Raw genomic sequence first — 72,089 nt, forward strand, 5'->3', positions numbered from 1 at the left:
CTATCACAATATAATTTTCCTCAATAACAATATAACAAATGTTCAATAATTGTTTGATTTAATTCATTTCAATTACAAACAAATTAGCACTTTTCTATTAAGATATTTATTTTGTTGATGAAAGGGGACTTAAAAATGATTTTACTTAACTTTAACATATTTGTTAAAAAAATATTTTATCATAATTGTTTTGAATGTTCTACCTCAGATTTGTTAAGTGGTCCACTGTTTAGCATGTGTTTGTAATTTTTCTGACCATAAACCATGTGGTTTCTTCAACTTTCAAAGAAAGAAAGAAATAATGATTTCACAATTTTCGTGATGATTACCGATATTGTATGATAAAACATTTTTGGCCATATCGCCCAGCTCTACTACAACATAAAGCAAACAATTTTATGAGACCGAAAACTGTCTGTTGTATTGTGTGCATGTCAAAGAGAGTTCAAAGTGATTGGAACAGAAACTGAAAGACTCAGGGTCAGTGGTGACGGTCACCACGTACTTACCGGAACAATGTTTAGGTACGCAGCGGCCCGATTAGCATACAGCTTTTCCAGTAAACCTGTTGGAATACAGATTTCTTCCGAGTCAGCATACTCTGCTATACTCAAGGCTTCGGTGTACATCTCAATGGATTTTGTCCAGTCCCCTTCTTTAAACACGTCATTTCCTTCTCCAAAAAGATTCCACACGAGATCCTTAATGAACACCTGAAAATTTAAGGAGGTACAAATCAGTAGAAGCTACACACAGTGCAGCGTTGTACTTTCATTCAAGCACCTTTAATTAGGAAAAATTCCTAAATCAGTGTAACTCCGTACAGTCATGCTAGATGGAAGCTGAACAAACCACATTAATATTTACATAGCATACCTCATACTTATCTTGACTTCCAGGAAACGGAAGGGTTGATCTGAAAACAACAAAAGGTTCATGTTACAAACCTTTGAAGTGTCAGCAGAACAAAAACAACATAACCGGGAGTCAGACATTAACAGATCTTATTAGAATTCAGTTGCATTCAGGGCTAATAAGTCTATTCAGCACAAAGTAGGACTGAAAGAAATTCAATTAATCTACCAATTATTTTCTTAAATATTCATTTAGTCATTGTACACATCTTATTGTTCATATTTATCAAAATCACTTGAGTGAATCGGGTTAATTTTCAATGTATTTAAAGTGATGCAACAATAAATTTCAATATATTTTAACATCTATATCACTACAGTTGATACAGTATATTCTGTTCTGCACAGTCACTGAAAAACAGATCTGAACTTAAGATGGAAGAACACACAAATAGAAAGGTGTGTGTGTGTGTGCTGATAGGTTGCTGTGTGTGCAGGTGCTGATGGCATTGGCCGGTGAATGCAAACAAGTCAGCAAAAGCAACATGTAAACAAAACTTCGCTCTTAAAAAAAGAAAGACAAACATTGAACTCAGCATTAAAAATATCTATAATTGTTATATTTTTAAAATGCTATGTTATTTATATGGTTGATGTGTCCAATTATACCAAAACATTAAACAAAACAAAGCTAATTATGGCTGTGTATATACTATAGATGTCTCAACATGGTTCAAATCAGATAAAAATATCAAAATAAAAAGACATTATTACTGCCCTGTCATGATTTGTGTTCAAGGTAATACACATCTGCATGCTGACAGAACTAAAGTTCCTGTCAAGATTAGCAACAGCTATTACTAATCTGGTACATTGCTAAATTGGGCAGATGATTTGTTTTACATTAAACCAGCTGTATCGTCAAAGGATGTGCCATTACATGTGATGATGGAAAATTTTGCAATAATAATCACAGCGACACTGTTGTGTTATGCTGGTTTCTAGAGCAGCTGGCATTTGAAGTTGTCTTTCCTCTTTTGCACACTGCACTACGGGGGCAACAAAGTTTTAGTTTAGATCACTGGAGGCATGCTAAACTCGCTTTCAGATTCCAACTAATGAAGAAAACAGCTGTAACACAAAGGCTCACCATACAGATAACACCAGCAGCATGCTGAAGTTACATTTATAAACCTATCAGTAAATGGTTAAATGTAGTGACTCATTCTAATTCCTGTTAACACTGCTGTTTCTCTTTCCGATCCATTTCCAGCATCAGTTATTCATCTTTAAGGTGTAGGTTGCTATATTGTTATTATGAGGTATTTACTGACGTCAGTAGTATTTTAAGTATCACTTTTGTTTATGAATAAAAGGCCCTGTCAGATTAGATGAAATGAAACACTGCGCTGCCTGGCATAGCTCCAAAACAATGTGGACATACTACTACGAGTCGGCCTGATGCAAGAATACATCCCACATTAAAAACAAAACCAAAGCAAAGCCAGTATGATCAGCTGCCTCGCTGACACCCAGCTGATCTGAACAACAATGCATGGTGTAAGGCTGACAAATCACTCTTACATCATGCTGTCTATAGAGGCTGCTTTCTCATTAAAAGGACCCGCAAACACAGGCAGCGACAGCAGCAGGAAAGTACTTGTAGCCGATCTTAAGAAATCCCAACTGATGTTTTTCTTATCCTACAATGTTCCCAAGATAGGATGATAAGAAAGACTAGTGGGTATGGCAACATTGGAAAGTATCAAACATAAGATCTGACCAGTTGTTACACTTTACACAAGCGTGCTACCTATTAGGGTATTATACCAAATATTATACAAGTAAATTTCAGGGAGACCCTCCACCCCAACTTTAACAACCCATGACACTTACTGGATGAACTGCAGGCCTTTCTGAATCTCCTGCCAGCGACTTCTTCTGTCCTGACATGCTCTGGACATGTTTGCCTGTTTTAATATCCACTCCTCAGCCAGCACCTGAAATTATTATGATATACAGCACTATATTTACTGATGAATGTCTCTGGAGAAAAAAAACTCAAAACAATCACAATATAAAAGCACATCAGCTTATCATTAATCACCATCAGCAGGCTGCCCAGCTGGTTAAGGGACAGATCATATGTTGAGTGTTAGTATTACTCATATTACTGAAAGTCTTTAAGAGCTGCCTCCAATGTGTATAGCTTCCGCATTTAGAAATGACGACAGACAGTTCCGGAAATTACGGATTAACATTTTAGTTGGCTTGCCAGGTTATGACGCTAACAAAATAGTGCAATTTAAGCAATGTTACACTGAAACCTACACACCTGAAGCTGTGGAAGATAAAGGGTGCGCTGGGAAATTGTCTGATTATATCTTGCGAAAGAACGGGGTCCATTATCGGACATAATTTCTCTGGAGTATTTCAGATTTTGTAACGTTTGTTTTCTAACACATTCACATGTTTCAACATACGGGTAAAAATATTTACATTGGGTAAAAAATATATAGTTTATATTGGAGCTTAAAACGTTATCGCCATTTATCATGTGTTTTTTCATGCAGTCACAGCGCATAAAACCGCCAAGCCAAACTGTCAACCCCACCACGTCATAGCAAATGTTTAATACTCATTATTGTTTTGACCATTTTACTTTACACTCATTTAAAACTTACTGCCAATCAAATGAGAATCTGGGTTAACGTATTATCACAAAATGTTCAACGCATGAGTCAGGAAGATGGTGATGAGGTGAGCGGTTATGGTCAGCAGAGCCAAAATTAACTTTATTCAAGCATTTTCTTGTTTATAAGCTTTTATCGCTAAACAATCATGTCTGGTAGAAGACGGCGACTTCCACTGACTGTGGAAAAATACATGCTTTAAGTTTTACGGATAAGAAAGCACCCTTACAAGGAGGTGTCCGATAACGGACGCATGCCATTTAGCGCACGTGTGTTACCGCGGCTTGGGACCACAGAGTGTACACTTTTCGTTAGCAATCATCATCTGCTAGCAGTGGGTTAGCAATATGTAGCTCACATAGTTAACCACTATCAATAACACATATAATCCCAACTGATGACACTCAACAGTTTTCTCCGCTGTTGGAAACACACTGACCAAAACCAGCTACATGACGTTATCGGACTAAGTTTCTAGGAAGTAGACTGAACCTAACAAAGCACAGGCATGTACAAGTTAAACTAGTTCCCCAACGCAAACAATAGCGAGCAGTAGATGTTCAGCTCCTGCCCGAGACCTGACGTATATACCACAAATAATTTAACAATCGCTGCTGTAAATACTTACATGAATATATCTTTATTCCAGACAAACCTCGCGTCGGTTATCTGAAAGGAGGGAAAGTGATTTCTCGTTATAGCTAAATTAACTTGCCTGGATGTGCTGTATCGGTGAAGGCCGCCCTTTGCTTCTTCTTCCTCAGTCTTCTGAAGTACAGCAATCATCGACTCCAGCGCAGTGCTTCCCTCTACAGGCAGTAGAAATGTTGAAATGTACGAAAAAGGACAATGCAACTTCAACATAGAGCAATAAACTAATATTTCTATTATAATAATGGTACAAATAATGATTGTTGTTCTTATTATATTAGTATTGTATCATATTAGTTATATTATAATATATTAGTATGTTGTTTTTATTATTAATATTGAATATAGACAGATCAATACAGCTGTTTTATGCATACATTTAAGTTGTTGTTTATTTGTTTGTTATTGGTGTAGTTTCATTTAATATATATTAATTTCATATGCACATTTGTGGAACAAAAAATGGCACAAAAACATAGCAATAAAATGCAGTTATAAAATATATAGAAATAATAGTCTATCAGAATACAAATTCTAAATTAGTTCACACTGAATTAGTATTAGTATTAAGAAACGTTTTGTAGTTTTATTTTATTTTATCTTGGTGTATGCTAATGAGGATTATTACCTTGTAGGTAATAGCTGACCATGTGGACAAAATGTATTTGTCTTTGAGCCATTATACTTTTGTTACTTGCAAACAAAACCAATCAGTGAGTAAATATGTGGTAGTGTGGGGTAAGACGGCCCCCAAGATCAGTGTCTATTTGCTGACATAATGTAAAGTAAATTAAACACCTACAGTTGACAAATTAATTTGAATTTTATCAAATGTAAATTTTGTGAGAAAGGCATTTTCCCCAGCTAGTGGGGTAAGATGCCCTGTCTAAGCTCAATGTCTATTTTCTGACACATTAAAGAACTTTTTTTTTTAAATTTATTTATTTATTTTGTATCTTTAAGAAGGCTATGCTTTGGGTAACATATGATATAATAAAATAAATAGCTACAGTTGACAGAATAATTTGTATTTAATCAAAGGCATTTTCCAAATGGGGTAACAAGGCGGCTACAGGCGCTGAGTGCGGCGCTATGGTCCGGCGGCCGCAGTTGCTTTCTCAAGCCCGAACCGTTGGGTCCACACTCTTGCCTAGTCTCGCGGCATGTGATCAGACTTTAGCCTTGCTGTTTTTTAACATTAGGGCAAATCCAGTGATAACGTTTTTGATGGGAGTAACTGGGAAAACCCATAGGGAAAAACAATCTTACCAAACATGGTTCCACCACAGCACTGAACATTGAACTTCACACTTATTGAGATATTTGGGAGGGCATAAAAACACATTCTCAAGGTTGTTCTCCTACATTAAGTTTCTCACAATAATTATTATTTTTCTTTGTTCAGAAAAAAAAAACTCCTTGTAGGAAATTGTGTACGTTTATATATTAATTTTGCACATTAATAAAATGCAGTAATAAAATACACTGCTCAAAAAAATAAAGGGAACACTTAACTGACACAACGTAACTCCAAGTCAATCACACTCCTGTGAAATGAAACTGTCCACTTAGGAAGCAACACTGATTGACAATCAATTTCACATGCTGTTGTGCAAATGGAATAGACAACAGGTGGAAATTATCACCCACAATAAAGGAGTGGTTCTGCAGGTGGTGACCACAGACCACTTCTCAGTTCCTATGCTTCCTGGCTGATGTTTTGGTCACTTTTGAATGCTGACAGTGCTTTCACTCTAGTTGTAGCATGAGACGGAGTCTACAACCCACACAAGTGGCTCAGGTAGTGCAGCTCATCCAGGATGGCACATAAAAAAAACAATAAATAAAAGGATGGCACATCAATGCGAGCTGTGGCAAGAAGGTTTGCTGTGTCTGACAGCGTAGTGTCCAGATCATGGAGGCAAGGAGACAGGCCAGGACAGCAGGAGACGTGGAGGAGGCCGTAGGAGGGCAACAACCCAGCAGCAGGACCGCTACCACCGCCTTTGTGCAAGGAGGAGCAGGAGGAGCACTGCCAGAGCCCTGCAAAATGACCTCCAGCAGGCCACAAATGTGCATGAATCTGCTCAAACGGTCAGAAACAGAGTCCAGATGAAAGCAGGTTCACACTGAGCACATGTGACAGACGTGACAGAGTCTGGAGACACCGTGGAGAACGTTCTGCTGCCTGCAACATCCTCCAGCATGACCGGTTTGGCGGTGGGTCAATAATGGTGTGGGGTGGCATTTCTTTGGGGGGCCACACAGCCCTCCATGTGCTTGCCAGAGGTAGCCTGAATGCCATTAGGTACCAAGACGAGATCCTCAGACCCCTTGTGAGACCATATGCTGGTGCGGTTGGCCCTGGGATCCTCCTAATGCAAGACAACACCTCGTGTGGCTGGAGTGTGTCAGCAGTTCCTGCAAGAGGAAGGCATTGATGCTATGGACTGGCCCGCCCGTTCCCCAGACCTGAATCCAATTGAGCACATCTGGGACATCATGTCTCGCTCCATCCACCAACGCCACGTTGCACCACAGACTGTCCAGGAGTTGGCGGATGCCTTAGTCCAGGTCTGGGAGGAGATCCCTCAGGAGACCATCCGCCACCTCATCAGGAGCATGTCCAGGCGTTGTAGGGAGGTCATACAGGCACGTAGAGGCCACACACACTACTGAGCCTCATTTTGACTTGTTTTAAGGACATTACATCAGAGTTGGATCAGCCTGTAGTGTGGTTTTCCTCTTTGATTTTGAGTGTGACTTCAAATCCAGACCTCCATGGGTTGATAAATTTGATTTCCATTGATAATTTTTGTGTGATTTTGTTGTCAGCACATTCAGCTATGTAAAGAAAGGAGTACGAGAGATTGAGAGAAGAGATTATTTCATTCATTCAGATCTAGGATGTGTTATTTAAGTGTTCCCTTTATTTTTTTGAGCAGTGTACATAGAAATAGCGATACCGGGAAATATTAAATTAGTAATAGCAATGGTCCTTATTTCTGGAATCAATTCAACCATTCTTTTCTTTTCTTTTTTTCATAATTTATTTGATCTGAAATTTTGTCATCTACAAATTAAGTTTGCACTCTGTTTAATAAGAGTTATCAAAACAAGTACAAATACGTGAGAGCAGCAGACATATAGATCTGTGTGAGGAAACACATGCCCTGGTCTTAATTTTCATCCTTTCCTGACTTATTTTTCTTTCCCAAAATTAGATTGGAGCTACTGATTCTCATTCAGGAAGAATTCACCCACAGACTCCCAGCAGGGCAGACAACAAACAGATCAAACATTAAAAAAAACACTAAAGCAGCAGTAATTATCCTTTTGTACCACAGAACACTGCTCCTTTGAAGAGTGACTTCCTCTTTCTGCATCTTATAAGTGATGTGTGAATTGTCAAATCCATTATGCCAAAGTGAAAACAACAGTCCAGAGTTTACTTTGGTGTTTATTCCACCCCAAGACATACTCGATTTGTTGTTAAATTAAGTTTCTCAGGCTGAAACTCATCTTGCCTTTTGTCGAGTGTTTGTCATTTAATCTGAAAAATGTATTTTTGGATCGTTTGTTTATGTGCAATCTTACTGTCATTCACATATCATCTCACCCTCAGTCTTCTGGGAGACTTATGTCAACAAAACCAGAATTTAACACTGTACATTGTCTGGGATTTTGCTTTCTGTTGAGATCATTGCACATTTGTAACTGCTTCACATTAACATTAACAGCTTTCAGCCAGATGTGTTCTGCCTGATATGATCTAAATGTTGACTGGACGTTTTGTGGCAATTGGCAGGTTGAGCTAAAAATAATCAGATATACAGGGATTGAGGGATGCGTCTCCTCTGATGCAGTCACCCTGTTAGCTATAATAACTGCCAGTAGGAGGCGCTTATCTCACATTGTGCAGAAGCATCATTGGGGAACTGAATCACAGAAAACTGTGAATGTGTCCCCTCTTATCAAAACCCAAAGCGTGTGTCTTTTATGATTTAGCTGCACTGACATTACCACTTTATGGATGACGATGGAGTCCAGTGCGGCAGAGCTGAAAATATACTTTCAGAAAACATCATAAAAAGATGAAAAGCAAAGATATGACACAATTCATGCCATTTTCAGATCAGGTCTGCAATTTGTCATATAAACAAACTGAGCTGTGAGACACTTGGAGTGCTGCTCAGTAAATCACACTGACAATAATGATAGCTGTAGTATGTCTGAGTGGTTGTTTTACGGAGAGAAGCCCTGTTCTATTCACCCCTACTGACATGTTTATTTCCAAGGGGAAGAAAACGGATGAGATGCGTGAGGGAAATCTATATTATTAGAGCACAATTACAATAATCTGCAAGTCTGGGTGCATTTGTTGGGAGGAAGTGGAACCATATATAGTGTTGTTTGCAGTAACCATATATGTGTTAAAAAATTAGCCCGCAGACGCCAGCAGGATCTTCTTGTTTTTTGGTATGTGTTTAATTTTTTTACCATACTGTATGAATACAGGATTTATTTGGAAAAGCTCAGACTGACTTGAGTTTTATGTGAGAACCATTAATCTATAATTAAAAACAGCATCCAGAGTGATACTTATCTGTAAAATATATGCTATGTGACATGTGGCTCAGCAAGATAGTCAGAAACTTTTCTTGTCAGTCTTTTGGTGCACGATTGGCGCAACATCCCAACACCCCAACTTCTCTGTCTGTGATTTTTAGAGGCCCTGGCATTGGCAAAAATAACATTTAGGCAAGACACAGTGATGCTAATACATAAATAAAAGAAAAAAACAATAGATAAACCAATTTGTTTTCATTGCTATCTTCGTATGCGGATGAGCTGCAAACACAGGTCTTACAGAGCTGTGAAGAAGCAGTAAAACAGCTTCAGGCTGTTTCCTGAAGGGGGCGTACAGTTTGACAAACACTGGATTAGCCTCTGGCCAATGGTGATGCTCAGGAGATTATTCACACAGCCTCTAAAAAAAGCTCTCCACTCAATGCCACACTCACAGACTGTAAGTGAAAAACACTTGGTCTGGGGTTCAGCTGCCTGTTTCTTGCCATGACTGCGTTTTACCGGATACTTCTCCTGTTATCTGGTAAGTTGATTATTTCCTTTGTAGTGGAGCTCCAATTAGTGATAAAAAGCAGTAGAGTTAAGAAGTTTTTTAAGGACACAAAGGCAGTCCATGTAGATTCAGTGCCTTGAAGTGGAAATTAAGTCTGTTTACATATGCACAGTGATTCAGTGAAAGTGTTATTCTAAGAGGTCAAATGCAGACAAGCTAAACTGTTTTTGCACAACATTATCTACTGTCCCGTCATTTCAAGCCTGACCCTGATTCAGGTGTCCAGGCAGAGTGTAGCTTTCTGGTGTTCTGTTACTTAGGTTGAGTGGTAAGTAAGAAAGTAAGTAAGTAAGTAAACTTTATTTGTAGTGTAGTGCTTTAAAGAGGCACCAAGGGCCATACAAAAACATTAACGTACAAGAATAAAAACACAGAAGATAAAATACTCACGCACACCACGGGAAGAGGAAGTGAACTAACAGCACAGCATGTAATATAAATATATAATGATTGCACCAGATGTAATATGATATGTCACATTACCACGGCTCATGGTAAAAATGCCCAACAAATGCATAGTACATAATAAAATACACAAATAAATACAGAAGATGCAGACCTGGTGCATACAGGTTACCCAAACTCCCGTCTGAACAGATTTCTTTTAAAAGAATCTGCAGAACGTAAGAATGCTGGCAGTGCATTTCAAAGTCTGGATGCAACGGCCTCAAAAGCTCGTTCACTAAATGTCTATGTTATTTATCTAAAGGCAAGTGCGTGTTCAGATAGCAGGTTTTACTTGTTAGACTTAGTAGAGCGGCTGATGGGAGTAGTAGTTCAGCCACATACCTTCATAGAGGTCTGCTTTGTTAATTGTTTGTTTGAATATTATATTAGACTGAATTGCCTATCTAATAAAGGGCTAACCAAGTGTACACAGGCAAGACAATAATAATGCTGAAAAGAAAATAATTTTGTTAAGACTGTGTCAAAGACACCAGTGTTTCTATTACTGCGTCCACCCCTGAATACCATACTGCATCAAACCAAAACAGGAGGACTGAACCATACTAAACAGTGTGGATAGGTGTAAAGAAACTGAAACTTGTTGACAAAGAGAGAGATGACTTTGCTCGTCCTCTTTTGTTGTTTATATCTCTCTGCAGTGGCCGTGGCCTCTGTGGCGACACGCAGGTCCCAGCGGACAAAAAGAGGGTTACTCGAGTTGGCAGGAGCCATCAAATGCAGCACAGGGAGATCTGCCTTGGCTTACATGATGTACGGATGCTACTGTGGACTGGGTGGTCAGGGCTGGCCCAGAGACAGGGCAGACTGGTGAGGCACCAGCTTTAATTACGCTCTTCCCAAACCTGACTAAAGAAAATACAACATGGTCAAGTCTGGTTTTTTGTTGCCTTTTTCAGGAAAATTATGCCTGGATACCTGATGATAGAGTGTACCGAAGTGTAAACATTCACTTGACACTATATATGGCCCACCTATACATTATGTGATGCAAAAGATATAATTCACCATGCAAAGGCAATGTGGCAATGACAAAGGCACATTATTTCCTCCTCCTGGATACCTTTGGTTCTTCTTAGTCGTCCTACATCCTGCTCGTTTACACACAGTTTCCGTTTATGAATGAGTCGACTGAACCACAAATGCTGTGCGACAGGATGGAAGCGGGGAACGATGTCCAAATTCAGCATACTCACATGCTCCAGTGGGTACTTCCAGATAGGCCCCAAAAATTACACACCCAAATCCTAATTGCCGTCTCCTTCTTTTCCTTCTTCACCGCAAGACACCAAACCCCCTCAAAACAGTTAACTGCTAACTATCTGCTGTGAAAACCCGTGTGGTGATCCTGCCCCTGCCTTTCAAAATAGCTGTGGTGTGATTCAGACCACAGCGCTGTGACGTTCCACCAACTGCTTTCTTGACCCTGCCTTGTCAAGTCTAGAGTTCAGGCTCCAAAACAAAACATTTATCTTGTTGTTAATCTTTCTGTATGTAGGTGTTGTCACAGACATGATTGCTGTTATGGAGATGCAGAACGTCTTGGCTGCCAAACCAAAACAGCCCAGTATCAATGGAAGTGTGAGGACAAGGCATCTGAGTGTGGTATTGCATTTATATGAAACTTTTTTTCTTTGTTATTTAGAAAATAAGGTAGATGATGCTTTTTTTGTGGCAGCAAACGGTAACATGATGCCATAACACAATGGCATGAGTATGATCTAAAAGTGAGACACAGACCAGGCTGTGTGTGATGTACAAATATCCCTGGAGTTTATGAAAACAGTATGCAGGCAGCTAATTGTGGGGGAAAGACAAGATGTTTCTAATATAATATTTAATAGTATTTTAAGACCCCATGAACCACAGTAGATTGTGTACATACATAGCAATGGCCTAAATGAGGTTTACACATTTCAGTACCAATAAATAGTGGCTTGTTTCTTTTTTTCCAGCCACAGTGCAGGCATTCGAATCACAACAAATGTCACAATGTTAACGAGAAAACTGCTCAAAAAGTATTTTTAATGGAAATCCTCTTTTCAGCTTGTCACTGAAAAAAGACATGTATGTTCTTCATTGCAGATGATTTGAAGGACAAATGTGAAAAGCTGCTGTGCAAGTGTGACAGAGATGCTGCCAAATGTTTGAGAAAAGCACCTTTCATCCGGAAATATGCCTTATGGCCAGATTTTCTCTGTGGTGATGAACACCCTACTTGTAATATTTACTAACACAATAAATGCATTTGCATGTCCTATGTGCCTTTTGTAAATATAACATGTTACAGCAATAATGGGAATGGCATTGCTCTCAAGATCAGAAACTCTACATTTTTGCTTTACATTGTGTTATATTTTACTGTTCTCAATGTCACATCATTATCAGACTCTTTGTGAGAACACATAATGATCTGTGTGAGGAGTAAAACAGTGTTGTGATTTTACACATACCTTTATATGAAATTTGTTTTGCAGAAAATAAACTCTAAATTTTGGCATGAGCAGCCCATGAATGCCTGAGAAGTCCTCAGGATTACAGCAGCAGTCCACATAATGAAAAGGCAACTTGAGCAGTTGAAACTCAGTCAAGGCTCAGCCAGAAGGTCAAATGTTAATCAGTGAGTGGGAAGATCAGATAGCCGGTCCTCACAACAGTGCTGTTATTTGTTTTAAATACTGTGCAAGGCGTTGGCCTCTTTATAACTCTGAAGCTGACTCCCTGTGCCTTTGGAAAGTCTGTGACAACACTTTATTCCTTGGTTTTAAAAAAAAAAATTTGGAAGTGTAGTGCGCTAATGGGCAAACTGAGGTTTTCTTGCCTTTCTATTTTAGAGTCTGCTGCAAAGCAGGTTTCTTTCCTTTTTCTATGAAATATGTCAGCTGTGTTGTCAGTGCTATTTCAGGGACATGACAGCCAGCTGAGGCTTTGTTTAAAAAACTTAAATGTTGTGAAAAAAAAAGAAATGTGTGAAAACTCCATGTGGTCATTCTCTTTTAAGGTTTTGGCAGTATCACAATAGGATTACAGGTTGTTTCCCATGGAGTCGACAGAATAAGCTACAGTCACTAAATAGCTATTAAGTGATCTCATATACCCTTAATATTATGAAGTGCACGATCTCATTGGCTGTTCCACAGTTTGTTCTTTTCCTCAGAGTACTAAAGACAACAGAAGCATGTTACATCTACAAATTGTGTATAGTGGGATGCCTCCACAGAAACAAACTGTGTCATCAGAGCAGCAGGACGTCACCTGGTTTGTGATGTGTGAAGTCTAGATATTCTCCTGTAGATGGTGCCATGTTCACGAATAGTAAACTTGCACACTGACACTGCAGGAACCAAGCAAATTTTTGTTTTTTTAGATTTGTGTTAAAAAACAGGATTTTATGTATAAAGGTTTGTTTAAGCAAAGAGCCTGTTATTGACTGTGGGGTTTAATACATGCTGTGAATTACTCTATTTTGGTCCACCACAGTTGGTTTTGGGTTTGGCTTGGGAACCTCCTTCAAATCCAACTAGTGAAGTCCCACAGTCAAATCAAAACCTTTGTTTCCCATCAGACACCCACGAAACAGTATCACTACCACGGCTGTAATCACAGCAAACCCTCTAAGTTTTAGACAAGTTCAAGATCAAGATCTTTCATGCTCCAAAACATCGTCTACGAGTTTTGCTTTCTTTGTTGCATCGTTCATGAGTGTGGACTGAAATGGGAGACGATGCTGTGATACAGTGTCCAGTCCAGGGCTGGAAACAAGTATCTGGGTCATGGCCCACAAACACTTGCTTGATTGTGTCCAACCTTCCGCGGACTGAGCTCTGAAGTTATGGAAGTCATATGCTTCATTCAAAAGGGTGGTTCAAAGTCCCACTTTTCTATATGTGTATGTCGTTTTACGTATAATCTGTGCAAATAAAATAAACTTTTTATAGTACTGCAATTAAGGTTTTTCTGCACTTCAGTGATGACTTGACAAATTATATGTCATGTCAAGTGATATATGTAAACATCCTGTGCTATATAAGCATGAAGAGAAAAATGCACTTGCCTCATTTTTGTGGTGAAAATAACTTTTCTTAATAATTTTTCTTAGCTGTAATACAGAATGATTCAATACACCAGCTGTTTGAATGTACTGATGTTGTAACACAGGCTGTGCTTTCAAAGCATAAATCTTTAATTTAATGTCACAAAAGTGACATCTCCTACTTGGTTGCAAGTGTCTGAAGTAATTTGGAGAATTTTCAAAGGGGAACTTGATGAATGTCAAATCTCTAAATGTTTCTCTGCATCACACAAGGTTTGCATTTCATTTTTGCCCAGGCAGCTGTCTCGTGAAGCCCTGAGACCCTATGAAAGCAGCCTGGATCCTCGTTCTTTCTTTTCCAGTTCCACTTCCTTGTGAAGGTTTAGCGGTGGTTTTCTGGCAGCACACTCTTCTCTTCCATTCCTGCTGCCTTGAAGTGGCCTTTTAAGGTTTTCAGCTCTTGACTTGTTGATTATCTCTCACTTGTCCTATGTTCTTTTGCCAGTTGCTACCATCAAACCGTCTGACTCTTTTGTCGTTACCTTAAGCCCCTTGTCGGACTGGACTCTATCTGTCATTGCTGACTAGAGAGTTGTAAAAGTTCACAGCTCTACCTGGTCTTTTTAAATCTCAAAGGAGATGCATCCAGTGCAACGTGCCCCAGCTTTCATAAAAATCCTGGTTGGAAAAGACTCATCTGACCTCACATTAACATTTCTGGAGCAGCGTGGCGCTCTTGAGAAAATCCTGTGATTGAACAAACACCGGTTGCCTATCCTACACATGCATGACGGCGTGGTTGTCACAATGAATAAGCGCATTCTTTAATCCCTGCCGGGTGAGCTGACAGAACCTGTTCCACACTAATTGCGTTCTTTAATCAACTGTTTGGCTCCCCACCCGAGAGCCAGATGGCACACAATGAAGTCTTGGCTTAAACAGCTCAAAACATAAACAATAACAACCATGTGCAGAACAAAGTATTACCAGTGTCGGATCTGCGTGTCTTTTTGGACTGCTATGTTCAGGCATAGTGTGAATGGTTGGTCACAATACAGAGGATTTTCTTTTTATTTGTTTCAAAGGTTAGTACGGTCTCCAAGTCTGTTTGATCTATTTGAAGTGGAGTCTGGAGTTTGGTCTATACAAGTCAATACATCAGTATTATTATTTCAATTTTATAAGAATAATGATATAAATAAAATGTATAAATTACACCTCAAATGCAGTTGCAGCATGAATATGGGATTTTAGTGGGCGACAATCCTTTGCGTTTATTGTGTGAAAATCTCCATTGAGTTCAGAATGCTACAACCCACACAAACAGGGAAATCAATGTGTGTGGAGCCAACAGTAGATCTGGACCTGATGCCAATATACCTCATTTTACAGACTCTCTTCCTCCTGCTATTTACATCTCCTATGAGATTTTTTTTCTTGGAAGACTCTCTCTATTTGCAGGTGGCAGAGGAGAAATTTGAGGAGATTAAAATAAGAAATCAACAAAGAGAGCCGCGTGGTTCACTCACAAAGGCAGAAATAAATGGCTGCAGGCCTTGTAAATATATTTAAATGTACATATTTGTTTACAGGTATGATGTGAAAAAAAACCCAGTTTATGTGTGTTTATAACCAGAGTTTAATATGTGTGTAAATAATATTCAAAGTGATGATATATTGAGTTTTAGGAAGGGAAGGGCAACAAATCTGTAAACAACTCAGCAGCTCATTTATATGGTAATATAACTCTGTTTTGCATGTGTACATATTTAGACAAGTGCTAAGTTGGACTATGAGAGATGTGGGCATCATCTATAATTACCTAAGGATTCCACCAGGGGGCTGAATTTACAGTAATTCATAAATTGTTCAAAAAAAGAAGAAACCAGAAAATGGGGGCATGGAGACATAATGAGACATTTAGGAAGTATGGTCCAGCCGTGTCAAATACTTTGAGGATGAAGTTCCAACTTTTGCTTGTAGTGACCCAATCTGGCTAATTAACTCCAGCTTTTGAGGTATGTGTGTGTTTTGTGTGTGTGTGTGTGTGTTTTTAACTTAGGACAGCACATTTCCTGTTCATTGTGTTGTTTCCTAATTGGAAGGGCAGCTTTTATTATTCTTGTTTAACCAGCTTGTTTAACCAGCTTGGAGAGACTCAGTTAGGACACATGTTAAATGTTTCTGTCCAGGCCTGCGCCACACAGCCTCCATTGGTGCCACAAAAACACTGGGAAAAGGCACTACAATTTTGATCATGAAAACACAAGGAATGCAGACACGTATACTGTTGCTATATCTGGAATTTAAACAGCAGCCGTGAAAGGCAAAACTAATTAGAAGGATCCTGATAATTGCCTTCCTAATCTTGCTGAAGGAAATGTTATGTGGGACACTCATTTCCACAAGTGTGAGATTGTGCCACATGCTTACATAGGCGTATATACTTTTATGGTAAACATTCTTTAAAGATTGTTTACCATAAAAATTTAATTTAAACTGTCTCTAGATATGTTTGACCATCTGTATCTGAATAGTAATATCATCTAAAATTGACAGATTTGAAAACCATTTACTATCTTTTTTTCTTCTTTCACCATCATCAGTCATCTATCAAAAGCTTAATGGCAGTAAATCCTCCCAGGGAGGAAAAAAACAATTACAATGACTTTCATGGATTATGGTCTCAGTGTTATTATTAATGATGCTATTCACAAAAAAAATCTTATAGGTTACCATGGAAACAAGCTGCTGGCACTGCAGCATGAGTTTACTAATGTATGTCAATCTCAGTAGCCTTGACTGCATGATGAACATGAGCCATTTTTCAGTGCTCATGTTAAAAATGATCTTGGACTATCTCAACACAGATTCCCAATAAACAACCTGCCCAAAAGGAGCTTTGTAGATCAAACCTTGGTGCAATTAGTTTGTTTACATGGTTAAAGCTGCTCATAGTGTCATATATGATTATATGCTTTTGCACCATCATGCTGAATAAACTCCAGAACCAGCAATTTTGCCATCTGGATCTGATTTTCAAGGTACTGATTTATGTGCTAAATGCAGCATTTCTTCTCACAGTGATGGCAGCTGGATGTTGGACATTATCCACCAGTGATGCGCTGTGGATGTTGCTGACTAGGGCTTTTGTAAACCACTACAGCAGCTTCCAGTTGTTTCCTTCCTATCATCAGATTACAAAGGGTCACTTCAACAGATGGAACGTGATGATACGCTGCAGCATGCCATGAACTAGATATGAATCATTGATGCTGCTACACTAAGTGTTACCCAGGAAACTGTACTAGTCTGAGAACAGTATCAGCTTAATAGCTGCACGATTATAGTAACATTATCACATTGTGATGTGAAAACAATTTTAGAATTAAGAAAGAATATTATGAAAAACATTCAATTACATTTGATGAAATTCTGAAAAATGCACACACAAACTGCTGACTGATGCAGACTGGGCAAAAGTGAGGTTTACCTGCAATCTCCTGTTTTTGGTTCAAAACAAAACCCCTGTGTTTTGAGAAATACACTTTCATCATCTTCAGTTTAGAAGATCTCTGCAAGAGCAAGATCAATCTTTAAACATACTGTTGTACATCTGAAACACATACTGAAGGTCAGCTTTCTGTTTGAATGAAATCCCACTTGAATTAACCACTTTCTAGGCCCATTTACAAAACATCTGTGTAATGCTTAGTAACTTCTCATGCAAACGTTGCAGAAACTTTGATTGATAGCATATACTAAAAAGGACACATGTACTATTAAACATATAAATGTAAATGACTGAATGCATTAATCTCCGTGAAAATATAGGATAGTGAATGCACAATTTGGTTTTCAAAAAACTATAACACTAAATGACTTACCTAAATGTATATTATAAACTCTTCAAATGTTGCATTTTCTGGTTCCCAAACACCTTGTTTACAAGTGTACTAAATTTCACGTTGACTTGAAGTTAGAAAGCTGTTTGTCAGTGTTTTTTGGTGTGCCCATCTATCCAGAACCTGTGCTTTAGTTTTTAAACATATAATCCCTCAAGGCTAATGACAAACATAATTACATATACTAACAACCCTAAAATGAAGACATTTAGTTTAGAAAATAAAAGTGTGGCTATGCATGTATCCAAAAATCTAACCTCTCCAAACAACAATATGAATGAGCATTGTTCTTGTAGCATATGACTTTGTTTGTTCGGGTGACTTTACAACCATTTAAACCCACTGACATCATCTGCCTAGCATAGCTGAACATTAGCTCTCACTTTAGAAAAGAATAACAAACAATAAGTCACATTTTGTGTTTTATGACTGCACCGAGCCTTTCGGTGCATAAACATGATGCAGGCTCACCCTGAGTGCGGGAGGCCCATAGTGCCTCTCCTATTACTGTATTGAACATTAATAGTGATATGAATGTCTGAGTGACTACTGACTCCAAACAAGTGAGTAAAAATGCGCAGGCTACTTATCTAGAACTTCACCAGGGCAATCAAGTACAACATGAATTAAAAGAAACTGACTGAATGAAACAGTTAAGCAACGTTTAAAGATTATTTTGTGCCGAATGTCTCAAATCTAAGCAGAAATTCATAACGTGGCATAGTTGGCACATAGCCTACTGCTCTAGACAGAATTTTGCAGCAGACACAGCTGGTGCACGTTTCTAGGTTTTTTTCCAGGCTGAACTGGAGTTTCTGCACCAGACTAAGCAGGTGTGGGCTTGGCTGGTACTTACATGGGAAGACCTCTTGGGAAAACTAAGTGGTAGCTGGAATAGATCCAAGTGCAGTGTCATGGACGCTGTGCTGTAGGAGTTGCGGTCCTTCAACGTTAAACTGAGGTCCTGACTCACTGTGGTCATTGCACTTATCGCAAACAGTAAGGGGTTCCCTGCATGTTGTCCTGGCAAATTTTTGGCCACCCTATCATCCCCCATTGTAAATGGCTCTAAGTTTCTCTCCCTCTCCAACCCAAGCTGCTGTGTGATGAGCGCAAAATGGCTGCTGTGCATCATCCAGGTGGTACTGTGGAGTTCCATCCCTTGATACTGAGGCACTTTGAGTATTCATGTTAAAGTGCTTCCCCAGACTTCTTAAAGGACTTCCAGGAAACTTGAGAAGGCTGTTTGGATCATTTAAGACATTTAAGCAGTCCTTGAAGTCATTCCAGGATGCTCTAGAAGCTACTGGAACTCAATATTTTAGGGTTCCTATATGTAGAATGAATTCAGTGATGCCTTAGAAGGCTCCTGGTGTCTTTGAAGACAGTACAGCGGTGCTTGAATTAGTTCCAGGCTCTGTGTCTGGTTATCTTTAAGATATCTGGTTGTGACCTGCCACCTGAAGCCTCAAATTCAAAATCACCAGATTTGGAGATGGATGGTTTTGAACTGCAAATATGATTAAATATGTTGACAACTTTAAAGAAAAAACAAATATGAAACATTTAAATAAGAAAACAAATGCAACGGTTTGACTTCAGGTGTGATATTTTATTCTTTGTCATCTTTCCCTTTCCCAGTCATGATTTCTGAAAGTGATTCAGAAAAGATTTCAGTTAATATTCTCAATAAGTAGAGATCATTGTTGTTATCTCGTTGTTTTGTCCAACTATTTCTCGAGTCACAAATTAACTTTCTCTCTTTAGATTTCATAATTTTTCTGTTGATTTTCTTCTAAAATTACTTCAAAATGTTAGTATAGATAGGATTTACTAACACAGTGCTGTATATAAATGAATTATAACATTTCTATGTGTCATTTAAATCAATAATTATTATTTATGGCTGCAGAGCAGACAGCCTATATTGAGAGAGTAAGTCAAATAAAAAAAAACTAGAGATGCAGGGTGACAACCAGGTGGAGCTGAAGAATCCCTGAGGTTTAAACATCTTTAACTTAAGCTGTAACCCCCGCAGTAATTCTAACAAAAAAACATAAAATGTCAAACAAAAAAAATCTCAACATTTCTTCTGGCTGCCCCTAGTCTCACTGAACTAAAATTGTTCTCTGTTTCATCACAATTATTTAAGTTATTTGATAAAAGCCATACTGGCGACCTGTCCAGGGTGTACCCCGCCTTTTGCCCAATGTCAGCTGGGATAGGCTCCAGCCCCCCGCGACCCTGTACGAAGGATAAGCGGTTGACGATGGATGGATGAATGGATGGATGGATGGATGGATGGATGGATGGATAAAAGCCATTCTGACCTAATTTTATCAATTTTTTTTGTCAGTTAAAATAAGCTGTAATTTTTTTTATTGTGTTCAATTTTTATTGTGTTCATATATATATATATATATATATATATATATAAATGCCTTTTCCCTAAAAAATACATTTGATTAAATACAAATGAATTTGTCAACTGCTATTTATTTTATTTTATAATATGTTACCTAGGCATTGCCTTCTTAAAGATACAAAAAAAAATCAATAAAAGGTTCTTTAATGTGTCAGAAAATAGACATTAAGCTTAGGGGGTGCATCTTACCCCACTAGCTGGGGAAAATGCCTTTCTCCTAAAATTTACATTTGATTAAATTCAAATAAATTTCTCGACTGAAGGAAAATACTCCTAAGTCAAAATTGTGTTTGAAGTATCAAAGAGTTTTCTGTCAAAGAAAAAAAGTTAATATTTATATGTGACACGTGTTAAAGGTTTAACAGTGAAAATAGAAGTAGCCTTGGTCATGGTTTTAAATTGACTGATCGGGTGTTCAAAAGGCACGGACGGGGTTCGAACCCGCGATCTTCGGTTTACGAGACCGACGCCTTACCACTTGGCCACCGCGCCTGCGCTAAACCTCTTCATTCGATCCTTTTTTGTAGAGTAACTATTTATGTTGTCCGTGATTGAACAGATAGGAGGGTGCAGTAGGCCAACTATAATTGTCCTATTCTACCGAGGCACGACTTCCTCCTCATAACATACACCTGACGTCTCGTGAGCTGCTGAGACCATAAAAGAAGAGAGACTGAGACAAACCAACCTCCGCTATAAATGTATTGTTGTAATTCGGCCACAAGGGGAGGCTGTTATCTACCATGTGTGAACAACTTGTCTCTATATTGTGCAGATTTCAGCAAACAGGGGTCTCTGCACTCCCACTTCGTACGATAACAACAAGGTGAGAGCTCGGTCACTACAGTCTTTACTATTTTTTTTCGCTCAAGACTGATTAAATTGCTACAGTCTAATTTCTGTATATCTGGCGTCAGCGAAAGTGCACGAGCTGACATCAGACTTTCTGAAAACAAAACTGGTGATGCTTCTTACAGGCTGAAATGATTACACCCGCAATATCAACGTGTAGGATGGGATGAACATCATAACATACCATTGTGCACTTCTTAAAATCTTACATGTAGTGGGCATAATATAAAGTTTGTGAAATGGAAAATCCACTGGGTCATTACAATTTAAAGGCCCTGGAACATTATGCTCAGCATATTTGAAATGAAATCTGCAATGTTGAGAATTTGGTCAAGAGTGCCCAACAGGTTCATGTTCTTGGGAGCATGAACTCACATAGATTTTCACATGTGGATTGAAGGATTTAAGCAATGAAGCAATATATAACCATCAGTTTTTGACATACCACAAGAATGTATGACAGCAGACACAAAACAATATATAGTTCAAACAACACAAAGTTTGGCCAAGAGGGAATTTAGGCTTAACAAACGTGCTAGAGGAAAGGTCAGGGGGGCCACCATAATCACCTGGAATGATCTGGAGACCATTAATATCCAAACTCAATTTAAATGTTTTGTTCTGAGTCCTTATTGAGCAGAGTGAGATTGAGCTTGCATAGATAATAACTATGAGAACCAGTAGGCTGCTTGTAATTCTTTTCTAAGCAATACAATATGCATGAAGCCCGACTGCAGCTTTTCTCGCTTTCTTTTCAAAACATCAAAGATGAATGCTCGCCTGAGGGGCTTTTTTTGGGGGGGGGGGGGAATCAGATATCCTAGAGGCTGTCTGAAAAATGAATAAGACTCATTTCCATTGGGAATGAGTTAGCAGGCAAAATCACAGATGTGGAGTATTCACCTTGACCTGCTTATGGCAAGTCGTCAGCACACAGACCATAGGAGGGGCTCCTCTAGAATAAACCACATAGGTAGATTTAATTCAGAGCACCTTGAAATCCGAAAGTCCATCCTTGCTTTAATGTTCTATTTGTTTAAAACCTTTACATAAAATAAGATTTTTTGGATAGCATTTATCTTTATTGCTGTGGGTGATAATTTGCAGATACATGCTACATCTCCGAGTCCCAAGGTTTTCGGGGGAAGCGTGAATGCTGAGTTGCTGAGCTGTAATCGTTCTAGGGAGGCTTGTTGTTTTTTTTTTTCATTTTAATTTACAAATTATGCTCTTAGGATGAAACTAATATGAACAAAATGTAAGTATCTTAAAAGCAAATTAATGAACCATTGACTATAAAACAGGATATGCATGAGTGAGTGAATCTGAAGGATTTTAAATTGCTGTTGGTGGTTATAGTTGATATTGTAATGTCACATGGAATTGATTCTTTTTTTTGTTAGCAGCTCTGCATTTTTATCATAAACCCCTGCAACATCATAACCTGAGAGATACAGTATATTCCAGTCAGAGATCACATGGATTTGGGGCATTTTTGTTCATGCGGGGGAACACCAAGCAGCTCACTCCCTGAGAGAATAAGAAGTATTACTGTAGCAATCTATTTAATTATTTATTGGTGTATTGCTTTGAAAAATCATCGTTGTTTAGCTGTGCTTGTGCAAGAATACCCCTGTGCCCTGAATCTGTGAGAATATAATTTTTTTTGTTTAATAGACACACTTTATTCTGTACAGAGCTTGCTCTTTTGTTATGTAAACAAGAGTGAGACTCAAGCACATTTTCTGAATTGAATTCTGATAATAACTGACGAATTGAAAGATATACTGCACTAATCTAGCAGGCCTCCTCTGGCTGCTTTATATTTCTGTAAGCATTTTAGTGTAGTCATATGTGATTATTGAGTGCTGATTTGATCTCAAAATAGATTCCTTCATATCTTCATATAGTGTTGTGTAGGACACAGCAGGGGACTATGATTTCAAGTTTATATCATTTGTTAAAGCTGATCTAAGTTCAGATTGATTTTGTAAAGTCTGCACTGCAGTAGCACACAGCAATAACACAAAAAACCAAAAGCACACAGTTAACGTTGTAGACAAAAGTGGTAACAATCTTCTCACCTAGCTAATGTTAGCTCCCGGCAAGAAAGCCAATAAGCGTAACATTATTTTACATAATATCAAACTAACCTTCAATCATTCACAAAGAGTACACGGTTGTGTGTATGGTGGTTTGATACAGTTAATACTGTAGCCTTCTATGTGTAGTTCTGTATTGAGTTTTAAAGTAATGTTACAACCTGTTCTTCATTTTAAATATTCGTAAACTAGGCTGTGAAGTGAACACCCTGTTCACACCCCACAAATGCTAGTGTTAAAGGTTCAGTGTCTAGGTTTTAGTGGCATCTTGTGTTGAGAGTTGGGAATCGCAACCTACGTCTCAGCCACTGCTCACCCTTCCCTTTGTAAGCATGTTGGAGAAGCTAAGGTGGCTGACACGCTCTGTCGGCTCTTGTGCTAAATAATACACGTGGTCCTCTATTTGTCCAAATTTCACTTCCATTTTTACTTCTAATAAACCAGACGACTACTACAATTACGACTACTACTACTTCTTTTTCTTTATACGTATTCAATGTAGTGCCGAAACATGCTCTGGGAGGCAGCATGTCCGTTTCAGCTTCTGTAGAAACATGGCGGCGCAACATGGCGACTTCCATGTAAGGGGATCCACGGTGTATGTAGATAAAAATGACTCATTCTAAGGTAATAAACAAACACAAAACGGTTCATTATGTAAGGTCTTTAAAAAAACACTGTAAACATAGTTATGCCTATTATATTGCATATTACACACTGGACCTTTTTAAGGATCAATAAGAGAGGCAATGTAAATGCTAACGTTTGCATTACTTTATCTAGAGGTAGAGCACTTCGTCCACTAATAAGATCAGAGGTTCGATCCCTGGCTCCTCCAGTCTGCGTGAGCATGATACTGAGTGAAGAGGGTGAATGTGACATGTATTGTAATGTGCTTTGAGTGGCCGGAATTGCTATGCAAGTACAGGCCATTTACAAGAATTTTAGTGTTCGAGCAAGCTGCTACATTGTCTTGGACCGCCCTGAGGCCTAACACATCCTCTTAAACTTAGTGATGGGAACATTATTTATTTAAAAAGACTGGGATTCTGTTCTGTGGTGAAATGTTGCAACTATGCTACATAACTTGTTGTGGATAACTATCTAATTTTATTTATGCAGCACTGAGCTTAAACGTTGTATAACATATCAGAGATCCTTAGTTTTCTCAAGTCATTCAAGTTACACATTTTGAAGAGCTCGTGCCTTTGGCGTCTTGCTTTTATCTTGTGATGTCTTATGACCGCACTCCTGCTAGTCTTTTGCAAATTTTGTTAAAATGCACATTTTATTACTTCAACTACATGTTTATACAGGCCGCTGACAAGTTAAAATCTGGAAATAAAATGTGTTTAAATACATCACAATCCAGACAAATGCAAGTGGCAGCCAACACCGTGGGTCTTTGCCCGTGCAGCATGAAGAGAGAATTGGTCATTGTGAGAAGGGTATGCTGGATCTGACCCTGGCTACAACCAGACATGCAAGTGTGAAATTCAGTTGAAAGGTAAGCAGCTGATGAAGCTACATAACAAAGGCAATATCATCACTCCCCCTTTCTCCAAAATTTCTTTTCATTCATCTTTTTCATCCTTTCTTTGCATTCATAAGTAAGTTTTAATAAAATATCACTTTGTTATGCCATTCATTGAAAAGCCCTTGGCGCTGAAATGTGTAATGTCTAAGAAAACTATTTGATTTGGCACAACACTGCTTCATTTATGCTTCTCTTTTTTTCTTATGCTTAATGTGTATGGAGCAATTAGGTGCACATCACTCATGCCTGTTGGGTCTGTTACCATAGCTACAATACGATTGTGCAGACAATCATCCGGTCCTTGTTTCCTCCAATAGGGTCGCACGGCTGAAGCTGCAATACAAAGTAAAGATGCTCATCTTTCAGCAACACACTAGTAAGAATCAGAAACAGGTTTATGAGTACGAGAAAGTATTGCAGAGTGGCAGGCAGGGGACTGCGCCCAGTCATGGCGGACCACAGAAACAAGATCCGACGAGCCACACAGCAGGAGAGGAAGGTGAGAGCATCTACCATTTTGAAATTCAACTCCTCTTATTGTTCATTGAAAGAGTTTGGCGGAACAAAACAGTGACAGTAAACAAGATACGCCTTTGCATTCAAGCTTTGAATACAAAAAAAGGGACCAGGAGGAAGAAAAAGGAAGTGTCACTTTAAATGAAATGCATTAGTTGGATGAAAGCAGACAGACAGCCTGCTTATACTTATAAATGTAGTTAGAGGCGGTTTAGGTCAGATTTAGGTTCACTTGGTGAGATCAGAGGATTCCAGCTGAGCTTTGCTTAAAAGGAAGATGGTCTTTTAACATTACATATGATGGAGCAGCTGTCAGAACAGTTATTTATTTTGGTGTAAATGATCAGAATCTATCGTTGATTTGCAAGTAATTACACAAATGTGGCCTCAATAAAATAGAGCTCCAAATCCCATCAATCAGAACATCTGAGGAAAAGATGAGTTCAGGGACAATCATGGAGGAGCTTTGAGGCCAGGCTTGTTGAAATCAAAGGCCCAAAGAGCTGAAATATTTTTTTGCAGGCTATCTGTATCATTCTGAGGAAAATAAATGTGGTCAGTTAATCTGCCGCTTGGAAAAGGACAACAGCCAATGCAGCATGTTCAAGCTGCCCCCCTACTGGGCGGCCCATGAGCCTGTCGATATGGTGGTTTGATGTGGATGGAAAATAAGAACCCCCCACAACAAACAGAGAGGGCTGGAACAGAGAAAGAGAGGGTAGAAAGGGAAGAACCATCGACAGATGGACTCTGTTGTGATTAAAGATGGCGGCAGTCTTCACTGCAGACTACGAAGGACTATACTCGATCCATAGAAAAGCGGTGGGAGTAGTCTGCGATTCAACACAACAAAACCGAGAACCACGCAGTAAGGTAAACCAGCAGGTATGATGTCTGCTTTTGAATCTCGGAGGATGAAAACTGCGGTTTACATTAACTATCCATTGTATTGTTTATCGTTCTGTTATGTCTGTTATCGTTTTTCATGTCATTACCATACTGGTTTTGTTGTGTCCTCCCTCTCATCACAACCGAAGCACATCATTTGATTTGACCAGTCAATGTGCATCCCATGACCAGACTACTGCGTACCCCGTTAGACTGAAGCTTAAATTAGTTGACATTTTTTTAAGCCAGCAGATGTCTGACAATGTACCTTCGCCGTTGGGTACATGGTTACAGATGTATGTCTTTGGTATTATATCACCATAGGAAATATGGGCCTTTTTAATAAGATTTTTTCCTTTCTTGCGGGAATATGGTGCTCTGTGAGCTAGAATATCCATCAAAATAAACTCAAGTCTGCAAATTGCTCAATCCTCTGTGCCTAATCCAGTCCAAGGCTTGTTAGTCATGATATATTCAGCCAGGACAAAGGACATCAGCAGGACTCCAGAATACATTTTCTGATAGTCTTTTGATATTACTCTTTGGAATATTTTCAGAACTTAAATTAATATGCCTGATGAACTTTTTTAAAAACCCTTAAAAAATGTTGTTAATATCAATGGTTTCGATTGTCTCAATTTAGTCCATAAGCCTTATGTATGTTATATTTTTAGTTTTGAGGGCTGTGAAAGATGTCTTGTTTGTTGTTTATTATGTTCTTCCTAACTTTTAGTGAATTGTTTGAATAAAAAAAATAGAAATTTTCTATTCTGTGCTTTGAGAATGGAAGCTTTCATCTAAACATCTTAATGGACTTTTGTCATCAGAGAGTCTTCAACAGAGATAAGCCTATTTCAGCCAAGACCTGGAGTCTAAATCCATACTGACAGGTGGAACAAAAGACAACTGAATGGACTGAATTGGGAAACATGTTGTCTTCTGGTAACACTTAACTGCAGCCGGATGTTTAAGAATTAGAAAGTATTTTAAAACATCAGTTAAATTCCTAATAAGAAACAGTGAAAAAATTCACATATTCAAATTCATCATGATTATAAGAATTCTTTTGACAAGCTACAAACTATTGAATTTGCATTTTTCTGTAATCAGAAAGAAATATCACAGATCAGTGAACACATTAAAATGACAAATAACTCTCAACTTAACTTAAGTTTATTTTATTTATTTTTTACAAATACATGTGTTTAAGAATTCTGACACAAAATACTACTTTTACATAAGTTTATCTGATTTCATAAATAACCAGATCTGGTTCAGAGAGTCACAGAGCTGAACAGAGAAATGTCTTCTTTTGTTCCGCTGCCTGCTGAGCAGCTCCACTGGGCCAGTTGCTTAAGGGCTTCTTGTTTGTAGTTGCTGAGGTTGGGAAGAGGATTTCTCATTTACCCTCCAAACCCGGCTGTTTTTAGCTGTTCAGTTTACCCACCTTCTTGTCACACGACTTCTAGCTTATGGCGTTACTGAAACCTTTGTGTAGGTATTTTTTTAAATAGGATGCCAGTAGTAGTCAAAATGCATTATCACTTGATATTGTGATGCAGGGGGGGGGAAAGTAAATTTTTTAATCTATTATGTTTTTCTTTAGTTTTCTTGGTGCAGATAAAGCTTTATAGAAAAATTAGAAATGACCACAAATAACTTAATTTGATTATTAACTGTTCTTGTAAATCAATTATGTGTACTTACAACTGTCTCTTTACTGAAAAGGCTATTTATGGTAATCCTGGTAGATCAGTGATGTAAAATGCATGCCATGTACAAGATCCACAATGTCCTTGTTTTGACATGGCCAGGGACCTGTATGCACAGAATTCCATTTGTACGTTAATGATCAAAAAAGCCCAAATGCCCTAAAAGTTATCAGTAGATGTCAGTCCAATTTTGAAACCAAAAAGTAGAAGTGGGTGTAGACTCATGGGTAGTGCTGCATCCATGGAGTTCAGTAGATGCCCTGTAGGTAAGAGTTAAAAGATTACATGTGAGTGGGTATAGAGTGCCGCACTGTCTAATGTGTAAATACATATTTTTCTGCTGCTGTCATTAGTGGTGCATCCTTCAACCTCTGAGTGTGAGAAGTCTATCAACATCAGACACTGCTTTTGACTGGTCCCAGCTTTGATTGATAACGGGTGACTGATATGTAGTCACATTGGGCCTCTTGAGCCGCACCAGTCTTCAGGCTGTGTTTATAGTTTGTGTGCTTTTTCATGGCCGTCCTCTTTTGATTAACTTATAAACTGTAGCTGCTGGTGGTAAGAGACTGGTCTAAAAATCCTATGTGGCTGCATCTTCATGAGCGCTGCACCAGCTGTCTACAGCACTCCATTCATGTGTTCCTTTCTCTTGTTTCTCTTCATCAGTACTACCCTGCATTTGATCATGCCAGGTCCTGACCCCCATTTTGATGGTTAAAACAGAACTGCTGACAATTCAGCGTTGATCTAGCTAGTAGAATAGCTGGAATGGGATGGAGAGGGTCATGTGTAAACCCTAACTAGAATGTGATTTGTCTTCTGACTCTTTGTAATTTGTAAAACTGAAGCCAGATTTGGTGGTTAAGAAAATGATCCTGAGTGTTGTTCCGGGTTTAATTCTGTATAGATATGTAAGTGAATATGTATGTGTGTGTTTTTTTTTAACAGCAACAGGGTTGCATGACAATGCAAGCCCCTGTTGGGAAAACTGTTACAGTAGAGGGCACCAAGCTGCTTTATCAGTTTATGGCTTAAAAAGGTTTTGGAGCTTGACCTGTGTTTATTGAAGAGTATAGATTAAATGATCAATGTTGGTATGTGACTGTTTAATTATGCCGTGCATAAAGCAGACTTAACAAAAAATTCTTCTCCTTCAGGAACAAATGGATGGCAAAGACAAACTATTATGGCGACATTCTGCTTTGGCCAGGCCTTGTCCTATCAAGGTGATGAGAGGGATGTTGCCATTACCGAGACCCGATGTGTTTAACCGTACAATGGAATCCTCCGTAAATGTGTGTACTGCTGGAGGATGTGTGAGGAAGACAATCAAACTCAAGGTAAAACATTGTTTTGCATGTAATTCAGTGTTTTCTCCATCACCTTCAGATGAACCATTTACAGAATGTAAACACAAAAAGCTGTACATGTACACACACAGAGGCACAGACAGAACACTTTTGTCCTTTTCTCTAGAATAACTAAAAAAACCACTAAACCAAAAGTATTTGGTTCATCTTTAGCTTTAAAAGACTCCCTCTTCACCCGTTGCAGCAGGGTGACTGGTCTGTTGATGGTGACACAGTGAAACTCAGTTTGACTATCAAAATGAATGTTCAGTGAAAGGACTCTCCTGCTCATATTATAAATAATGTACATTAAATTCTGAGTACCAAGTAAAGCGCCTGATGTGTTGGAACTGGTGAAATGTTGTTTACCTAAAGACAATTTTCACATTGTAGCAACAAAAAAATAAACGTGCAGACCTGCACTTTATTTATTTTTTGAGTTGATCTGCAGACTGCCAGCCATGTTGATAGCAGAGAGAAAGGGTCAAATCCTCAGTGTAGTGTGTGATTATAATGGTCCAGAAATCAGCTGGGGAGTGTCAACAAATCAGTGGCTGGATGTCATGTATGTTTTAGAGGGTCATCACACCTTCATGCTGAGGTTCTGAAATGATTCTGAAATTTTCTAGATTGTCTAGTGGAAGAAATCTTGACCTTTGACATTCATGTTGTGAGAACATTGAAATAGATGGAAAAGATCATAGAGTAGATGGTCGGAGAAAACGCCATAAAGAAAAACTGAGCATTTGAGTATCAGGATGCTTAAATTGTTGCTGCCCAAAATCAATTTTTTGCCTTGAGGAAACTGAACTGTGCTGGGTCTTTTTCATGTTTTATCTTGCTGGCATAAATATTGTATGCAGTGTGTACACTGCACACTTTGATGTTTCTAGGTTTGAGCAGGTAATTCAGGTGATATGATGAGACAGAGTGTGAAATATATGTTCCTGCTCTTTCTCATGCAACCAAATGGTTTGATGTAATTACACAACCAAATGCGTTAATGTTTTTGTGGTCTTCCATCTCAGTCAAACCGTGTAACTGCTCAATGATTGCCTGGCATGAAAGCATAGAAACTGACAACAGCCTTTATTGCTGTATTTCGTCTGTCCTTTAGTCTTTGCAATGTGAAGTCATGAACGAATGACGCGATCAAGTGTGTCTAACAGTGCTGCTAAAATGTAGCACAATGTTCTGTTGAGTTGAAACATGGTCACATTGAATGTCTTGTTTCAAGTATCAGGAGCTGTTACAACTGGCAAATTGTTGCAGTTCGCCTTCTTTCTGACATGTTCTCAGCTCGACCAGTCAAAATAAAGATTAAAATTTTGTCTAATGGTGCAAAGTGGCATGCTAATGGCTGTTTGTAACTCTGCAGTGTTTATAAAGACGAGGTATGTCACAGATGTACTGGTTTTATTCATTCCAAGGCTGTTGCAAAATGTTGGCAACATCAGGAGCTGGGAAACATTTCATTCAAACAGAGGAATGTTGCATTTGCAGCCATTATTGTTACATTGAATTGAAGTGTTTGTCTTTGAGTGGCCATGTCACCGGTAAATATACGCAGAAATTAGACCAGTGAAAAGTTACTGCAATGTGTATATTGGAAACCAGACATGAAATGGACTGTTAGCATATTGTTAGAAGCCTGGAAATGTTGGACATCTTGTGATAAAGATAGTCAAATTTATAGCCAGTTGCCCATCACTTGTTGAAGTACAATAACATTACTCATAAACTCAAGTATCATGGGGTTTCCCTAAATTTGTAAACTTAGTAGTGAAACTTCCTGGTGGTAAAATTCATGACAAAGGTTGCCTGAATGCACCACTTAACAGGAAAGGGAAAAAAAATGATTGTCCAGATTTAACTGATTAAAGCACCTTCAGCCCTTGTAAACCATGTAAACTAATGAGTGGAGTAATCTGGTACAGTCTTTGGTTGCTGACTCCAAAGCACATTGTTGTCCAACCTGTTCTACAAACACTTTTCACTTTGAAACTGTATTGCATTTGCCACACTCAAATTGCAAATATGCACATTTAATTTCTCAATATGTTTTTTTTTTCTTCTGAAAAATTCCCCAAACATTTTCTATTAGTAACACTGTAAAGCTGTAACAGAGCGGACTTTTAAAGGGGCACTCAACTGATTGACACATGACAAGGAGTACTGCTCAGCCTGATCAGTTATACAATGTCTGCTCTGACTGTAGAAGGAGCTTTCTAAAGTCATGGTGATCTGATCATCTCAGTTTGGGCATGGAGACTACAGATGTATAATGGAAAGCCTGCATTATTGTGGAATGGTCAAGTGGGAAGCTTCCGGTCTGAGACGCGAAGCCAACATGGAACCTTACGCATACGTTCTATCAAACAGCCAGCAGGGGGCGACTCTTGTGGTTGCAAAAAGAAGTCCGGTTCCATTAGAAATAATGGTAAAATGACCCTACTTCTCATCTGAATAATTACCTCAGTAAACACTTTCCTAATGAGTTTATGGTCTCAAAAGCAGAGTATGCTTCAGGGCGGGATTATCTATGATTGACATGTCGTTACCATGGCCGGCCAAACTCGAGGCTTCAGAACGACAGTCCACAAACCAACGGGGGACTTCATGAAGACTATGTCCACTTCTTATATATAGTCTATGGCAATGGTTTTATCAAATGAAAGGCACCATCGAGTTGCATTATGGGAAATGTAGGATCCAGCAGTTTTGGAGCTGGACCCATGCTGCCTCTGCTGCATCAATGTAGTCCTCTAAGTCTACCAAGTTCATGAAATAGCTGGAGGATGCCTTTTATTGTTATGTGGGCTTCAGATCTGACATGATCAATAATCTAATTTGTTTAAGTTTAGCCTATATCAAGCATATGAACAGAAAACACACACAATGCCTGTACTTACTTACTTGTGATCCATATTCAATGCTTACAGTGGTATTGAAATCACTTTGTTGAATGTATTGATTTCTTCTCTTAATTTGGTTTGAATTAGGTTGATTAAAAAAACATCAGCCGATATGGCATACTTTTTCAAATTTTCAATTGTAATATAGAGACATATTTCAGTGGGTTGTAAGCCAAAAGCCAAGAAAGGGAATACTACAACCTCAATTAGAAGATGTTTATTTTAATTATGGAGAGAGAGGGAGACAAAAAAATCAGTGTACCACATGTACCAAAACTAAACACTAGTAATTTGTGTTGTGAACGGGCGAGGCGCTGTGTATCATCTGCGGTGTAGCTTCAGCTCCGCACAGACAGTGTGAGAGACAGCCATGGAGAGGTGGAGAGCGGACTGTTTTCTTTGTTATTTTTAAAGTCCTGCAATTCGCAACTATGACACTGTTCGCCGTGACCTGTGCAGGTCCAAATGCCCGATGCACTCGAAAGCAGCAGGGAGATTTCCACTGGCTAAGTATATGTCACTTTTTTTTCTCTCCCAGATCAGGGATTGGGATTGCGGTAGTCGCGAGATATATGTGCCATCGCTTTGCTGGTTGTAAATCTGTTCGGGAATTGGTGTGGGATTCCCTCTGTGTCCTTTGACGGTAGGGGAAATGTTTGCGGTCGTCATGTTGTTCGTTTAGTTTAGCAGCTGTTAGCAGAGACAGGGCAGATATTAATAGGTGAATAGTCTGACAAAGTTGTGCACTTGTCGGTCGGCTCGGCTGCTGAAAGGCCTGGCTCCGTGTGTGTGTGTGTGTGTGTGCGTGTGTGTGTGTACGGAGTTTGTTTCTAGCTCCCCTCCCCCATTCGGGGCTGCTGTTCTGCTCATTCTGGAGAGGCCAAGACATGAATGTGATGGGAGGCTCACTTCAGAGGAACAAACGAATACCGTTTCAGGAAGAGAGGACATTTCCCGAGCTCTGCTTAGACTGGCTGAAATCACGGCTAAACCTTCCTTAATATTCCTGCTTCATACCTGTGACCGCGGAACCGTTAAATTTAATATCAACGCGCTAACCGAACATCCCCCGTGCCGATGCATCAATACATACAGTTAGCGAGATGAGTGCTAGTTTGAACAGGAGATTCACCACTGATAAAGTAGCTATGAAATGTGCTTGCACTAGAACTGCCCGCATTCTCTGGTTATCATTGTCAGTCCAGCACACCTGCCCCTATGCACGGTGCACGTGCTGCTCACACTTTGTGCAGAGAAAGGGCACTGTTGCCAAATTTGTCTTTAGCCTACTGTCTTTGTTGAATCAGGAAAATGATTTGGAGCAGCATTGGACAAGACAAGAGAGTGGGTGTGCCCTAAAGGGAATGCGATGGCAATCATTAAAAGATATTTCTTTTGAAATCTCTCTCTCTCACACTCACACACACACACACACACACACACACACACACACACACACACAAAGTAAACCCAGCCCTTTTGAAAATTGCAAATGTTTTTTTCCAAGATTTATTTTAACCTTTTGCTACCAAGTACTTTTGTGTTAAAATCTTTTAATCAACCATTTACTCCATGTTGGAGTTGTTTGTCTTGCAGCAGAAATATTGGCTGCTGCATGGAAAATTTGTGCTTTTTTCCAAGCTGTCGTTACATTAGGAAATCAGAACTAAAAGGGTTTACTGGCACTGTATGTGGGAAGCTTAACCATAAGCTGTACCTACCATCAATAGAGGTGGCGATATAGGCTCTGCTGTGTCTTTGCTCAGCAAGAAAGCTCAGGGACAATACACGAGGACCAGGATGTGTCCTTGAACAAGACATTCAATCCCTATAATCATTAGGCATGCTATTCTGCAGCTGCTGATATTAGCTAATAGTAGAGAGACTACTGCTGCTTCATAATTGAGTCCGTACTGTAAACCTCACATGAATTTATCATTGTGATGATAACACTAATACTAATTTGGAAGAAACTGGAGTAGCAGTGTAAAGTAATGATATGCCTGTGCATGTAAAGCAGTGAATATTACTGCAAACCACACACCACACCACATTCATACTACTGCCTAGCAGAAAGCTGCGTCCAAGGCCAGACAGCACTAAAGCCACAACTCTTGGCCTGGATTACCACAACACTGCCACATAACTCTGAAGGTTACTCGGTATGGCGCAATCATAGACTTTCAATCCATATTATAAGCCTAATAACACTTTTCAATTTCTGCTTAGGTTTACAGATGTTATGCAGAATGTGCAGTCACAGATCAAGTGCATTAAATTATTGAAAATATTCTTGGATCATCGCTTTTTGAGTTGATTTCATCACCAATTTCCACAGTTATTCCATTGAAGCGATTCCAATGTAAATCGCTGTACTTTAGTTGACTTAGAATGTAATAATAAGTTCTTTTATATTGGAGCGTAAACCGCTGAGGTCACCCGCCTACCATACAAACCATGCTGGATTTAATGGTAAACCAGAAGCTACTTTCTGGTTTTAAAGATTTATAGGAGGTTGTTTCATTTTCAAATCCTCTGGATTTCTGCAGAATTTGCATTAATTTGAATGTTCAGCTGGAAACTGGCCAAATGATGAGTTTTTCATGAAAATCTGATAAAAATGCAAACTGTGCAAAATTGTAGAATTTCCCCAAGAGGTACTGGATCTCTTCTATACGGGCATATGGCAATTATGGCACATAATCGATCGATCTTTATTGTCAGCACTACATCTGTTGGCAATTCACTTTTACTTTGTATCTATAAACTGCTGCATAGACCTTTTTTGCAAATAAACTGGGAATGAATATTAGAATATCTTCTCCTAGTAGAGCCCTGTCAAGGCTAGCACTATTCTACCTTTCAGTGATGTGATAAGCTGCGTCTCATTATACATTTTCCTCCTTGCAGGAGTTTTTTTGCAGCGGCATAAGTAGAGGCCTGGATCTAATAGTTGCGCAGTTCGGGCTCTACAGGGACGTTGTGTATGGATGCTGGGACTATGAGCATAAGCGACAAAAGGGCCTACTTAGCAGACCTGGGAGGCAGCTTCACTGAGGATGCTCCCAGACCTCCAGTACCAGGGGAAGAAGGCGAGCTGGTGTGCAGTGATGGACACCAATACAGCAACCTCGGTTTCTCAAAGAATGAGAGCCTCAAATGTGAGGCGTCTGTGGCTACACCCAGGCGACCTGACTTGGACCTGGGTTATGAACCGGAGGGAAGTGCTTCCCCAACACCACCCTACGTAAAGTGGGCAGAATCTCTTCACTCCCTCCTGGATGATCAAGATGGCATCCATCTGTTTAGGACGTTCCTCAAGCAGGAGGAGTGTGCAGATATGTTGGACTTCTGGTTTGCATGCAGTGGCTTCCGCAAACTTGAAGCTAACGAGGGTAACGAGGAGAAGAAGGTAAAACTGGCAAAAGCCATCTATAAAAAATACATCTTGGACAACAATGGGATTGTTTCCAGACAGATCAAACCAGCTACCAAGTCCTTCATCAAAGACTGTGTCATGAAGCTTCACATTGATCCCGCAATGTTCGACCAGGCTCAGACTGAGATACAGACTATGATGGAGGAAAACACCTATCCTTTATTTCTTAAGTCTGACATATATTTGGAATTTACACGGACAGGGGGAGAGAGCCCTAAGCTATACAGTAATCAGAGCTGTGTCTCTGGGAGTGGAAAGGGGCTGTCTGGTTATTTACCGACTTTAAATGAAGATGAGGAATGGAGATGTGACCACGAGCCAGAGGAGCAGCCTGAGTGTGACCCCACACCGAGCAAACGGCTTACTCAGAAGCTGCTAATGGAGACGGCCCCACAGCGTGTTGCCAGCAGCGTGAGATTCCAGGACAGTCACGAGTACAGGTAAATCCTCCCAGCAATCTAGAAAGCTTCACTTCAGCTGTAGCTACACAGCTTTTCTCTGCAAACTGCTGAATTATAAATAAATCCAGAAACCCACAATACTAGAAACGCTGTGTGAAGTTTGAAATGAAAACAGAGTCTCAGTGTAGCACAAGAGACAGCTGAGATGAGAGGAAGGTCGTGCATTTCCACCTATGGGGGTCTGTTAATGTCAGAGGCTGCAGAAGTTAACTTTTTGTTAACTCAGGCTGACGTAGTGTTCTTTGTTTTTCTTGTGCAGGTACTGTGGGAATCATGTTTTCCCATTTTGTAGTGAAAGGGTTCAACGTGATTTTGTTTAAGTAGGAGCCTTCTGGAATATCTAATCTGAAAACTGTAATCTTTGCCTTACGCTTCCTCCTAATATTAAGTCTGCATTCCTAGGTTCAGTCGAACAAATAGCTCAACCTATCAATACAAGATAGTCTAGAAAGTTTGCTGCAGTGCAGGGGGTGTTGGCCAGCTATGTGTGTGTGCAACAGCAGCATTAATATGATTGCCTTTCAGCAATCTTGTCATCTTTGAGATCACCACTAGTTTGAATTCTTTCTTTTAGTTATCTTCTGTCATGAATTTTGTATTGAATTTGTGATGTTCGACAACACTTTGATACTGACTAATCAGTCAATCTCTGTTCATCAGGGAGAGGGTGTAGGGCAACACAGTTATGATTTTATGTCATGTTTTGTATTTACACAAATAATAATCCTGTAATTGAATAATACTGACTGCATTTGAATAATCAAAAAACATCTAGACAGACAATAGGAATAAACTGAGAAGTGAAAGTGGAAAGCAGGACCTCTTTAACATGTCACAGTAGGAAAAGCACATGTGTAAATAATAAAATGAATGATGGTTGAATTACCGGTAGCTCTGCCTGGTTCAAGTCCTGATAAGATGCATGGAGGTTCACTGTCACACCTTCATGACACGGAACCTTGTTAACAACTGTATGAGTGAGGCAGGTTGTTGCTTTAGTTTGAGCTGACTGATTGCTGTAAAGTTTGCCTTGATGTTATGTCAGCTCCAGCTATATTATTGTGTACAGTATCTATAGCCTGGGTCTTGTAAATAAGATCCACAATAAGACTAAGATTGTATGAGGGAAAGCAGTACTTGTACCTTATGTATTGCTGATACTGTACTGGATAGCTGTTTGGACTCTTCTGGGCATTTGAGTTGTATTTTATGCTTTGAATGCTGTAAAGTTTGCCTTGATGTTATGTCAGCTCCAGCTATATTATTGTGTACAGTATCTATAGCCTGGGTCTTGTAAATAAGATCCACAATAAGACTAAGATTGTATGAGGGAAAGCAGTACTGAACGTAAACACACAACTCCGGTTGATTTGTTCAGTGGCTATTTCAATAAGATATAGTCAAACAAGATGGATGTGTCCTCAACACACACGGGAGATGAGATAAATTACATTGTGCAATTCTACTATGAGCAGAAAGTAAGAAATAAAATATGGAGATGTTTGGGAGATGCAGGCTATGGTCTGCTCTGCTGTGAATATTACAGCAGTCTCAAGACTACAAGATTACACCGTGTAAAATGCTTATACGATAGGGGTGGGAATCTCTGGACACCATTCGATTATAATTCAGAGGGTTGTGATGCGATTTCTAAAAACAATTATCGATGCATCCTAATGCATAATTTTTTTCTATACAGGATCTCTGGATAATTACTAAACAATTAATTTGTGCATTAAAATCCAAAAGAAACACGTCCTTATTATCTTAAAATGACTAGTTTGCATCCCTAATTTACTTCATTAACCTCAGCTCCATGGTCCCTTGTTTCTTCAACAACCAGACTGCTCTGAAAACTGAAATGTAATTATCAGAATGTACAGTATGTGTACAGGACAGAGCTGTACACCACTTTAGTCTAAGCTTGTACCTGATGTTCTCAACCCTTGACAAGTAGGTGCTAGGGATGAAACGGTATGAAGATTTCATATCACGATTATAGTGACCAAATTATCACGTTTATTAGTGGTATTGTAAAAATGTGCCAAAAAATATTAAAATGTACTGATATACACACTGAAACCATTTCAACAAGTTTTATATTGAAAACTACAAATACAGTTGCCATTTTGTTTGCTTAAGAAAGGCAAGGCAAGTTTATTTGTATAGCACATTTCAACGACAAGGTAATTCAAAGTGCTTTACATAAAACATAAAAGCAACAGGGAAATATAAAAAAGTTTAAAAACAACATAGGGAAATTGAAAAAATACACATTAACAAAATAATAAAAGTTCCAGTGCAGTGTACAATCAGGGTTAAAAGAGTTAAATGGAAAATAAAAACAGGCTGAGGGGTTGACTGAGTTACAATTATTTTGAAAAGACAATAAACAGAGAAGTACACTTAATCTACTCTCTCTAGCTAGTCTGTACTCGGGTCCATAGCAATCTTTGGGTCCACTGAAACTCCAAAAACCCTCGGACACTACAGAGAAACCAGGAGATGGCTGCCCGCAGGCCAGTTTGATCCAGTTATACTCTGGACCCACCTGTGCGTTTACAGGTAGACAGCGGTTCCTGCAAATCACTCAGCCGCGAGATTTAAGACCACTTCCTTCACTCTGTTCAGTCTCACTCTCATTATCTTTCCACTCAATTACCTACTCATGTCTCACCGTGTAGATATTTAATTAAAAGCAATGGTAAAAAGCTAAAAACAAAGAAAACAGGACAGTAAAAGTTACAGTGCAGTGCAAGTTATCAATCTACTAGTTTAAGGCAGTGGTAAAAAGAAAAATCTTATTAGTCTTATTTTAAAGTTTTAAAGACATTTTCAGCAGACCTGCAGTTATCTGGGAGTTTGTTCCAGGTATACGGAGCATAATAACTGAACGCTGCTTCTCCTTGTTTAGATTTGACTCTGGGGGGGCAAACCTGCCCCAGACGACCTGAGAGGTCTGGATGGTTCATAACGAAGCAGAAGATCAGAAATGTATTTTGGCCCTAAACCATTTAGTGCTTTATAAACTAACAGCAGGATTTTGAAATCCAATACTTTGACATACAGGAAGCCAATGTAAAGACCTCAGAATTGGAGTGATGTGATCCACCTTTTTGGTCTTAGTGAGGACTCGAGCAGCAGCGTTCTGAATCAGCTGCAGCTGTCTGATGGATTTCTTAGGGAGCTACAGTGTTGCAGTAGTGGAGTCGACTGAAGATAAATGCATGGATAAGTTTTTCCAGGTCTTGCTGAGACATAAGTCCTTTAATCCGTGATATATTCTTCAGGTGATAGTATGCTGAGTCCATGACTAAACCAAGTAAAAAATAAATAAATAACAGCAAATACCTTTTGTAAACATGAAAATCAAAGTGTGCATTATCAAGATTTTATATTTTATAAATGCTCCGGTGTTTCCAGGAGAGCTCAGCTTGGCTGCAGTTCACAACCTTTCTGGCTGAGTGAAGGTGTTACTGCAGCTATGATGTTGTTTTAGGAACTTTAACGTTACTGTTCACATCACGTCGCTACGGCCCGATGACGTCATGAACGAATCGATAATTAAATTTGTTGGCAACAAATTTAATAATACATTTTTGTCAAGTACATTGATTAGTTGTTGCACCCCTAATATAGGTAAGACAATGACCCCGTGGACAATTACATGAAAACAAATAAGTCTTTAGAAGATAGTAACTGCAATGAGCCCAAAAACTGACACAAAAACATTTAAATACTCGATTTTTCAACATTTGTTAATCGAGTCAGAATCTTCCACTTCCGCATCACAATGCATCTAAGAATTGATTTTTTTCCTCCCACCCATATTAGACGATATATATTATATTAAAACAAGCTCACTGCATTTTATAATGGATCTTTTCACAGCAGCAGACCAACATTTCTGAAATCACAGCAGAAATCTACCCAATCAACTAAAAATTAATCGGTTGTTGTGGCCCCCTCAAACTGTACCCCTGAGGCTCTGAGCAATCAGACTGTGGATGCTTTTTTACTCTACATACTTGTGATCCTCCAGCAAAATAACTTAAACAACGAAAGATCATATGCAAACCTAAGTACTGGATTATTACCACAACTTAATTTCTGTCATTGGGAAGTTCAACTTTTTAAACGTGTTATGTTAAGGTTAGGTTATATCTTCCACAGAGATTTAAAGGGTAAATTGGGTATATTTAAAACTGGGTCCTATTTTCACATTTCGGGGTCGAAATTACTCTTAGGTGCAATTCTCGCCCTAAAATCTCATGAGAAGCAAGTTGTTGCAGGAAGATACCAGTGGAAGCGTGAGTCATGAGATTTAACAGCAAGAATTGCCCCTTCGCTAAGCCACGCCGCTGGCCAATCACAGCGCAGTATAGGACTCTCTCTAACTGAGGTCCGACACTTTCATGGCTGTGTTCCATTGACTTTAATGCAAAAGGCGTGGTTTTCTAGCATTTTTTATTTTTTTTTTGCTTTATTTTTCCAAGATATGGTGAAACACTTCTGAGGCACTTGTAATAGTTACATTTGCCACCCAGAGTGGTTCAAAGGAGAAGTACGATTTATTCTCTTTCCAGAACCAAAAATAAATCCAGAAAAATTTCAGCTGTGGATTGTTCCTAATGTAATGTTAGTTAGCTAATGCTAGCTTACTACTGTATGTAACTTTATATAAAGCTACTGCTTTTGGTTTTTAATGATTGTAATTTTGAATAGAGACCTACCCAGCTTTACAGTACACAGTGTTGTCCTTGATATCGTTGTCTTTTGTCTCAATGGTCAGGTGATGCGGTGGTTCACTTTTACTCTATATCTGTAGGCTTTAGCTTCTTTATTTTTTCACGTCAGTTTGAGTCACTTTGACAGCCAGAATACAACCTTCAAATGTATAATGCAGCCGCTAAAATGTCTGCTTCTTTCAGAGATCGTTTTTCCAAAAAATTTGATAATATTTCTCCGGGGAGTGCAGTAATAGAAAGTGGCAGCGGTGTGATAAAAGTCCGACAGGTCTGACTGTTGAAGCCATCTATTGCATGGATTCCTAAACCTTTTGTGTATATACTATTAATTTTGACCCTGAAATAAATGAAAATACCGAAATTACCCTTTAAGACATGTTAGGTGTCATCATTAAAACGTCGCAAGTAACAAAATGTACCATTATTGTTGCAAATTAAATCCCAACCAGGATTTATGGTCCTAATGTGATTGCAGCTATTGTTTAGTTTGCATTGCAGTTGGTCCTCAAAAGAATAATTTTACATCACATTGACTTAAATTTAAGTCACTGTGGTACTAAGGCTGCTCGATTATGGCACAAATCATAATCACGATTATTTTGGTCAATATTGAGATTATGATTATTTAACATGATTATTCATTAACTTTGGGAAAATTGTGCATGTCTTTAACAGTAGTTTTCTTTGAACTTTAAATATAATTCAACTTCAAAACAGATAAAAATAAATGTGCTTTAATAATAATCATAATAATATGATAAATATAAAGACTTGATGTGTGTGTGATGCGATGATTTGATCTTTGAGGCTGTAGCACCAGTGTTATGAGGAGGAATAGGAAGACATGTCAGCTGACAGATGGCCAATACCTTCCAGATAAGACCATCTATGTGACTAAACACTGGACACTGTGTATTACCATCAGAGGAGACAGAACAAATCCTGATAGTGGTTTGACCAGTTAAAATCAGACGTACCATAGACTGGGCAGCGACAGACTTTTGCTACCTTGTACTTTCTATGGTCTAGTCTCATGTCTCATTACATTTTCCGCTGTTGGCACTTGGCATGCAGCTTTTCTGGTTGATATCTGCAGGACACAAGATAAACCAAATGCTTGTTTGTGTTTGATTATTTTTTTTTTTATTATTTATTTATTTTTTTGAAAACACAACAAAAGGCAATTTTCCTTGAAGATCAATGTTGAAATCTCTTCTTGCTTCAGTTTTAATTAGTGAGTGAAACACAGTTTAGGGTTTATTTTCACATCATTATTTCAGCAATCAAGCATTTGGCTGGAATTACAGAAAGACACGCTTCATTTTTAAATAGCCTTTTAGCATTACCCGTTGGGTTTTTATGAAACTAAATTTTACATCAGTTGTGTCTGATCTCTTCAGAGACAGGCAACAAAAGACATTAAATAATCTTTCAGATCCGCTTTAAGAAAGCAAATGACTTGAAAGAGAATGACCTATACATTCATTAATGTTTGGTGAGATTTTTGAAATGTGAGCAGTTTAGTTCTTCTTCAAGTAAGTTGTGTACTTCAAAGGCAAGACTTCATCTCCTTTGTAATTTTAATGAAAGTTGTTGTTCCCTCTGAGCGATCTTTTGAGGGTCCTAACAGTCTGCATGCTGGAATAAAGTTGAGACAAACATGGAATAACAATATGGATGTGTTATTGCTCAGTGTTTCTCTTTCAAATCAACATTATTATATGTCATGTCTGAAATAAAGGTTCTATATTCAGTCTTTGGAGTTGAAGTAAAAATATTTTGAGTTTGAGTTTGAAGTACTTGAAAGGGAAATAGTACTTTCTAAATAAGATTGTTTTTGCCTTTTGTATGTATTTACAGTTAGGGCTGGGCAATATGGCCAAAAATACACATATAATACATATAAATACACGATAAATACATTTCATATCATTCGATATTGATAATTATCACGATATATGTAAAATGATTATTTCTTTAAAGGCTGATTTTTCCCTCCTGAGTGAAAATTGAAAAAATTATGTGGTTAAAATTTTATTTATGGTCAGAATATGACACTTGATGCCAAACAGTGGATCACTTAACAAATCTGAGGTAGAACATTCAAAACTACTGTGATAAAATCTTTTTCATATGAATAAAAATATGATTAGTAAATCTTTTCTCAGTCCCTTTTCCTCAACAAAATAAATATTTGAATAGAAAAGTGCTAATTCGTGATTCAAATTAATTAAACCAAATATTTACTGACGATATATGGAACATTTATTATATTGATGACAATTATATTGTGATAATTATCATTATTTTTTTATTGCCCAGCCCTATTTACAGTTGACATGAGAGGGAAACGGGAAGGATAGAAGGCAAAGACAAGTGAATGGCATGTGGAAGTTTTGCTTACACATGGAGCGCAACTAAGAAAACCACAGCCAGTATCTAAAACAATGCATGTATAAAACAAAAAACAGCCCTATCTTAAACACTTGATAGTCTTTTTATTAGGGCTTTCCGCGACAAAGAATTTACATAGTTGAATCAGAATTGTCAAGTCTTTGCTGTAGTCAACTGACAGTTGAATCAGTGTGTGTTTGTGTGGTTCATCAATGGTGATAAATGATCCGAATGTCCCGCAAGGTGCAGACAACTCGGCACAACACCTGTGAGGGGGGGCCCCGTCTCTCTGCCACTAGGCTACGCCATAGACTGTAAGGCTACACACACACACATAAATGCAACGCCTACACATGGGCACTGACCCCCCTTTTTTAAAGGTCATTTTGGATTTATTCACGCACTTAAAAAAACATTATTTTAGGATACATGTTTATTTACAGCATCATATGTGGAAATTTATATTGTTATAGACTGTATATTAATTTATTGGGAGAAAACTGGTAGTCCTATTTAAAATCAGGCGTTGAGCACCCGCATATCGCCTAAATGGCATGATCCTCACTTTGCTGTGAAGCTTCGACTGTAAGATTGACAGTCAAATCAGGCTCTGCCCATCGAAGCATCGAATGTTCGACTATGCAGGGTCAGCCCTACTTTTTATTATAAGTAAGTTAAGTGAAATCAACAGAGAGAAAAAGTGTTCAGGCTCAGGTGATGATGGGAAACCTGGTGTTTTATTGTGTCTTTTATTGCTGTGTTATTTTTTTTTAGCAGTTGGAATTAAAAAATGCAAGCACTAGGCTATATGTTTCCAATCGTGATATTATGCAAAATTTGCTCAAGGAATCATCTCATCTGTCTTTCAAATACCAGGTTGAATTAAATTAATGTTTGCTTCTTTCTCGTGTCTGCACTTTTTATTTGTCCCAACGCTTCACCAACCTGGTGCTAAAATTGTTCACTATTGAATGTGGACGCTACCAGTTGGTCACAAAGGTTTCATTCTGAACTCTGGATGCTTCTGCATTCCAAACAGGGAGGAAGCTCAGGATAAATGCTTCAGGGAATCCGAATTTGAATAAAAGGAGATGATGCCTAACATCTTTAATTCATGTGTACAAAGCCCTCTAAGAAACGTGTTCAGCAAAGTCAGTGGCTGAGAATAAATAATAGGTGTCAAATGAAGCTTCCCCATATATCTGTAGACACTGTTGAAGAAAAATATAATAATAAGACCTGCAGTTATACTCCACTGTTGAATACTTGGTATCGAATTTTGTGTTTACAGAGGTTATTGAAAAACTCTACAAAAACAATGTTGATAGCAAATGCCTGTATACTAACTCTGGCTGTAAGTTTGTTTGGATTATGCCAAACAGAAGGAGGAGGAGTTTCTGGAAGTGGCAGAATCAGACAGCTTGACAAATTGCAGGCTATGGAGTATTGGGTTGGGGAATAAGGTTGTGTGCACATTTGAAATAGTCAGCTGACCTGGCAACTATAGCCTGACCAAAACTGTGTTTTTGAGTCCGATATTGATATTTGGGAGTTTGAAAACATCCGATAATGGTATATTTGCCAACATGCATCACACACAATGTTTATGGATTCCTTTACTTTTTAAAATGTAACCAAGATACATACTGGGACATTGTTTTAAAATGATATAAAAAGCTAGTTTGGCATTTCTATACTAACATTTGTTGTTAGGCTATTTATCAACCAATACATACACTGATATGATAAATCTGCAATATGCTGATATTGAGAGATTAACCAGTCTATATCTACTGCCTACACACACTATGGTGACCAGAAGCTAAATGGCGTATTTCATTTTCATTACGTGTCGGTCAATATGCCTGTTTTCCACGTATAAATTAGTTTGTTGTTTTGCAGCCTAATTCTTAGCGTTACCCAAGAATATTGGTGGTTTGCAAGAATCATACATATTAATGTAGTGTTCATGGTTTTAAAGTGTGTAACAAAACCAAAATAGGAGAAGTAAATTACAAACAAATAAAATATAGTGTAGTGCCAAAGTGTTGTGGTCTTTGTGGTCTTTAGAGAATGTTAACTGTGAACAGATAAACCATTGGCTTCTGGATGCATTTCTTATTACAGTTTCTAACCATTCGCGATCAAACAACACTGTATGTTCTTATTTAAGAATTATACTACAGAGCTGTGTACGTCTTTGTCTCTTATGTCTATTTATGAACAACTTGTTCTCAGCATTTCCTGTATTTCTTAATTTTTCCAGACATGCACCAAGTCGGGAGCCCATCAACCCATACTATGTCAACAGTGGTTATGCTATGGCTCCTGCCACCAGCGCCAACGATAGTGAGCAGCAGAGTATGTCCAGTGATGCAGACACAGTTTCCCTTACCGACAGCAGTGTGTATGTATTGTCTCATCACACACACATATATAAACACGCACATTTCATACATAAAGGCCGTTCTACCAGGTCATAAAGGCAATGCCCGGCTGCATTTTTGGCTGGAACATGAGAGTTTTATCATCAAAATGAAAGACAGAACCCATTATTTATTTTTATGCCTATATATATATATATATATATATATATATATATATATATATATATATATATATATATATATATATATATATATTTTAGCATTGCTCAAAGACAGCACTAAGAGTTTAATTGGCTTCAAAATTACATTTCTTGCCCATTTTTACACATGCTCAAACTTAACAGGAGCAGCAACTAAAGTCCCATCTGCTCATTAGCCAAACCAATACATGCTGTTAGAATCAATCTCAAATGCTAATTAGGAATCCTAGAAACTCACTCTTAGAGATAAAACCATGTCTGAGTGTACAGAAATGAAAATACTAACCTACAGACCTCTTTGGCAAATGTGAGAACCGGCTTCAAATGTTTTCCAAAGTGTTTCTTTATAGTGACACAATTTAGGGTGAACAAAGCAGAACGCGTCTTCTTTCACAGGTAACTTTGTTTGGGTACATGCATGAGGCCAAAGGCAATGTCCTTTATCATCTGAGATCACTTGCACGCAGGAATTTTACTTCAATTGTGTGTGCAGGCATGTGCTGGTGAAAAGAAAAATTGAAAAGTAATGTTTCCTAGGTGCAGAGATGGCACTGGGGAAATATGCCAAAGAAACTTCAAAGCTTGCACAACTGGACAAAAATGTGTTTTGAAGCTGAATGGATTAGAGGCTGTTATCAGCTAATTGGTCCAGAGCTTCCAGCGCAGGAGAGTTTGAAACGCTGCATGACCAGTACCACATGGAATTACAGACTTGTGGATGTGTTAACATGTATCTGTAATCTGCCAGACCACTTGTGGTGCAGGAGAGACACAATAAGCCTGTGAGAATGCCTGTCCTGCCGTACTGATTAATCGAGACTTACAAGGTGTCCGTTTTAGGCAAAAATGCAGCAGAAAGCTTTCAACTTCAAAGCTGCCTGTGTTGTTTATTCATGAGGATGTTATATGAAAATGTCTTTGTTGTTAATTCCAGAGATGGGATTCCACCCTACAGATACCGCAAACAGCATCGCCGGGAGATGCACGAAAGCGCCAAAGCAAATGGGCTAGTGCCACTACCTCATATTCCAGTGAGTTATTCATGGCTTCTTTTCCTCTCACATTCTGCCTCTACACCTCTCTTTAACTGTCTGTCTCTGCCTTATTTTCTCTGCTCCACCATTGGAGACGTGCATATTTAAGCTCTGCTGTGTCGCAGGGCCTGTGATGGAGTATAAGAATAGCTGATAGTGAAAGAGAAGGCTGTCTAAATGCAGCTTGGTGCTTTCCTAAGCTGTGCGCGCTGAAGCCTAGCAGACATGAATCCTCCCCTGTGACAGCCGGATGCCTCCCTCTGCAGCTTACACTGTCTCTTGGTAGGAAAACCCCGGCCCTAATTAGGCCTCAGAGTAAAGAGTCAAATTAAAACACCACACAAATCCCCAAAACCTAACTCTTACGTTTCCATGCCCCAACAAATGAATCATGACTTCACTTCATGGGCAATAAAAAGATTGACAGGCATTGTAGGTCATTTTGTTTTAAATGTCACTTTGGTTTCCAACCTTTTCTTCTATTAACTGGTTCCAAAGCAGGAGTTAACAGCTTTGAATTGTTTCAAGTGCAGTGCAGTAACTTCTGCTGGCAGGAGAGGATATAAATGTCACTCAAATCCTTATTATGCAAGTTTATTTGTATAGCACAATTCAATTCACAAAGGCAATTCAAAATGCTTTACTCTTTTTTTTTTTTATGCATTAAAACATTAAGAAAAGAGATTGGTAATTGTTGTCATTTAAAGTTACAGTACATTTTATGATCCTGCTAGTTGGAAATGTAAAATAAAACAAAAAGGTTGAGGTTAGTATCATCAAATGTTAAGCATACATTCTCCATTGTGTGGGAAAATTAAAAGAACCTCACTATGTCAGTTTCAGTTCTATTCAGTGGTAAAATCTAGATTTATTATCCCTTTGGTTGTTGAACACTTGACACTGTCTACTTTAATATTTCCTGCTTATGTTTTTGTCCCTTCCTATGGTCACTGACAGGATGTCAGAAGTCTGGGTGGTAAAACTGCCCATTCGGTGTTAACAGTAATGCAGCAGTGACAACAATTTGCAGAGTGTGCTTACAGTTTGACATTTTGCCCCCCAGCGCACCAACCGGATTCCAAAGGATATACATGTGGAGCCGGAAAGGTTTGCTGCAGAGCTTATCAGCAGACTGGAGGGCGTACTAAGGGAGAGACAGGCTCAAGAGAAACTAGAGGAGCGACTGAAGAGAGTACGACTGGTATGTTCACTTTATTTTCTGAATGACTGGCTATTGTTCAAAGCACAAGCAGATCCACTGTTTTGTTAATGTGGTTTAACACGTGAAGAATAAGTTGCATCTTTCACACAGGAGAGCACTGTCCATAGACTAAATTGACCTCTAACATAATACAATGGAGGCAGTGCAGGGAAGGAAAAGCAACATGCATGCTTTGACTCAGCGTTTCTCAGTGATTCTGAGCTGCTTTTACTCAAGTTACTAAAGGCACTGTAAGAATCAGATTGTTACTACCACCATGTCAGCTTTCTGGTGACACCAACTGTGTAATATTAGTGGCCAGAGGGAAAAGAAAAGTAGAGGCAGTTTAGGGCAATTATCTTCATTGTCCGTTTAATCTGCAAATTATTTTCTCAATTTAAAGATTATCAGTCATTTTAATTTCCCATAGCTCATGGTAACATTTTCAGTTTCCTTATTTTAAGTGACAGTCAGTAAAAAAAACCCTACAGATATACAGACAAATAATTTAACAAACTGGAATGAGAGAAAGATTGTGGAAGAAATGACTGAAACGATGAAGGAATTATATAACTAGTTGCAGAATTAAGTTTCTGTCAAACAACTAATCACTAACTTTAATAATAAACTTAGCTCTAGAGCAGTTTGTATTATATTGGAAACATTTATATTTAAACCGGATCTTTTGCATTGTCAGACTTTTAAAAGGCACAATATGAGAAAAGCTCATGTTCTGGTTATGAGGATCTCATTTTAAATGCTCTTTTCTTCAAATGACTCTTTTCTCACCTGAATAATTTTCATTCAGTTTAATAAAAGAATGATTCAGTAAATGATGATCATAGATAGTGTATTCAAAAGCCGGCTGTATATCGAGCGGTATCAGTAATACAACCTTTTCTGAGCCAGAAAGTAAGATGTGTGTCTGGCCGTCAGGCTTAAAGTTTTCAGTAATAAAGGAGATTTAAACCCGCCCAGCCTTAATGAAATTAATGAGGCTAGCCATTTGAATGGAGAATAAAAAAACATTATGAATCATTTGGGGGAAACCAGCCTTGGCCTGTCAGTAATCTGGCCTTGCTGATGAATCAGATGGAGCACCTGCACGCTCGGCCACTTGTAAGCCTGGAACAGTGTGCCGCCTGTTTGATGTCACTTGAACGGTGATAAAATGGTTGCTCTCTCAGTACACAGAGCCAAGTATTAAGTCTCAAGGCAGACAATTTATGTGGTTTGGCCCTGAAAGGAGAGAAGCTGCCATCACACAGCTGAAGGTTTGCTTTATTAAACCTGGAGGCAATGAAATGACTGCCTTCATCGAGTGATTCTCTGAGCATCTAGAAAAGGTTTTACCTTTTTAACCATAATATTAGAATTAAAAATTATATGGTTTTATTTCATGAAGAATTTCTGTAGCATAAAATCATATTCCAAACTCCACCATCTGGTTAAAAATTTATATTATCATTTTATTGCTGAGAGGAAAAGGTCCACATGATTTCACGGGGATGTGAGTAACTTATGTGAGTAAATTATTGCCACAGCTCTATCACACAGTCTGCTAAGAATTACTTAATGTAATTTTTTGGAACAATGGACCTTGTGGCCCAGCTATTCACTGGGAAATGTACGTAAACAAGAGCAGCAGCAGCATGCTGTTCACAAAAGTAAATGAATGACTCATGTGAGCAGGATGGCCATTGCTGGCCTGAATTGGATTTGTATTTCGTGTGAACAAGAAAACAGAACATGCAACCATGTACGTATGCTACTCCTTGCCAGGAGAGACACAACGTTGTATAAATGAGCTGCTGGAGACTGTTATCGGTAAATCCCCATCCACCACCTAAGCTATCCTGTAGAATGTCAAAAAACTGTTGTCTGCCAAGGATTTTCATTTTCAGTTTCATGGAAGGTGCTGGAAAAGGTGTTCAGATGAAGATGTCATGATTCCATGACTAACTTCCACTGGGCTCAGCTAACACAAATATCTGTATCTGGTGCAGAGATACGAAGACACATCAATTATTAAAAACAAAACATATTTTGCCTGCATTCGGCATCTTTTACAATATTGCTGAATTGAGGAAAGCAATGGGCACAAGAAAGTTACATTCATGTAGGAGCAGGATGAGAAACTCTTTGATGTTTTCTTTGATACAGTTATAGCAAATGGGTGGTGAGCACATTGCAATACCTAACTCAGTTGGTTTGGCATGTTCGCAAGTAAAGATTTTTTAAATTATTAACATAACTGACATAACTAAAAAGTTGGGGCATGGGCTGGCTAAAAGATAAAAGTGAAACCCCCACCCACTGTTTTCTTTCCACTGTATCTCTTTTCACTCACCCCTTACCATCTCTCTCTGCCAAAGTGTTTCTAACTTCATAGAGGAAGATTAAAGCCAAGCCAGATGGTGCTCACTGCTCCAGCTGCATTAAAAACATTTTCTGATGGTGTTATATGACACTTTCTTTTAAATTCATATCTAAATATTTAATCATACAACAAACTATGTGTCAAATGTGCATCTCCAGTAAGAAAATATTGGGTTCAGAATTTCAATTTCATTTTGTAGTAACGGTGGTATGAGGTCCTTGTGCCATAAGGATTACAACTTGACCATAAGCAGTTTTACATGACTGAATCTTTCCACCCACTGCTGTGTTTTATTTCATTACTGCACATCCTCCACTCCCTAAAGTGCTGGCTTATCAAAAGCTATTATGAATGGCTGCAGCACCCCACCCCATGAGTCCCGCTGGAGCAGATTCTGTCAGTGGGATTCTGTCCCAGTTACTCAGAGTTTCATTACATGAAACAACACAAATGTGCCGTGTGCATGCATAGTACCCCCAAATCTGACGGATACTGTTGTATTCTTGGTTTGTCTCCAAACCTCTGCAGTAGAACTGAGAAGAATATTAGCATATGGTGAAACTCTGCCACCTGCAGGTTGAATTAAGTCCATCGTGTGTGTGTGTGTGTGTGTGTGTGTGTGTGTATATACACACACACACATTTTATTCTTTTATCAATTTGTTTCCTAACACATTTAACAAAACCTTCATAAAAAAGTGTCATATATATATATATTTATTGTGTGTGTGTGTGTGGCTTTTGTCAAACTAGTTTTATCCTTTTAACATGCATTATTTTTTTTTCCATATTTTTTATTCTAGTTTTTCCACCCAATGATCTTTTGTTTTGTCTGTGTATTTTTGTTCTAAAGGAAGAGGAAGGTGATGAAGTCCTGCTCACAGCCACAGCATTATCATGTCACAGGTTCCCCCCTGGTGCTTATACGCAGAATTACAACTCTCGCTATGCTGATACCACCTACAGTGGTCCTTTAATTAGAGATGCTCATGAGGAGAACCCTGAGAGCATCCTGGACGACCACGTCCGGCGGGTTATGAAGACTCCCGGCTGCCAGTCTCCAGGTACAGGCCGTCACTCTCCCAAGTCACGCTCCCCAGAGGGTTTCCCAGGGGGCAAAGGGATGGGACTTGGAATGGCTCCGTCCTCAGGCCAGGGTAAACATCCATCCAGACACGGCCTCAAGGGAGACACCAGCCACTTGTACCACCACAAACACCTGCACCACGTCCATCACACAAGTATTGGAAAGCCCAAAGAGCAGGTGGAGGCTGAGGCAGCTATGCGTGTACATGGCAGCTTTCCCTGGGGCATGGAGACGAGTCATTATGGATCAAAGTCTCGCAGCTATGCAGAAGGCATGGGATCCAACCCTATGGAGCATACATATAGGTACGCACCAAATTTAACCTTTAGTTTCCTTTTTGTCATTAATGCATCCAAAATGCCTTTTGCGTTTCTACTTACAAGTTGTTTTCTTCCATTACACATCAGCAAGGGTGGCACACAGTGTAAAAAGGCGTTCAAGAAAGGTGAGGAATTGCGGCCTTATGACATGCCAGGGCCTGCAGAGGAGATGGAGAAAAACCAGAAGATCCTTTTGTGGCTTATGGAAGGACAGAAAGAAATGGTTCAACAGAAGAGGAGCCCATACGGGTCAGTGATGACAGTTAACGTTATACAAGTGCAAGCATTTTTAAAAGCAAATAAAACAGTGCTACCAACACCTGCATGAGAGACTAATCTTGTACTGTTAGAGTAAGCACTGATTTAACCATGGTAGAAGCGGGGAAAATCCACTTTTTTAAATTATCTTGCCTGGGTTAAGTTGTTGATATTAATTCATGAATTTATGTTGAAGGAGTACAGCTGGGTCGAAGAGGACCACAGGCCATGAAGGATCCCGTCTCAGCTCGGCGGAGCGATCAGGGTCGGTGCACCCTTGCCTTAGCACCCAACTGCGGAATAACGTGCAGCCATCTCACCCGTTCATCCAGGATCCCACTATGCCCCCCAACCCAGCTCCCAGCCCCCTTATCCAGCTGGAGGAGGTGTGCCGGCGGCTTGAGGAGGAGAAGATCAAGTCTGGAACTTTACAACCCAAGCAGAGGTAAGTGGATGGACATGGTTATCTGTCCAGATAATAAGTGCAGTTTTTCAACAGAATCTATTTAACTTGATCCAAAAGGGGAAGAAGCCGGATTAAATCTTTGCTGTAGTCAAAATGAACAGTTACTCTTTTGTTCTCTAGCCTGTGTGCTCCTTAGGGCTAGTTTATGTCTAACTACTGGGGTTGTTCGGTCCCTCAGGTATGTGATGGAGGTTATCCAGAGGGGTCGCACTGCAGTCAGGCCTGCACTGATCCCTCCGCTCAGCGTGGTGCCTGCCGTTTCTGACAGTGAGCTCTCCAAGTCTGAGTATGTCTATTGTGTACTACCATTACCTTTTCCTACTGTCTCCAAATTTCCCGTAGGTCATGGCAACCCACTTCATTTTCCATTCCCATTACTGTTAGTTTAGTTACCCAGGACTGTGTTTTTTTTGTTGAGCTACTAAGAGACATTTAAGTCAGTAATGAGCAATTTCTTCTTCTCAGTGTGCTGTATTTGCAGTGCCATTATGTAGTGTCCCACACTCTATCCTTGAGTTTGTTTGAATGAGGTATGTTGTCTAGTTCTTCCTGTATTCCTTAATGTGGGCATAAGACTCCATAATATAGTAGCATCCATAATATACTCCTTATCAGCTTAAGACGAGAGCTAGTGCAGGGTATTGAGTGAGAAATAATGTATAACAAGGTGTCCAGAAAAAAGAAAATAATTGACCAAGGAGGCAAAGAATGACATGATGTCAAGCGGGTAGCATTTTACCCACCAAGCCCATGATTTTATAGATTGGGTCACTTTGGGTGCATAATCACACCTATATTATGGCCAATGATTAAAGGAAAGTTTTGTGACAAGTATTGTAAGTTCAAAGTAATTAACATTTTTGTTTAGAACAGTGGTTAAAATGTTGACCAGGGCGATTTTTGATTTTAAACGACAGCTGGCAGCCAGTGAGACTATTTTCAGTGTTCAGGGTATAAATGGTATTATTTCTCCACGCTGTCATAAACCACTAAGATCACACTTTAATGATAGAAAACATCAGAATCCTTGCTGGTTATTTCCCTCGAAGACCCGAAAGAGGATCACAAAGGAAGTAGACCTGTATGTTTTCTGTGTTCGTGCAGAAGCACTAGAATTGAAGAGAGGGTCAGCTTTTTGATGTTCAGTCAGAAACATGTTTCTGTTTGATGTTTGACTGCCTTCTCTCAGATGGGTACTTAATGCAGGGGAATGGGGGTAACTGTGTAAGAGGCAGATGAAAGGCAGATTATGGGGCACAGCCAGTGGGTGAAGCCACTGGTCAGACCCGTGAGGACTTGGTTTCAGGACTTGGTGTGTGCCTGGATCTCGACTGACTGACGCTTTCAGTACCTAAAATGTCCACACTTGTAAATGTCTGAAAGATAGCTTGGAGATTGGCATTTGGAAAAATGAAGGATGTTTGTTTTAAAAGAACACTGTGGTGTTTTGAGTTGCATTAGTCTTTTAATTGTTGGTCTTACTGCTGGATACAATTGAGAGAAATACATTTGTATCCGAAACTTGTAGTAACTTGATCACTGTCAGACTAGCCTGTTATCACTGTAAATTCAGTTACTTGCCAGTCACAAAAACAGATGCAGTTATGTGGTTCTTCAAGTTGGTACAAAAGATGTTAGGCTAAAAACATTTGAGATCACTAAGGATAACATTATCTCATTGTAAATCATGGCACACCCAGAGGCTGCTGGTAAGATCATCATTTCAGGGCCTCTCCCACTCAGAGGAAGTCATGACTGGTAGAGTACACCCATTTACTTAAACTGCTGGCTAGCTGACTGATAATTACCCATCTTGAGAATGCCCATTTTCAAACATCTTAATAATAGTTATAAATAAAATTAACCCAAAATATCTAAAAATTTAATATTTTCCTGTTCACCTCTGTGTTAATCAGCCCTGCAGATATTTATGGGTTTATTCGCTTAAGTTTTGGGGCTGTGCCGCGCATTCAGCGCTCTGCAATCAAATATGATTTAAATTGGCCTAGTAAAAAACAAATTCGACAATCAGTCTGTGGCGGTCAGCGTTGATATTGTGGCAGGAACGCGTGGGAAACTCTGGTCTAGTAATGATTTGTTTGTTTGTTTGTTTTCTAGCTCCACTTCAGTTCACTTGTGTACTTGTTGATGTCCTGTTTAAACAGTGCATTTTTCTTGTTTACTGTTTATTTTGTTTTCTACCTATATAAGCTATCCTTAAATAAGCCTCAGTGTTGTTTCCTTCAGAACTGATTATTGAAAGATGCTGCTTTTTATTCACTGGTCTGTTCTAATCAAAAACTCAGAAATGTCTAAGCTGTTAAGAAACACATCCTCCACATCCCTGTCTCTTTTCACGCACTCCCTGTAATTGCACATATTGATTAAAAAGTTCAACCTTGAAGATGCAAAATATGAAATGACCTCAGCCTTCAGCTGATCCCATTCATTTCATGTATTTGGCTCAGTTATTTAATTTTTCCATCTTGATTTATTTTCTTGTAAATACCTATGAAATTTGAAAGTTGACATTCTTTTCATTGTTTCCACAGTGATACAGTTACTTATGAATATAAGCATGTTTGTAATTGTCATTCCCCTTAGCTTTAGCAAACTGTACTCTATATGGAAATGTTAATAAAGGGAATGTTTTACATTTTCTAATTCATTTCCTCTCTCTTGCATTTGCAGACATAAAGCTACTAAAAAGCAGCCATGTGAAAACATAACTGTGGCGTATTACTTCTGTGAGGAGCTAATACCGTACAGGACGTCTGTCAAAGGGAGGGTCGTCACACTTGGCCAGTTCAAAGAACTGCTAACAAAGAAAGGAAATTACAGGTGACATTTATGGTGCTATTTGATTTTTATGGACACATATTTGAAGAGATGAAACACAGCTAGAATGTATGTTTTAATTATCAGTAACCAGGATTGCATCAAACCCGCAGTGCTGAACTTTCGTTTTCCCTTCTGGCAGTGAGTCTAATTACACAAACACTGTCGATATGTGATCATGACATGTGCCTACACGAGAGCTCGCCCCGGGCTTTTGTTCAGAATTAGTTAAAATGCAGAGAAATGCACAGTTCCAACTTAACAATACATTATTTAGAAAATGTAATCGCTACTTTGCCTACTCCAAATATTTTGCAAATACCAACCTGTCTAAGAGCAGCTGAAACATAGCATAATTTATAGTCCTTAAGATGTTGTTACAGCTCTAGTTGTCTGGGGTATGAATGGCAACGGATATTACAGTAGTTCATCCATGCCAAATAAATAAAATTGTCAGGTAGAAGTGGGGTTTTCTTAAAACCTTAAAATAACTTCCCAAATCACGCTCACATGTGGGTGGGTCCATGCTTCAGGCTGTGTCTGTTAACACTGGCCTAATGGAGGGGTGTTATGATTGAAGGTGGGATTTTTATTCAAGTGAATAACACATTTGTGGATTATCTTTGAGTAGATGCAATTGAATTTTAGAAACTCTGAAAGGCCACAGTTCCTGCATCAGAGATGCATTTTTGACAAATTATAGAGGTATGATGATTTATAGCATGAATTACTGATTAAACTTTATATTTGTCTGATGAATATTTTAACTTCATCGCCTCAAACTAGTTTCTGATGTTGTTTCATTAAGATAACCCAAGAGTTGTCTGCCAGGGAAAATGTAAGTAAAGGTCACAGCATTTCACCTGGAGAAGTTAACTTTGTTCCTTCGCCTTGTTATTTTTTTAGGTATTATTTCAAGAAGGTAAGCGATGAGTTTGACTGTGGGGTGGTGTTTGAAGAGGTACGTGAAGATGATGCTATCTTGCCCATCTTTGAAGAGAAGATTATCGGGAAAGTGGAAAAAATTGATTGAAATGTGCATGTTGAAGACAAAGGAGTCTATAAAGCCAGCGTATGATGGACTAAGGAGCGACTGGATGGCGAAGAGGAAGTGTTTTAGGATTGCGCCCGGACGAGTGGAGAAGAAAGTCATACAGTAGAAGTGGATGTAGAGGTTAAGAGCGAAGCAGTGGTCACAGCGGATGACTTGTGACTTTAGAGGCTCAGTAACACCACTGCAGTGACATTGGACTAGAAGAAAAAAAAGACCTCATTCACTTCTTTGGAGTGTATTGTAGCATTGTAAAGTTTCCTAGATAAATGAAGAGCAAAAGTGCTACTAAAGCTACATATTTTTGATATGATGTATCAGAGGGTGTCCTTTCTAAAGTAACCACACTTGTAATTTTATATCTATTGGTACCAGATGTGTACATTTTGTGTTAAAAGATAACAAAATTTTATATCTATTTAAGTATTTAAAATGCTCATTTTCAATCCTATTGAAGCAGGAGTGTCGCCCCTGTTGAAGACGATCAAAATCCCTTATAGGGCTGATTTTTATTTGTTTTCTCATTCATGGTAAGAGCCTTCTGGATCCTAATGTTTGTGTTCATCTTAGTGCTTTTAATACTTTATTTACCAGTACTTTATTTTGTTGCATTCAGTCAGGCTGCACTTTCATTGTATAGTATACCACTTACTATGTCTCAACGTAGGCTGCAACATAAATTTCTGCAGCACCAGACTTGTGACCAGAAAAATCTAAACCCTTGAACAGTATGTACAGTGTGAACTGTAATCCAAGACAACCCAGTGTCTTAAAATAGTACTTTTAAGAAGAGCTTCGTCATTTATGGTGATTTGAGCCTTAAATTTTGTGTAATGGATTCGAAATAAACCGAATAAGAAAGACTAATGCAATCCAATACATCATCACAAACTCAGCCGTAAGAAATGACCATAGGCGATTACCATGGAGTGAGTTCCTCTCTGACACAGTAGCAAGATAAATTGAACATCATTAAATTAACAAAGTTGTTCTTGGCAATTTTATTGGGTTGCATTAAGAATTGAATTGAATTCATTTCAGGATAACCCCTTGAGATGTATCATGTCATTTTCGAGTTGGTCCTGCACAAAAGTTAACCACACAGTACATATACATAAACATAAACACAATACACAGACATATATACAAAAGAATAACTCGCTCATCTGCCCTTTTACCCCCTATTACTACATGCTATTACTATATTGTATAGGTTGTTTTATTTTCCTGGTCATTTGGTGAATGCTGCATGTAAATGCAACCAACAGCTATTTAATGTACAGTATTGTACTGCATTGTTTAATCCACAACCCATTTAAGTTTTAAGAAAATTGCCTTGGAATAACACAGTAGAAGCAGTGAAACTGTAAAAGAAATAATTATATGGTTGGAATTACAAGGTGAATATCTATGCAAGTTGGTTTATAATAGTGTTGCCCTAATCCAAAAACTATACCTGGCATTTATGAACTCAAAAAAAAAAACATTCATAATACACATACGGAAAGTCAGGTTATTAAAAACCTGTTTAAGTAAATGTTTTTAATTTAGGTGTGATTTAATCCTGATTGTGAATGAGTAATTTTACCTTATTTAAACTAGTGCCAATTATTTGCAGTTAATCACTGAATGACACGGGTTGGGGTTCGTATTCATTCCCAGTTTAAAGTCAAGTACTGCCTTCAGCATTTAGAGGTTAGTGTTAATGAAACAGAAGAGCAGCTTCCCCACTTGTAGACTTGCACACTTGTTCATGCTTGCAGTGCAGAGTGTCCCTTCAACCTGGTCATTTAAGGGCATATCAAAGCATTTGAATGAAAAGGCTGGTGAATGTCATCAGACTATCATCGATTGATCTTTTGCAATGATGACAAAGGCATATTTAAGCCTAGTTTAAGTGCTCTACCATTTAACAGTGTAGTAGAGAGTTGAACATATTCAGATTTCCCTGAAGTTCTGTTATCACAGATTTTCTCAACAGGAGTTGACAGACACTGAAATATTGCAATTATGTTTATCAAGTTTTTATGTATTTTTGTTTTTTTTGGTTAATCTCTATGATCCCCAAGATTTACCATCTTAAACTTTTAATCTCTTATCTGTAGACCACTACATCTTGTGCCTAGCAGGAATTGATTGTTTAGTGCAAATGATCTACTCTTGATAGATCACGTTACACCAAAGAGGAAAGTCGATGGTAGTTATTGTAGGCACAATTACCCTTTCACATTGATATTCCTCTTGCACTTATTATATGATATTCTTGTTATGTTTTTTATGTTTAAACATTGAAGCTCCACAACGTGTTTTGCAATTGACAAGGTGTATATGACGATGATATGCAGTTTTCTGATACATCTGGACATCAGCTTTTAAAAGTTGAACACCAGACATTCGATTGGGACACTTCATTTAGATGTTGTTGTTATTGCAACAATGAAAAAATGTCTCTGCCAATTTATGTTTCCCGTTCCATCTATTTGGCAATGTAAATGACTCTTTTGCACTGGAATACAACAAACTGACATGAAACAAAAAATCATGGCACATAGTCAGCAGGGGAGGCTACATGACATTAAGGCCACCACGTTTTCTATCAGTACCTCTTCATTCGTAGTCCATAATGAGGAATGTGTTATCATAAAAGCCTTTTTTTATATGGAATAAAAGAAAGAAAAGTGGACCTTGAAACTAGAGTGCTGTATTGTATGTATTGTTGCATAGAAACCCAGTGTAAGGAATATGTAATTTTTTTGCATTTTTTTTGATGCTGCCTTATTTTTAGATTAATTTAAATCAGTTTAACTTAAATATATTTACTGCATTTGCTTCCAGAGGTCTTTTATCTGTTAAATTGCACTGCATTTACCTCCAGTGGTTCTTTGCCTGTTAAATTATACATTTTTGAGTACATCAAGTTAAGAACTATGTGTCATCTTGATTTTCATTGTTTATTTCCTATTAGAAATATAGAGTATCATATCTGTTATGATTTTTACTGTGAAAGCCCCAAAAGTAAACTTCCCTTATTTAAGATCAATGTAATGTATATAATAAATATCAGTGCCTTTTATTACTATGCTAATGATGTCTGCAGTGTGACTTTCAGACAGATGTGGGGACATAAATACCAGGGACTAGCTTTATTTTTCAGTTTTTTTTAGTTTCTTGTTTCATTTTTGTCACTATTCCACCTTTTCTATGTAAATATGTACAACGTAAATTGTCAGCAGCCATGTCAGCACATTCAGTACCCTGGACCTGTTCGCTAACTAGCATGGTTACCATTTAAAGGTACCTGGACAATAAATACATGCAATAAACCAGAGCTTGAGTTTTGAGTGTACTTGGCCCACCCTTCATCGTCATATGCTGCAGGCAAACACAGGTTAAAAGGCCTGCACTGGTAGTTCTGTTGTGCATTGCCAGTAGACCCAAGAGCTTTTAAAATGTGGCAGATTACTTTATTTGTGTAGGTGATCATTTAAAGGGTGCCTTGACATACTGAAACAACAGAATAATATATACATAAAGCATTTGTTTTTGTAGTTGAGCAGAACTGCATTGTTATGCATCAGACTGAAGAGGGCACTACTAGCTTACTGGTAATGTTCAATAAACTGTGTTCAACTCCAGGGCAAGCCTATCAAATGATATACAGAAAGTATATTGTGGATCAATGTGGATACTGAATGTAGAACCAGAACTTAAGAGTTTCACTGTGAAATCCTGCTGAATAACCTGCACTGACCTTATAGCTGAGTGGCTTAGAGGCTTGATGCCCTACAAGCACTGCTGGCTGTTAACCTATTGATTTAGAATAAATAATGATGATCAGATGCAGAGATTACCAGGAATTGTGCTGCTTTTACCTTGACTTGTACAAGCTAATCAATGCTTCATACTCAGGAGAGCTGTATAGGAACAGGATGTTTGGAGCAAGGCCACACTGCTGCTGCCTCTATGTTGTGTTAGTTGTGCTTCCACAGGCTCATTTGAACAACCTCTTTGGGTGATATTAACATGCTGGTTAGTTAATGCCTTAAAGCACCCTGTGGAGGAAAATTAAAGAAATCACTTTTTATCTAAAGTCTTGGAGAAGGTGGTGGCTTTTCAATTACTATAGCAATTGAATTTGTGTAATCATCCACTTGATCCAATGCAATGTGGTTTTAGAACAAATCATCCTACAGAAACTATAAATTTAAAACTATCGCAACATGATATATCTGATAGCACAATAAACTGGATGCCATCATATATAGATAACCTACAAAACAGCATTAGGATAATGTGGAGGTGATGGCGCAATGGTGCAAGACCCTTAACCCCTAGTTGCTCCAGAGGCGTGCAACCTCTGACATGTATAGCAATGGTAAGTTGCTTTGGATAAAAGCGTCAGCTAAATGAATAAATGTAAAAGTAATGTAAACTGCCATCAGTCTCCCTTTGTGTACTGTTGGGGTCCATTAATGACCTCTGTTGTTAAGTATCTATATCAATGATTTGTCAATCATCTGTGCTGATGTCCAGATACAAATGTATGCAGATGACACTGTCATATATGTTCGTTCATATATGTATCTTTTACAGCAAGTGCCTTTAGAACTCAAAAGAGCTATGGAGAAAATAGCTCACTGGCTATTTCAGACTTTTAAATGTGCCCAAGACTGTTCTTAATTCAAAAAAGTCAACACTCTCAGTCCCGAGATCTTAGTGAATGGAGAAAACCATCAGTCAAGTATTTATACTTCAGTTAAGTATTTCAGCTTGATTATGGATTCAAACTTAAATAAAAAAAAACATACCATGTATATCTTCAGGTAAATCAAACATAGTTTAAGGGTGTAGATATGATGTAGGCTGCATGAAATTAACTATATGATATTAGGTGCATTTGAGATTACTGCAGCTGACTTTCGCCAACTTGATAGTCAAACATGGGATGCAGGCGACTGCAGGGGAGGGGTAGCCGCCGTCAAATCAGACACATTCTACCTGCGTGAGCTTAGAACAATGACTGATCTCCCATTTGTCTTTGCAAATGCCGCAAGATCAAGCAAAAAAACCAACTGTGGTCACGTGACTTGGACAACTGTAGCTGCCTTGTTCCCGTAAGGTTTTAATGTCATGTGACATGGTGACATTTTGCAGCACTGGCGAAAGTCGGACTAAATTTCTAACCAGCATGCATTATGTTGAGTCCAGCATGCCTTATGTTAAGTAAGCGCTGCAAAGCACGCATGAAGTCAAACACACCTAATATCACATCTGTCTTATTGTGCCACCTCTTGGTCACCAGCCTGTACGATAAAAATACTAACCTTTTTATTTAAACAAGCTCTTAAAGTCATTCCACTATTGCAATATTATAGGAAAATACAACTTGAGTTTTTGTTTATGGACAATGTTTGTTTGCTTTATACAATACTGCATGGTTTAGCTCCCCCACCCCTTTAACAGTTCATGGTGAAATAAGACAAACAACATCGTCAACGAGGGGAGACTGACATAAAACATTGCTCGACAAAATCAAACTGCTTTTTCATCAGAAGTATCACACCCAGGGACATACACAGATGTTGCAGATCTTAGATTTACTGTGTCTTTGATAATATAACTATTTAATTAAGTCATATGCAGCTAGTTATTTAAGCCGTGAACTTCTGACTGCAGCATGTTCCTACAAATATTTTCATATCATGATTAAAGAAAGTAGCACAAAAAATCACCTGAATGAAACACCTCATCTTCCAGGTTTTTCCAAAACCTACAGAGAACATCAATGCACCAATTGTAACTCTACTACTGGCTACTGTCTCATAAACCAATCACTTCCTTTGACAGCTCGAATTACATCTTGGAGAGAGGTGAGGCCTTTGAATTGCTTCCTCTAAAGTTTATTAGTTTTTCCTTGTCTTTGGGCTGCTGTAGGTTCACTCTGTTTCAACAAATCGTCACCACTGCTAAATGCAATGTACTCGCAGCCTATTTTAGAAAAAGAAGAAGCATTAACTTTGGGTAATCACCAAAATGTAACTTAACACAGAAATCTAATTTCCCGTTGGCACCTTGGAAGTAGAATTGTTTTTCAAATTGTTAAACCAGAAGATCTTGTTGAATTCTTTGCTTGTTTGTTTTTAACCACTTGGAAACAGAAACCTATTTCCAGGAAAAAATGCCTAAAATAACATACCCAAAATGAATCTGTAATAACTCCTCGAACATTAGGCCTAGATGCATAATTCTGGTCTCCTTTGATAGGTCAGAAGCTAAGGAATATGAATCAAATGAACCTATTTATTTTTCCATTAAAGACTAAATGGAGATGGAGATATTTTCATCCTCGCCTGGTATAAAATCTATATTTTAATAGTTTCAATATCACCATCAAAACCATCATCCTGTAGATTATAATGCAAATGAATATCTTCTAATACACCTGGAATACAACTAACTGTAAATTTGATGAAAAGAAACTAATATACAACAGTTATTACACAATTTTCCAAAATATACCAAGTTAATGTTCATGTTTAGCCCGTATTTACTGTTTAGCCCATATTATATGTTCACTTTTGTTGGGAGTTTTCTTCAAAACACTTTTTCATACAACCACGTTCCAAATAACATAAAGCTTCCAAAACATTGAGATATTGATAAAAACAATGAATATTGATCAACATTCCAATAACCAAAAGCACTCCCTGTAGGCTTTACAGGCCTACAACTTGAAAACAGAACATCCTACAGGGCTGATGGGCTCATTCTCTTCATGTTGAGCAGACGAATCGATTTATATATTGGATGTCTGTGTTGGCCAGTAGACGACGATAAAGACTGTCTGTTCCAAAGTAACACTTCTCTCCTTCATATTGACGAGAGAAATGAGCTCAGGGATTGCGCAATACCAAGATGGCCGCCCGGGAGATATTTTCACACAAAGAAAACAGCTGTTTTTGGACTGAAAACAGTGAAAACATCAAACTTAAGGCAACAGTTGTAATTGTAAATGTATATTGGTGTGTTTCTTGTTATTATTATCCGGCTAATACGTCTGTGAGATAGTAATTTGAGTGATATGAGCTACATAGCTGATCAGAACTGGAGCTGAGCTTTCTAGTGATCGGACTGCGGTGTAGGATGAGATGAGAGATATCTGGATGGCAATAACTGTAGCCATACACAGTGATTGCAGAGCGATTTATGTTTTATGGATAAAAATGGTTGATTTGACGTTCTGGCTGAGCCTCCTAGCTTCACAGAGGTGTGTGGCATGCATAGGGTGACATAAAACTAGGATCAGACATGGATTTCTCATTTTCATTTTGTGCGAAAATCGAGCGGACAAGTCCGTGCTTAACTTAAGGCATCAATGTCAAGGCAGACCCTAAAGCAGGATTTTTTCAGCAAAACTGTTGAAAAAATTAAGCTGCAAAACTGTCTACCAACTACAACATGGCTCTGTCCTTAGAGTAATTGCAGCGTGGTTTCCTGAGCAACCATAGAATCGACATAAACCCTATCAACATTGTTAGTGACGTAAACATAAATTTCCTTCAATTACTTCCAACCTAACAAGCCTTATTTCCGCAGCTACATCACATAAATTCACAAAAAGAACACCCACTCTAACCCCACTTTCTAGACACACATTTAGTTATCTAAGTGTATGATGTGTTTTGGTAAAAGCTTTGTTTCCTCAGCGGTGGTACTTCTCAATTCTCTGATAATGGAGCCGTCAATGTGTCTCTTTTTGTCATCTGCTGTCAGTCCTGCAGAAGGCCAAAGAGGTCATAATCACAGTATAATTATGTTCATGAGATCATGAATAATCATCAATCAATTGTTGATCCTGAATGAATCTTTATAATGATCACAAGAGTTTAGGCTACAGCGAGATTTAAATTTAAAATATATATATAATAATATATAATATGCATATATATAGATAGATAGAGAGATAGATATGTCTCAAGAAAAAAAGAACACCTGTTGTTGAAATGACAAGATAATTACTTGCGATTATGATTGGATTTCTGTCAGAGATGTACCACTGTGTTATATTGCTAACTAAAGATGTGTTGACTGTAGTTTTACTGTACTAGTACTTGTTAGCAGCACTTTTATTTTCTCTTTTCTTGTTTTTCTTTTTCTTTTTTATATTCTTGCTGAATATCACTGTAAGCTTTGTATGCAAAGTGGTTACTTACCAAGGCCTCTTTAACACTAATGTTAGTAGCTGAACATCAAACACTTCTTTCAATCTCAGATCGCGAGCAGAAGTTTTTCTTTAGTAAGTAATAGTAAGCTAAATGATTTGATATAGCATCTTTGTAGAAGTGCTTCACAAAAAAAGGGCATAAAATATAGACACAATACAGAAATCAATAAAAATAAATAAGTAAAACTAAGCAAAAGCAAGGGTGTGAGCTGCTTTTTAAAAGTGTCCACAAGGTTCTTAAATCCAACAAAACTGAGATCAAGTTAATGAGTCCCAACTTCAAAAACACTTCAGCAAAAACATTGTTTTTACATGCGTCACAGGAGCTTTGGCATAATTAGTTGGATGAAAGTCATGATTCTAAGAACACGGTGTGCAATGCTCAAATCCACAGCTCATTTTCTTGCAACAGTATATGCATTTCTTGTTGCTCTCACATTAAAATCAAATCTACCTGTTCAAATATCTGAAATATACCCAGTTATGCACATGAGTAAAATGTATTACACTGCTTCTCTATTGACTCTGATAGACATCAGAGCAGGATGGAAGGCTGCTCATGAAGAGGGAAATTGTGAAAGAATTAAATGTGTGATAGTTCTTGATGTTGAGAACTGCAACAGGTTCATAAAATAAGCAATTAAAAACACTGTAACTCATTGACTGATTCATTAACCACTAAAACAGTTTATAATTATCCCAGTAGTACACTCTACTCCACAGGCCTGTGGACACATTGATGGCAATGTGTGATAAACATGAACACACACTGTCCAAAACATCCATTAGTTTATCACACTAATGAACAACACTTTTTGGATTAAGCTTTTTATATGGATCAGTGGATAATTGCAATGTCCCTTTCTCTGGTCTTCCATTAAGGATTGTAAGGTAGCTATATCTTATAGATGTGTTTATTGCTAAGGCCTTACACCTCTGATCACTTATGGGCCCTGTCAGATCTCTCAGGTCATCCAGCACGTCTGAAACCAAAGCTTGTGTATATGCTGTATGTAGCATGGTTATTGTCCCATTTGTTTGTACAGCATCAAAGATTATTGATCATTTCCCTCCTTTTTTTTTGTCCTGCTGTTGCAACAGATATCCAGTATAAGAACATTTTCAACACAGCAAATTTTCAACATCATTTTGTAATATCAATATCTTCTTTTGAGATAACAAGAGCTGAATTTATTAATTAGTGTCTTCTTTTAAGTGCAGCATAGTCGCTCAACACCCAGAGAAGCAGTGATCTCTTGGGGATTAGCTCTGTTGTGCTGCACTTGTTAATATCATCTGTCACTCTGGAAGCAGACAACAGAAGTTAATGGCCTAAGGCAACAAGTAAATATGCAGAGTTAGAAGCAAATAGGAAAAAAAGGGTAGGCGGCATTAGCTTAGTCCATGGGGGCACCAGTTTGAGTCCAACATGGACCACTGCCGAAGGTGCCCTTAAGCAAAGCCCTGAACATGTACTGCTCTCCAGGCACTGCACAATAGCTGCCCACTGCTCCGAATTAAATTAAATGGAGAGAACAAATTTCCCCTCTGGTATAATTAAAGTATATGAGAAATATAAAGTAATTGATATTTTCTGTCTTTCTGGAACATAGTCCTTACATTTCCATACAGAGTTGATATTTTGCTACAATGCTCTGACATTGTCACTCAATACACACCGAAAGCTGAGCACAGCAGAATTGTTTGGGATCATAAAAAACTATTATCTATCTGTCTATCTTTTAATGGTATCTAGCTGTGGACCTAGCTTTGGTAGAAGAAGGGAATCCCATTTGTGGTGGTAACAGCTCTTATTTCCAGAAACATTTACATTGTTGGGCTCTAGATAAGTAAGCACACTAGGAACACACTTTGTTCTTACAGTATTTTCTAGAGCCTTTGTCTTGTGCTATAAAAGTCAATATGAGAACGGAGTCACTAAATATTGTACAGTGCTGTACAAGCTAAAAATAGTTTAATTCAGTCAGCTAATTAGTTTTATAAATTATTACTTAAGCCTAAGCGTGTGCATGGCGAGACCATCTCAATATCCATGTCCTGCGGTGCTGTGACACTCAAAACAGACAAAACAATTAGTGAAGCATGATAGAGAGTAAAGCTATAGCATGTAAATACTTTTATTAGAAGTCAATGGATCGTTCACTGATCTAAAAGACAGCATTAATGGAAAACCTAACAAATTCATTGTATCTCAGTGTTGAAGTGTGAGGTAATCCTAAGAAGAAGTCCTTTCACTTCAGATTTTTATGCAGGAGCTTATGTTTGGTAATACATAAATTGTTATAATTTCTTTCTATTCACTCACTTAACTTGTATGCATATTTTGAGTTGAATAAAACCTCCACTACAGACTCACAGCAGAAAATATTTTATTTTGTCATTTCAGTGTGTATTACATTTTCTAAACCATTTTTGATAAAGATTTATTTAAATATATATGCTCTTAAAGTCTGCAGGCTGTAACGTTTAATAATGCTACATGATTAAACAGAACAAACAGAGAGACACTTAAGTATATGCTGTAGATGTATAGGGGAAAATCACAGTAGACACACTGGACGAAAACTGATCAGTTCAAAGGAAAATCTTCTGTGTGGAAAGAGGAAAATTTCATTTTACACAATCTGAGCAGAATACATAAGAAGATTTTTCTTTTTACAGCTTTGAGGTAGGACACAAGCTTACAGTGAAACATCGAGAGAGCGAGATACTGAGGATCCGCCTTCATTTGGAGAAATAAACTAAACAAACATCATCATATCATTTCACAGCTTCAAAAAATTTTAATACACAAAATACACACTTTTAAAATACACAACTCTTAAATGCTTAAGTGCACTCATTGATAAACATATTCATTTAAATATGATATTTTACACCAAAGAGAAACATGCCATGAATACAATCATTACAAAATACAAGTTAGTCAAAAAAAAGGTTTTCTTGTGGAGTCCGAAAAGACTCTTCTTTCGAGAACTGTTTACTCAATGTATAACTTTTGACACCTGATTCTTGAGCATCTTACAGCAGAATGTATTCCAGTGCAAATTTTGAGATTTGCAATGCGCGTATGAAATTGAAATACAACTGAATACCATGTTTACACAAGAAGATTTTTACGTCAATTTAAATATACCAGTAATAAAAGTACTATCTTGACAAGACAGAACAGCATCTGCATGCAAGATACAAAAGAGACCAAAAGGACCAAATAACATTCTGCTCCAATTAGAAAGACTTGATAACTAACTCTAGCACTTTCAAAACTAGTCAAAGAAGATGAATCTGACTTTGAAGATTACAGCTGCAGTTACACTTATGTGAGGAAAAGACCACATAAGAAATTGACAAACCTACAGTTAAATATAATGTTGGAAATACTGTGGTGACAGTTTACTTGCACAGGATGGACTTCACATGAGCGGAGGATAAGCACCACTTTGCAGAGGAATGCCATTCCTTCGGACTTTATAAACCTGCATTTAAGTGTTTCTAAAGTCAAATGGCTACATCAATTTCCCCCTACAGCTGCTAACCATTTGAAAAGGTGAAACATACTGTACTGTAACATTATGAGACACATTCTGTGCTGCTCTTAAAAAGTGCTAGGATAATGTGGATTTTTAAATACTGAAAAAAAGTGCAAGCTGTGGTTAAGGCAAATGGTGGACACAGGAAATACTGAGAATTTTTCACTTTTAGTAAATACAAACCCTTCTGACCAATTGATGTCTGTTATGCTGGTTTCACACAAAACGCAATGCCAGCGCTGGAGGATTACTTTCAAAGTCAAAGTGATCAGTGCGCGGCCATGCGATAAATCCATCGCGTGAGTTAAAAATTTTTTAACTCGAGCATGACATTCGCATGACGCTGTGTCGCGATAGTCCTATCAGCATTCAGACTGTCAGAGTGTGTTGTGTAGAGGACACGGGGCAGAGCGGCGGGATAGAGCCGCAGCTCGCCCACAAAGAGCTGCTGAGCTAAGAGGAGCTCTGGAGGACAGACCCGGCGGCGGTGCCGGATCTTTGGGCAAATAAACTCCTGCAGTTGGACTGAATTCTGCTCTGACAACCGAGTTGCAAGCACTTCTAAAGTTGCAAGCTTGTAATATTGCTGACAGACCCAAGGAAGCATGACTTAATATTATTAACAAATCGGCATCAGTTATTTCGGCATTAGTTTGATCTGTTTATTGCAATTAAATCACAGCAAAATGTTTGTTTTGGGTTCATACAGCTGAAGTAATGGTGGGTTGGCATTTATTCACATTGTAGCTTTTTGTGTGAACACTTGTGTGAGTAGTACAGCGGTCTAACTCATACGATGAAAGCAATGTGAGTTTAAAAATCCTCTTGCGTTTGAAACCAGCATTAGTGGAACATTATGGGAAGTAGTATTTGACAAAAAAAAGTGTTTTGATAAGTGATGAAACAAACACATTTTTGGTTGTGGACTAACTGTATAAATCTTAATGTTCTTTTTGTCTGTGTAAATATGTTTGTGCATGGTTCCTTTCAACTCCTCTCCTGTTTGCCACCAAAAATGTGAATATCATGATGAGACATTCACACATTAAGAAAAAAATTAGCTGCAATGTCTTTCACATAAGGCAATCTGTAGTGAGCCTGTCAGCAAAGCTGAATCACTTGTCAAGTCTGCCGCTGAAGGGGCAAATTCAGTGTCACTGTGGCTTCTCTTGGCTCTGGGATTGGCCTGTTAATCATTTCACATTCATTCTGTCGTATGTTCTCCTCATTCATTTGCGACACCTCTGTGGAGCCTGCTTCAAACCCAGGCACAGTGTTGGCTACATGAACCACATGAACCTTATTTCTGCCATTTTTGCTGAGGATGCAGCTGAACACTTTCTTGAAGCCTTTGCGAAAGTGCTTGGACACCAGAGCGTACACGATGGGGTTGACACAAGAGTTGGCGTAGGCCATGCAGTGAGAGAGAAGCCTGAAGGCATACGTGGTCTGATTGAAAGGGAAGTCTCCATACAGGTAGCACAAGATCACCACATGGTAGGGCAGCCAGCATATGCAGAAAAGCACGGTGACAATGATGATCATTTTGGTGACTTTGCGCTTGGCCCTCTTAGATTCCGACATGCCGTCCAGAGGGTCGACGGCCGTCCACAGGTACTTGATGGTTCGAGTGTACGAGAGGCTCACAATCAGCACAGGGATGATGTAGCCAAACAGGAAGGTGCACGTGTCCAGCACCTTCCGGTTCTGCTCCTCCCAGCCAGGGATACACACAGTACTGTTGTCGAAATCAATCAGGTCGTAGTAGCTTAAGTAAGGACCCGCAAAGACCAGGGAAAGGCCCCAGATGATCACCATGGCAACTACTGCGTTACACGGGGTTCGTAGCTCTCTGGAACGCAGTGGGTAACGAATGGCCAGATATCTACAAAGAGACAAAATAAAACATTAACATGTGATTCAAACCACATGAACATGATAAATAGTGGACATGCTGAACCAGTGTGCTTTGGTATGATAATTATAGGCTAAAAGAGTATCATCATTCTACTATTCTGATCATTAAAGCAAAAATGAAAGCTTCATATAAAAATCTTGATTCTTAAACTAAAATCTATTTCATGGACATATTGTAAATATTATCACAAGAGTGAAAACATTTACTAGTTCATTAGCCAATGGGTACTATTGTATACCATGCTGTCCAGATTTCTTCTCAGTGTTTTGATGATGAAATTGTTTTGCCAAAACCAAATCCCTCTAAGGGTTAATGAAATGGAAAGCTACAGTTTTGTGTCAGTCATTAGCTTTTATGATTGTCTTGTTGTTACACAAACAAAGAACCAAATTGCAAAACAAGAAAACATATATCAATTATAATACAATAATATGTGTTGCATTGGCTTACATATGAATGACATGATATACATTTCTATATACATTAGTGCCATGTCAAAGGAAAAACTGTATTGTATATGAGTATGTATATGAGTTATTTGTGATAACAAAGCGAAAAAGAAAATCAAGGAAGGGTTGCCAAATATTCTAAAATAGGTTGTCATTACCCTATTATAGCAGCGACATGTTCCACAGGAAAAACCTTAAATATTTCTGTGTACCATTTTGTGATGTTGTAAGGTTTTTCCACTGCAACAAAATGTATTGCCTTGCTAAAAGCAGAAGTTTACACATTAAAGCCCCCCACTGCCACCGCAGCATGAGTGAAGATGACATGATGAAAATTGATTTTTGATAACTTAATAACTTGATAACTTTAATAATCAAGGGAATATCCACCACAGGTGCTGTCACCTCTACACTCACTGTCACAAGCATACTGGGGGTTCTGTGTTGGATGATAATCAGTCGCACCACAATGGTTTGGGGTATTTATTGAATAAAAAGCACTGTAGTGGCTGCAAATAGGTTTTGTGGGAATTTCAATAGGATCTGATTTTGCATGCATCACTTGGTAAAATCATGACAATGGCAGAGAACATGACTGTGCCTGGTGCTGTGCATTTGATGTTGCGGAGCAGGTAGGCGATAAAGGCTCAAATCCCACACACTATGTTCTATCGTGAAAAAAAAGAGCCAGATGTTTTTATGGCACCAATGGCTTTCAATAATTAACACCGCACTGCTTTCCAGCTATAATTGCTGAAGTTATTGCCTCATTGTCACTCAGTTTGTTTATCTTTGAACATGTGAAGCTGAACTTCATATTCAACATGCAGCCAATGCTTTCTGATGGATAGAGTGTACTTGAGGTACAGAAGCTTTTTTTCCTTTGCCAAGACAGTGATTCTGGGTGAAGCTGCAAATCCATGTCCTCCCCTTCCACATTTACAGGACACTTGAAATAGCTCTCCAGAATCAAAGGAAAAAGCCTCTCTGGTCTTTGAAACCTCACTGAAATGGGGCCAAAGACACTTGAAAGGAAAAAAGCAGATACCTTGAACATACTTGTCACATATGGAAGCTCAGTGGAACAACTCAGACACCACTCTGTATGCTTGGCTGAAGTTTTCTGATTTATATAAAGAAAAGGCAAGGTTTGACAAGATGCTTTGCTTTTTTTGTTTTTGTTTAAGTAAATCAACTACTACCAATTAAAATGTAGAAAAGCAGTCTGTAAAGATTGAATGAATAACAATCACCACATTTTCTGTGAAATTGAGCCCATGATTAAATCTCAGAGTATCTCTCACTTCACAATCCCACTTCTACAACCCAGATGCTGTTCCAGTATTTTCTTTCCCAATGTTTGCAGAAATGTAACACTGATCAAATCTTTGCTCAAATATAGATACAAACTGCTATGCATTATGTATGACTGCAGCCTCAACAGACATACATTTAAACAAAGAGGGTAATATAGGTCTCTATATGGACTTTTTCAAATAAATGTTTAGGCATTGGAGACTGCATGAATGTTGAATCTTGTTACCTCAGTTACATGTTACCAGATCTCAAGTATTACAAGTGCACATTAACCCCCTGGTTAGAAGTAATAATGGCAAATTGTTTTGTTTTATATGGAATCA

General features: G+C 38.4%; 4 protein-coding genes and 1 non-coding gene across 8 annotated transcripts in view; 2 read left to right on the top strand and 3 right to left on the bottom strand.

Moving 5' to 3' along the window:
- zc3h7a (zinc finger CCCH-type containing 7A) overlaps window positions 1-5,601 on the bottom strand; it is a 20,066-nt gene extending 14,465 nt beyond the window's left edge. For 2 of the 3 annotated variants that reach the window (XM_046033577.1, XM_046033560.1), the window contains exons 1-5: window positions 5,468-5,601; window positions 4,176-4,356; window positions 2,751-2,854; window positions 877-916; window positions 510-713 (exon numbers count right to left, since the gene is read on the bottom strand). In XM_046033577.1, the coding sequence (XP_045889533.1) occupies window positions 510-713; window positions 877-916; window positions 2,751-2,818 (312 nt within the window). In that variant the 5' untranslated portion in view covers window positions 2,819-2,854; window positions 4,176-4,356; window positions 5,468-5,601. The remainder of the gene's footprint in view (window positions 1-509; window positions 714-876; window positions 917-2,750; window positions 2,855-4,175; window positions 4,357-5,467) is intronic. The other variant, XM_046033567.1, reaches the window with a different exon arrangement.
- Window positions 5,602-9,225: 3,624 nt separating this feature from the next.
- On the top strand, window positions 9,226-12,040 carry pla2g10 (phospholipase A2 group X). Its single transcript, XM_046042689.1, has 4 exons — window positions 9,226-9,311; window positions 10,448-10,616; window positions 11,305-11,411; window positions 11,892-12,040. The coding sequence occupies exons 1-4, from the start codon at window positions 9,275-9,277 to the stop codon at window positions 12,038-12,040; spliced, it is 462 nt and encodes a 153-aa protein (XP_045898645.1). The 5' UTR covers window positions 9,226-9,274.
- An 8,549-nt stretch (window positions 12,041-20,589) lies between these two features.
- Window positions 20,590-20,661, bottom strand: trnat-cgu. The gene has a single exon. It is a non-coding gene; the product is annotated as a tRNA-Thr (tRNA).
- A 4,362-nt stretch (window positions 20,662-25,023) lies between these two features.
- axin1 (axin 1) lies at window positions 25,024-59,635 on the top strand. Of its 2 annotated transcripts, XM_046033603.1 has the most exons (12): window positions 25,024-25,159; window positions 28,937-29,119; window positions 34,954-35,922; window positions 45,352-45,492; window positions 46,607-46,703; window positions 47,770-47,907; window positions 51,141-51,679; window positions 51,782-51,943; window positions 52,149-52,397; window positions 52,597-52,704; window positions 55,110-55,259; window positions 56,163-59,635. In XM_046033603.1, exons 3-12 carry the CDS (start codon window positions 35,030-35,032, stop codon window positions 56,287-56,289), a joined length of 2,604 nt encoding a protein of 867 aa, XP_045889559.1. In that variant the 5' UTR covers window positions 25,024-25,159; window positions 28,937-29,119; window positions 34,954-35,029; the 3' UTR covers window positions 56,290-59,635. The 2 variants fall into 2 exon arrangements, with proteins under 2 accessions (XP_045889559.1, XP_045889552.1); XM_046033596.1 differs by lacking the exons at window positions 25,024-25,159; window positions 28,937-29,119 and adding an exon at window positions 32,375-32,553.
- A 9,569-nt stretch (window positions 59,636-69,204) lies between these two features.
- The window catches only part of galr2b (galanin receptor 2b), a 6,686-nt gene continuing 3,801 nt past the window's right edge, over window positions 69,205-72,089 (bottom strand). Inside the window, exon 2 of the mRNA XM_046041572.1 lies at window positions 69,205-69,967. Within this exon, the coding sequence (XP_045897528.1) occupies window positions 69,205-69,967 (763 nt within the window). The remainder of the gene's footprint in view (window positions 69,968-72,089) is intronic.

This window comes from Micropterus dolomieu, linkage group LG02 (genome assembly GCF_021292245.1).
Source record: "Micropterus dolomieu isolate WLL.071019.BEF.003 ecotype Adirondacks linkage group LG02, ASM2129224v1, whole genome shotgun sequence".
Lineage (NCBI taxonomy): Eukaryota > Metazoa > Chordata > Actinopteri > Centrarchiformes > Centrarchidae > Micropterus > Micropterus dolomieu.

Coding starts and splice junctions, on each gene's coding strand:
- pla2g10 (XM_046042689.1), top strand. CDS start 9,275: ATGACTGCGTTTTACCGGATACTTCTCCTGTTATCTG. Junction 9,312..10,447: donor GATACTTCTCCTGTTATCTG/GTAAGTTGATTA, acceptor ATCTCTCTGCAG/TGGCCGTGGCCTCTGTGGCG. Junction 11,412..11,891: donor GGACAAGGCATCTGAGTGTG/GTATTGCATTTA, acceptor TCTTCATTGCAG/ATGATTTGAAGGACAAATGT.
- axin1 (XM_046033603.1), top strand. CDS start 35,030: ATGGATGCTGGGACTATGAGCATAAGCGACAAAAGGGCCTACTTAGCA. Junction 35,923..45,351: donor CAGGACAGTCACGAGTACAG/GTAAATCCTCCC, acceptor TAATTTTTCCAG/ACATGCACCAAGTCGGGAGC. Junction 51,944..52,148: donor CAGAAGAGGAGCCCATACGG/GTCAGTGATGAC, acceptor TTTATGTTGAAG/GAGTACAGCTGGGTCGAAGA.